At 33.7% G+C, this 70,444-nt stretch overlaps 9 protein-coding genes, 2 non-coding genes and 3 pseudogenes across 13 annotated transcripts in view; 9 read left to right on the top strand and 5 right to left on the bottom strand.

Annotated features, from left to right (window-relative positions):
- Positions 1-1,213, bottom strand: part of LOC125809840 (uncharacterized) — an 8,870-nt pseudogene extending 7,657 nt beyond the window's left edge.
- A 15,401-nt stretch (positions 1,214-16,614) lies between these two features.
- LOC125809841 (uncharacterized) lies at positions 16,615-22,011 on the top strand (annotated as a pseudogene).
- A 3,818-nt stretch (positions 22,012-25,829) lies between these two features.
- On the top strand, positions 25,830-28,609 carry LOC125809792 (WRKY transcription factor WRKY24-like). Its single transcript, XM_049489375.1, has 5 exons — positions 25,830-26,155; positions 26,253-26,423; positions 26,799-27,376; positions 27,630-27,794; positions 27,901-28,609. The coding sequence occupies exons 1-5, from the start codon at positions 25,880-25,882 to the stop codon at positions 28,313-28,315; spliced, it is 1,605 nt and encodes a 534-aa protein (XP_049345332.1). The 5' UTR covers positions 25,830-25,879; the 3' UTR covers positions 28,316-28,609.
- Positions 28,610-29,432: 823 nt separating this feature from the next.
- LOC125809842 (pentatricopeptide repeat-containing protein At5g66520-like) lies at positions 29,433-30,758 on the top strand. Its single transcript, XM_049489417.1, has one exon. It carries the CDS (start codon positions 29,433-29,435, stop codon positions 30,756-30,758), a length of 1,326 nt encoding a protein of 441 aa, XP_049345374.1.
- A 2,279-nt stretch (positions 30,759-33,037) lies between these two features.
- On the top strand, positions 33,038-34,860 carry LOC125809843 (AP2-like ethylene-responsive transcription factor At1g16060). The gene is made up of 7 exons (XM_049489418.1): positions 33,038-33,372; positions 33,464-33,555; positions 33,649-33,737; positions 33,811-33,884; positions 33,971-34,021; positions 34,121-34,197; positions 34,289-34,860. The coding sequence occupies exons 1-7, from the start codon at positions 33,110-33,112 to the stop codon at positions 34,858-34,860; spliced, it is 1,218 nt and encodes a 405-aa protein (XP_049345375.1). The 5' UTR covers positions 33,038-33,109.
- Positions 34,861-35,493: 633 nt separating this feature from the next.
- Positions 35,494-37,656, bottom strand: LOC125809794 (dolichol-phosphate mannose synthase subunit 2-like). The gene is made up of 3 exons (XM_049489377.1): positions 37,500-37,656; positions 35,883-35,995; positions 35,494-35,789 (listed from the first exon to the last, which is right to left on the bottom strand). The coding sequence occupies exons 1-3, from the start codon at positions 37,585-37,587 to the stop codon at positions 35,637-35,639; spliced, it is 354 nt and encodes a 117-aa protein (XP_049345334.1). The 5' UTR covers positions 37,588-37,656; the 3' UTR covers positions 35,494-35,636.
- A 2,232-nt stretch (positions 37,657-39,888) lies between these two features.
- On the top strand, positions 39,889-44,847 carry LOC125809798 (syntaxin-22-like). 2 transcript variants are annotated; one of them, XM_049489380.1, is made up of 7 exons: positions 39,889-40,358; positions 42,161-42,254; positions 42,463-42,602; positions 42,785-42,859; positions 43,323-43,480; positions 43,555-43,655; positions 44,493-44,847. In XM_049489380.1, the coding sequence occupies exons 1-7, from the start codon at positions 40,171-40,173 to the stop codon at positions 44,556-44,558; spliced, it is 822 nt and encodes a 273-aa protein (XP_049345337.1). In that variant the 5' UTR covers positions 39,889-40,170; the 3' UTR covers positions 44,559-44,847. The 2 variants fall into 2 exon arrangements, with proteins under 2 accessions (XP_049345337.1, XP_049345338.1); XM_049489381.1 differs by lacking the exon at positions 44,493-44,847 and adding an exon at positions 44,061-44,213 and having other exon boundaries at positions 39,891-40,358.
- Positions 44,848-45,609: 762 nt separating this feature from the next.
- TRNAW-CCA (transfer RNA tryptophan (anticodon CCA)) lies at positions 45,610-45,681 on the bottom strand. Its single transcript has one exon. It is a non-coding gene; the product is annotated as a tRNA-Trp (tRNA).
- Positions 45,682-49,762: 4,081 nt separating this feature from the next.
- Positions 49,763-54,629, top strand: LOC125809824 (ruvB-like protein 1). Its single transcript, XM_049489405.1, has 12 exons — positions 49,763-49,862; positions 50,366-50,554; positions 50,841-50,972; positions 51,098-51,247; positions 51,673-51,828; positions 52,447-52,581; positions 52,711-52,776; positions 52,869-52,975; positions 53,935-54,034; positions 54,136-54,227; positions 54,322-54,391; positions 54,471-54,629. Exons 1-12 carry the CDS (start codon positions 49,782-49,784, stop codon positions 54,558-54,560), a joined length of 1,368 nt encoding a protein of 455 aa, XP_049345362.1. The 5' UTR covers positions 49,763-49,781; the 3' UTR covers positions 54,561-54,629.
- Positions 54,630-55,724: 1,095 nt separating this feature from the next.
- Positions 55,725-55,798, top strand: TRNAT-AGU (transfer RNA threonine (anticodon AGU)). Its single transcript has one exon. It is a non-coding gene; the product is annotated as a tRNA-Thr (tRNA).
- A 2,180-nt stretch (positions 55,799-57,978) lies between these two features.
- On the top strand, positions 57,979-59,444 carry LOC125809795 (zeatin O-glucosyltransferase-like; annotated as a pseudogene).
- On the bottom strand, positions 57,991-64,622 carry LOC125809796 (flavin-containing monooxygenase FMO GS-OX-like 4). 2 transcript variants are annotated; one of them, XR_007441836.1, is made up of 9 exons: positions 63,903-64,622; positions 62,446-62,516; positions 61,480-61,632; positions 61,299-61,381; positions 60,643-60,778; positions 60,381-60,551; positions 59,696-59,916; positions 58,366-58,607; positions 57,991-58,194 (listed from the first exon to the last, which is right to left on the bottom strand). XR_007441836.1 is itself a non-coding variant. In XM_049489378.1 (8 exons), the coding sequence occupies exons 1-7, from the start codon at positions 64,444-64,446 to the stop codon at positions 59,704-59,706; spliced, it is 1,371 nt and encodes a 456-aa protein (XP_049345335.1). In that variant the 5' UTR covers positions 64,447-64,622; the 3' UTR covers positions 57,991-58,607; positions 59,696-59,703. The 2 variants fall into 2 exon arrangements, 1 of the variants encoding a protein (XP_049345335.1); XM_049489378.1 differs by having other exon boundaries at positions 57,991-58,607.
- A 1,912-nt stretch (positions 64,623-66,534) lies between these two features.
- Positions 66,535-66,873, bottom strand: LOC125809797 (uncharacterized). Its single transcript, XM_049489379.1, has one exon. It carries the CDS (start codon positions 66,865-66,867, stop codon positions 66,535-66,537), a length of 333 nt encoding a protein of 110 aa, XP_049345336.1. The 5' UTR covers positions 66,868-66,873.
- A 3,261-nt stretch (positions 66,874-70,134) lies between these two features.
- The window catches only part of LOC125809844 (probable 2-oxoglutarate-dependent dioxygenase AOP1), a 5,044-nt gene continuing 4,734 nt past the window's right edge, over positions 70,135-70,444 (top strand). Inside the window, exon 1 of the mRNA XM_049489419.1 lies at positions 70,135-70,139. Within this exon, the coding sequence (XP_049345376.1) occupies positions 70,135-70,139 (5 nt within the window). The remainder of the gene's footprint in view (positions 70,140-70,444) is intronic.

Here is a 70,444-nt window from a genome sequence, read left to right on the forward strand (position 1 = left end):
GCTGCTGCAGAATGAGATAAACGATTGATAATTGGAATGAAAACCTTAGGGCTAAGTGCTAAGGGCAGAAAAGGAAATATATGTATTATTAATTAAGTATTATCTAATATAGTACTAATAATCAAATAATATCTAATATAGTATGTATAGTAGTGTATAGATTTCAGTCAAACCGAAATACCATAATACATAAATTGTGTTACCGAAAACTACACCAAAATTTGAAGTTACAAAAAATATGAACCGAATAATCGAAAAAAATTTGATTTGGTTCGATGTTTTGATTTTTCAATATTTATGCTCAGTCCTAGTTTATAGGGTTGTGGGAGTGGTGGCTATACAGTAAGGCTATTCAAAACCGAACTGAAACTGATAATCCGAACCGATAATTTGGTTATTGGGTCAATGGTTCTGATTAATGGTTTAACAGTTCAGGTCTCTATTTACTATAAACTTCTTATTGACTAATCGGTTCGGGTCTTAGTTTGGCCATATTTCTAAACGGGTGTCCCGATAACCCGATCAGAAGTTTAATTAATTACATTTATATCACTTAAGGCTTTAGTCCTTTTACCCTTTAGGGTTTACATTTTAGTCTTCATACTCTTTACAATTACTTTATAGTTGACACTCAAATTTCCCAATGATATTCCAAAGCTGCAACATCACTCATTGATTCACTGTCACTGCTCCCACGTTGGCGAGTTACATTGAATATCATTCTTTAAGTGTCTAAATTGATGTTCAAATGGTTGGTTCCCTTACTTTAAGTCTTTCTTTTTATCTTCTCATTACAATGAGTGAGTCAGTGAGACATGCCTACAATATTCCAATATTACAATCTGCAATGAAAAAGTTTTTATTTGTAATGGTCTCATAATCATTAATGATTTTAGTTAGTAGTACTGTAATGGTTTCTCTTTAAAGTTCATATCAAAATTGGCTTGATTGTTATGAGGAATCCTTTTGAGTTTGCCAGTTTAGGCAATGTTGACATCTCTGTCCAGGTTAATATGAGGTTTTATTAAGTATTTTATGTAGTAATGGACTAACAGGGAAAAGTTCATCAGAGATACTGTCTACTGCGTACGATTAACTAATGATTAGTCCATTAATAATTCTCAATAAACATAGTGTGAACTGTTAACGATTAACTCGATAACCAAATCGATAATGATCACTAACCGATAAACCGATATCTTAATGGTTCCATAACGGTTTAGCATGCAAACCTATAACCTATAAGTAAAACTAGAGCCGTCAATATGGGCTAGGCCTGTTGGGCCAGCCTGGCTTAACCCGGGATTTAATAGGGCTGGGCTAAGATTTTTGGAGCCCATTTAAGAAAAGGGCTTTTTAGCCCGGCCTGAATAAGCCTGCTAATTTGTGGGGCTTGAGAAATATAGGTAGGGCCGGCCCGTGGGCCAAATAAAAATAATTAAAAAAAATATAATATAATATTAAAATTTAAAATTAAAGAGAATCCAAACTAAAAATCTATTTAATATTTAATTAATTGAAACTGCATATAAATTGCAGATGAAAATGAAGATGTTAAGACAACCTTGCCACAAGCTGATTCAGATATGCTTGATGAAGATGATCATGAAGTGTTGGATACGCCATAGATTTCATGATGTGTTAGATACGCCATAAGTTTCATGATTTTTTTAAGGAGTTTATTTTTAACTTTTTTATGGTTGGAATATTGTTACATTTTTTGTGTTTTAATGTGACAAAACAATTAGGTTAATATTTCTATTTATATATATATACTTTTATTTGAAAAAACCTTAATATATATTATAAAGATAATTTTATTTGTGGATTTCATAAACAAGTAGTAACATTAACATGATGTAATATTGTTTTGTCGATATTTATGATAATATTTTTAAATTATAATTTATAATTTATTTTAATAATTATAAAAAAAATATAATTTAAAAAAAAGTGGGCTGGCCCGGCAAGCCTGTAGCCCACGTACTTGTGGGTTGGGCCGACCGTTTTCTGGCCCACACCAAAAATGGGCTAGCCCGGCCTGACCCGTAAAATGTCAAAGCCTGTATGGGTTAGCCTGGATGGGGTGGGCTAGCCCATATTGACAGCTCTAAGTAAAACCAATGAATTTCAAAACCGAACCGAACTGACCGATACTGTCACGCCCCGAGCCTACACCCTGGGCGGGACTGGCACTCGAGAACCATTGTTGGCCCCAAGCGAACCCTTGGCCTGACTTACTACTCAGCGAAAGACTTACTCATGATAAAAATACTTTAAAAGTAAACTAAAATTTCAATAAATAACTTAAAATGTATAAATAAACATTCACTAGCCAAAATGTCTCTCAAGTCTCAAACATCAAATCGGGAATGGAAAGACTCAAGAACTAACATCAACTAACTGTCTATGAAGCCTCTAACAACTGAGATGGATGTCGGGACAAGACCCACGACATCCTAATGAACTAAAATGATAAAGTAATGAAAATGGGGTCCTCCGGAAGCAAGGAGGCTCACCAACAACTCTGAAGCTCAACTAGAATCAACGATGCGCTAGATGTTGATCATGGTTAACTGTATCTGCATCATTAAATGATGCAGTCCAAATGGCCTCGGTACATTGAATGTACGAGTATGCGAGGGTAATTCTATAACAAGATATAAGATTGAAAGGGAACTGAAAGAACATACCTGGTCTAACTCTACTCAACTCAACTCATTTCAATACAAAACAGTAATATAAATGCAATATAAAGAAAAGCTTTTTAAAATATGTAGATAACAATTCTGTTGTATTGAAAAAATACAATATCACTTAGTTTGTATGCAATGATACAAGTTAAACTCTGTTGTATATGAAAATACAATTAACTCTGTGTATATAAGAATAAAAAATATATCTGTGGGAGTTTCTCTAACCGACAACCATCACTATGAGCTATTTGATGATACAACGTCTTGACTCACGCTAACAGGGCCGTCATATACCTTGTCGGGGGTATAGAACCTAACTACTAAGTGGATCCACTAGTCTATGCTAAAAATACTAAGAAATCATCTAAAAAGTATAACCCTTTTCTACCCATGTTAGCTACACATTTTATGGAGACCATGAATTATCTGAACTCAACTTGTCCCCAAATCGGTGCTCAATACTACTCCCAAAATGTAAATAGCTCATATGTATAAAAACATAACTATTTCTGTTGTTTGAGATAATTACTCAAAGAAACTATCCCAAGGGCTCTCTTGGAAATCAGTGTTTCCTCTCTCGTTTAAATGTGAAAACATTTACTCTTTACTCAAAAAATAGCTCAAAAGCTCTTTTGGAAATCAGCGTTTCCTTTCTGGTGTAAATGTGAAAACATTTACTCTTTGGGATTACATAGTTCCCATATTGTAACATCTCGCAATTTGAAATTACTAGGAAGAAGCTAATAATTGGAATTTGTCATTTTTGGAAAGAATTAAAATCTGGAAATTTTGTTAAGGAAAAGTGAGTTTTTGGTCAACTTCAAACGGCCATAACTCCTATCTCACGATGATTTAGGTGTGCTTCCATATATCGTAGGAAAGATCTTGGAATAATCTTTCCAATGCCGCCGAGTTTGCACGATTCCGAGTTCGTATGAGTGAGTTATGCCCATTGAAGTTGGGCTGTTCAAATAAGGAAATGTTCAATCCGGATTTTTAAAGGGTAGTTGGCTCGTTTCCTTACCCTTTTATTTTAATTAGTTTTTGGTAATTACTTAGGGGTCTAAACTGAACTTGGTCAGTTTAGGCTTTGGAGAAATTGAGTTAGGGTTTTAGAGAAGAGAAAAGAGAAGGAGAAGCAAGAAAATCGTCAAGTTCTTGAAGCTAAGATTGTGGATTTCGTCAAGGGGTGATCCCTACGAGGTATGTGAGATCACATAGCGTTGGGTTAGTTCACCCACGCGCCAAGCATGTTTAATTCAACTTATTTTCGTCCTAAAAAGATTGAGAATTTGATGTTCTTGACAGTTGTTCTTGAATTGATTTCGTTCTTGAATATGAGTTGGGATTAAAGAGTTTCTTGATGATTAAGTGTTGTTTCCTTGAGTTGTTTGGGTTAGATTTTGTGTATATGAGTTGGGATTAAGGAGTTTCTTGATGATTAAGTGTTGTTTCCTTGAGTTGTTTGGGTTAGATTTTGTGTATATGATTTGGATACATGAATCTAAAGTGAATTTGGAAAAAAGAATCGAATTAAAACAATTTAGGATAAGAAAATGAGGTCAAAAAATTCGTCAGATTGCGTCTGTGGGAAGGCTGGCGCGACACTCCCCCATAGCGTCAGCAGTGCGCCAGAATAGAGCCCCAGAAAGATAGGGCTGGCGCAGCGCGCCGGTATGCGCCCAAAACATCGTTTTTCACCAGTTTTTCGTCGTTTAGCCTATTTAAGTTATTCTAAAGTGTATTAACACTTTCTATTATTCTAACTACTCTAAATGACTTCTAAACATTTAGAAATCATCCAGAAGCATGAATTAACCTTGAATCCATAAATTCAAATTCAAGGAAAGATAAGAGCCAAGTCTAGGAAGTTCTCAAAATCTTTTCAAGAAGTCTTTTGCAAATGCTTTTAACTTTGTTTTTAAGACTTAAAGTTCAAGTTGAGTAAAGAGTAAAGAGTAAAGATTGAAGTTCATTTCCTCAAAAGTATATGGGACTATGTATTCCCAAAGGGTTTTAAATGTTTTCACATTTAAACAAGAAAGGAAAACCTTGATTTCCAAAGAGCCTTTGTGCTAGTTTTCAGAGAAGAGTAATCGCTTTCTAAATAAAGCAAGAAAGGAAACTTTGATTTCCAAGATAGCCTTTGAGCTAAGTTTTGGAGCACTAATCTCAAATCACAGAAAGAAGTATGTTTTTAAACATAAGAGCTAATAACATTATATTTTGGGAGTAGTATTGAGCACCAATATGGGGGAGAGTTCAGACAACTCACAGCCTCCATAAACCATGTAGCCATCATGGGTAGAAAAGGGTCATACTTTTTAGATGATTCCTTTAGTGTTTTTTAGCATAGACTAGTGGATCCACTTAGTAGTCCAAGTTCTATACCCCCGGCAAGATATAGGACCGCCCTGGCAGCGTGAGGCAAAACATTGTATCATCACAATAGCTCTTACATGATGGTTGTCGGTTAGAGAAACTCCCACAGAAGTAATTGTATTCTTATATACACAGTTTATTGTATTTTTACATGCATTTCAAAGTTTTAGTGTATCTTTGCATACACACAGAGTTGACATCATGTTTTAAACAACTTTTCTTTACATTGCACTTGTTTTAAACTACTTTATATTGAAATGAGTTCAGTTATGTTGAGTTGAGTTGAGCCATGTAAATTCTTCAGATTCCTTTCAAGCCTATGTTGTGTTTAGCATTCCAACTCGCATACTTGTACATTCAATGTACTGATGTTGGCCTGCATCTTATTATGATGCAGACACAGGTAACTAGGATCGGCATCCAACGCATCGTTGAACCAGTGAGCACTCCAGAGTCAGTTGGTGAGCCTCCTTGCATTTCGAAGGACTCCTTTTCATTGCTTTCAGTTTTAGTATTAGTTCATTAGGATGTCGTAGGCCTGTCCCGACATCCATCTCAGTTGTTTAGAGGCTTCATACACAGACAGACAGTCAATTAGTTAATTCAGTTGTCTTAACTTTTCATTTCATATGTTAAAGACTTGAGTTTGCTTTAATGGCCAGTTGAATGTTCCTTTATAACATTCTAGTTACTTCATAAATGTGTATGTAATGAGTTAAGTCTTCCGCTTAGTAAGTAAGCCAGTCCAAGGGTTCGATTGGGGCCATCAATGGTTCTCGAGTACTAGTCCTGCCCAGGGTGTAGGCTGGGGGCGTGACACATATACTATTTTTAAGAAAATAAACTTCATTTGTTACTCTTTACTTAACTCAAAACTCAAGTCTTAAAACAAGTTTAAAGCATTTGCAAAAGACTTTTGAAAAGACTCTAAGAACTCTCGAGACTTGGCTCTTAACTTTTCTTGAATTTAAATTTATAGATTCAAGATTATGATTCATGTTTATGGATGATCTCATGATGTTTAGACATACCTTAGAGTGTAGAACTCAATTAGAAAACATAGGTACGATTCAAGGAAACTTGAACGGAAAGAAGTGGGAAAGGGTAGAGGACATGGCGACCCTGGCCTACTGAGTGGCGTAGGGCACCAGACTCAAAACTACAGAAACTGAGTTGGGGTGCTCTGAGTGGCGCGGTGCCCCAGAGCCCAAACTTCAGACCCTGATGTGGAGAGCACTGAGTGGCGCGGTGCCCCACCCTTTTTCCCCAGAATTTTGACGAATTTTCTTTTTCATTTTTCGACCCTAATTTGTCTAGATTCGAATACCCAACCAAAGGATACAAGAATCTACTCAAAAACAACCTCAAATGTCATGAAACTAACTCAAGAACTCAACAATCAATATCCCAATAGAAACTTCAACAAAATCCACCGAGAACTCAATTACTCTACTTTCAAGAACATAAATACGTTGAATCAAATCATGATTAGCGCATGGGTGAACAAACCCAACGTTATGTGATCTCACATACCTCTTTAGGGATCAACCCTTGGCGAAACGACTTCGATTCCGCAAGAAATCTCCAAGAACACTTGACCTTTCTCCTCTTGAGCTCTTCCTCTAAAAACCCTAGTGTGAAATCGTTGAGTGCGTAAACTGTCCAAATTCAGTTTAGACCCCTAAGTAATTACCAAAAAGCAAAAATAATTTAATTGGGTAGTGAAAAGACCATAATACCCTTCTAAAATCCGGTTTTGACTTTCCTTATCTAGACAACCCAACTTCAAATGGGCATATCTCCCTCATACAAACTTGAAATTGCGCAAATTCAGTGGCATTGGAAATATAATTAAAAGACCTTTCCTACGGTATCTTGTAGCACACCTAACTCATCATGAGCTAGGAGTTATGGTCGTTTGAAGTTGACCCAAAACTCATACTTAACTTTGTCAAACTTTCCAAATTTGATTATTTCCAAAAATGGTTTCTTTCTAATTCCAAGTCTTTCTAGTAGCGGGGTATTACATATACGCAACCCTACTAGGCAGGTGAAGGTGGGATGAGTTTATTGGAAGGGGAATATAAACTATTATTTCGCAAGAAAAAAAATGGAATTTACACAGCATAATTGATATGCTTTTTCTCATATTTGGTCTTTGTATTGATATAATAATTTAAATACTGCATAAGGTTACTAAGAACCCTTTGATCACAAGAATTTCCATTTTTTTCAAAAAAGAATCACTTTATTTGATAATCAGTGATTGGTCATAAATATTTTAAATACAACTGCTAGTTGTATTTGGAATTTGAAAAATATTCAAAACCCTGATTTCATTTTAATTTTTTTCAAATTTATCCAAAAATTTTATAAATTGTATTTTATATATTTTTGTAGAAATACATTCAAATTCTAAACATTTATTACAAAAAGTTTGGTCAAACACAACTCTAATTTCAACTTCTACTTTGAAAAACCCAAATAAAAAAATATTTTCATGATCAGATGTCTACTAATAATAAATGAAACATTCTTGATAGTCTTGTATGTGATTAGAGTTGCCACAACTAGGTTGTTCAATAGTTATGGCCAGGGGCGGCTCAACGTAATTGGGGACTAAAGCGAAATTTCAACTTGAAGCCTAAAATATAAACAAACTTTGTATACATATTTATTCAACATTTATTTTTCTTACACTATTTAGATGAAATTATTAATATTTAATATTGTTTTTTCAGTTATTGATTTTGGGTAAGATTTTATCAACTCAACATTGAAAAACATCCTTTCAGTGAGGCAATTGCAATTATTATATGACTTGTTAACATAATTTTATAAGTAATAAGTTGACAAATATAAAATAAAGATAAGAGTTAGAACCACAGAATCTGATTCAAGAAGTTGATGATTTGGTAAACACCATTTTAATATGCTTGTTGTAATGTTTGAAACTAAAATTTAAAAAGAAGTAAAAAAAATTGTAATTCACTTTGTTCAACATATTAAACTTAATTCTTATTTTTAATACAGTATAAAAGATGTTAAAGTGGATAAAATAATATATATTTTATCATAATTAATTAATTTTTTTATAAAAATTTAACACATAATTTATTCTTGATGATAATTTGGGGCCTAAGGGGTAAGCCTTATTTTACAAAGGCAAGATCCGACCCTGGTTATGGTTAAAAAACCAAATCAAACTACAATACGAACCAAACCGATCAAAAAAATGAATATTTGGTTTGGTTTGGCTATGCTTGGTTTTAAATTTTGAATACCGGTACTATTTGGTTTGGTTTTGATTTTACTAAAAAATCGCAAAAATAACTAAACTGAACTGAGAAATTATATATATAAATTTTATCATTATTTATATATTTTTCATAAATAAAATATAAATATTTTGTTAAATTTTATTAAACGTAAGTCTTTAACAATACCATTTGCTCAACTCCAACACTTAAATTTTAGCCCAATTATTGAAAGCCTAAGTCCAAGTCCATCAAAAATCATTATTTTAGTCTTTATCTACCCTACCTCACAGCAAATAGTCACAATTTCTCTTAATTGAACCATTTTATTCGTGTAATAATAACTTTGGTATTGCTTAATTGTATAATTGAATTCAGAGTAATTTTCCTGTGGATTATTCATATACTAGGTGGTGTCTATCGAGATACATATGTCCTCAACAAATTTATTACTTTCAAACCAAAAAACAAAAAAAAAAACGAACCAAATCGATGGTTATTTTTTTTATTTCGTTTAGTTTGGTTTGAGAAATTTAAAAATCGACTATATTGGTTTGATTTTGATTTTAACCAATAACTGGTCCAAACTGAACCATGAACACCCCTAGCCACAACAACCAAAAAGCAAATCTAATAAATCAAGATAAATTAATTGTGACTATAATTTTTTTTTAAAAATAAAAAGAGTAAGAGAAGATACATGTGAACTAACAATGTTTTTTTTTATAGAATTTCACTTAAAATGTAACATCTCGCAACTAGAAAGAACTAGAAAGAAGTTTAAAATCTGGAAATAGTTATTTTTGGAAAGTATCAGGAAATCTGGAAAATTGTAAGTAAGTTAAAGTTGAGTTTTTGGTCAACTTCAGACGGCCATAACTACTAGCTCAGGATGTTGGGAAGCTCTTGGAATGATCTTTCCAATGCCGCCATGTTTGCGCGATTCCGAGTTCGTATGAACAAGTTATGCCCTTTAGAAGTTGGGTTGTTGGATTAAGGAAATGTCCAATTCGGATATATAAGGGGTATTTTAGTCTTTTCACTACCCTATTATTTTAAGCCGATTTTAGGAGTTTAATATGGGTCAATTCAGAACTTAGTCAGTTTTAGAACTTGGGATTTCACTCTAGGGCTAAGGAGAAAGGAGAAGAGAAAAGAAGAAGAAGAAGAAAAGGGCAAATTCATCAAGATCGATCAAGTAGCTTGGTGTTTCGCCAAGGATTTACTTCTATCAGGTATGCGAGGCTCTCATAACAGTGGGATCGTTCTTCCACGTGCCAAGCATATTTATTTCAGTTTGGATTTGTCTTAAAAGCATTTGAATATTGATGATCTTGATACCTATTGTTGAGTTCATATATTGTTCTTGAATTTGACTGAGTTGAGGAGTTTCTGAGTTTATTACGTCGCATTATAGGGTCGTTTAGAGCTAGGTTTTTAGGTACATTTGTTGGGTATCTGTATCTAAAAGTGATTTCAGAAAAAGAATCGAGCTTGGGTGGATTGGGGAAGAAAAACGAAAAAGAAATTTCGACAGGCGAAATCTGAACATGGGAGCGCGTCGCGCAACCTGTTCCCATAATTGAAATTTCAGATTCGCATCGCGGAGCTGACATGAGGTGTTCTGCCTCGAAAGACATTTTCGGAACCAAAATTAAATTATGCCTCCGCGTCGCGGACCCACCTTCAAATATTCATTTCTTGGTCTTTTATCATGTTTAACTATCTTGAATCATTCCTAAACATCATAAGATCTTTCCAGTCATAAATCTTAATCCTTGAATCCATAATTCAAATCAAGGATCAGTTAAGAGTCAAGTCAAGAGCAGTTAAGGTCAAAGTCAAGAGAAGTCAAGAGTCAAGTTAAGATAAGTTCTTAAAGTTTTTCAAAAGTCTTTCACAAATGTTTTAACTTTGTTTTAAGACTTAAGCTCCGAATTCAGTAAAAATGTAAAGTTGAAGTTCTTTTCTTCAAAGAAGTATATGGACTATGTATTCCCAAAGAGATTTAAATGTTTTCACATTTTCAATAAGAGCGGAAACTGAGATTTCCAAAGAGCTTTCGGACTAGTTTTCAGAAAAGATTAATAGCTTTCTAAATGAAGCAAGCAGGGAAACTGAGATTTCCAAGATAGCCTTCGAGCTAAGTTTTTGAGCACTAATCTTACAGAATAAGTATGTTTTTAAAACATAAGAGCCAGTATATTTTGGGAGTAGTATTGAGCACCGAATTGGGGACGAGCATGAGTTTAGATAACTCACGTCACCATAGAACCATGTAGCCACCATGGGTAGAAAAGGGTCATACTTTTTAGATGAATCCTTTTCGAAATAGACTAGTGGATCCATTAGGCAGTTCAGGTCTTATACCTTTGGCCGGGTATAGGATGCGCTGGCAGTGTGAGGTAGATCATTGTATCATCACTATAACTCTTATGTGATGGTTGTCGGTTAGAGAAACTCCCACAGAAGTTATTGTATTTTTATATACATCAGTTTATTATATTTTTACATACATTTCAGAGTTATGTTGTATCCTTGTACATACACAGAGTTGACATCATGTTTTTAAACAGCTTTTCTTTATATTGCACTTGTCTAAACTGTTTTATATTGAAATGAGTTCAGTAAGTATTCATGAGTTGAGAAGAGCCAAGGTAAGTGTTTCTTTCAGACTACCTTTCAAGCCTATGTTTGTTAGCATTCCAACTCGCATACTCGTACATTCAATGTACTGATGCTAGTTGGCCTGCATCTTATTATGATGCAGACACAGGTAACTAGGATCGGCATTCCAGCGCACCATTAATCCAGTGAGCAGTTTAGAGTCAATCAGTGAGCCTCTTTGCATTCTAGAGGACTCTTTTTTATTGCTTTCTAGTTAGTTCATTAGGATGTTGTAGGGGTTGTCCCAACATCCATCTCACTTGTTTTAGAGGCTTCATAGACAGTCATATGTTAGTCCTTTGAGTCTTTTCATTATCATTTCTTATTGTTAAGACTTGGGTTGCCACTTTTGGCCAAGTTGAATGTTTAATCTTTAAAGCATTCTCAGTTATTTCTTTATTCAGTTCAGTTAAGTTCATTTATCGTTATATTTATGAATGTTGTCTTCCGCTGAGTTAAGTAATCCAGGCCAAGGGTTCGCTTGGGGCTAGCAATGGTCTTCGAGTGCTAGTCCCTCCCAGGGTGTAGGCTCGGGGCGTGACATAAAATTACGTCAAAGAGCACATGTGAAATGAACAACAAAAAGATAGACATCATACCTTGAAAGTTGGAACTCTAATCTCAAAACGCTCGAATCAAAATATATTATAATGTATGAGTTTCTCTCGAGGTATACCTTTATATATAGGTGAATTGTGTTTAGAGATAAAAGTATAAAAAGAGAAAATAGTAAATGTGGAGCCATAAACTATAATCCAAAAGTATAAGCAGATTATATAAAATTAAACCAACTAACTAATCGTAATATGCCGATTAGCATTGTACGGGTCAAACCATCAAGTCAAACTGAACCGAGAACTAAGTCAAACTGAAGAAAAAAACCTTACCATTATTTATTTGGTTTGATATTGACAAAAGAAAAAGACAAATCAAATCCAAACTATATATATATATATATATAATGAGAGACAGGGGCGGAGCCACGTAGGCTGAAGGGTGTCCAATTGGACACCCTTCGTCTAAAAATTATACTATATATACACGTAAAATTTTGACTTTATATTTATAGAATTTGGACCCCCTAAAATAACAAAGTGATGCGCAGTGGAGTTGGCAATAGCCTGTGCAATCCTACTCTTTATCCCGGTTCGATTCCCCGCAGGATTGTCTTCTTTTTCTGTAATTATTTTGACTTCTTGAATTCAATTAAGTAAATAAACATGCGTGATTTTAACATAAAAGTTTAGTAGCTTGGTGGTTAATAGTATCATGAAGGTCTCCCAAGACTCAAGTTCGATTCCCTCCTCTACTAACTATTATTTTCTAATTAAAATTGAATTATTTCCTTAAATTTTAATACCTTTTCCTTGTAGAATAAGATTTGCTTAAATTTAATACTTTTTCTTGTGGATTTTTTTCAATTAAAATTGAACTATTTCCTTAAATTTTAATACCTTTTCCTTGTAGAATAAGATTTCCTTAAATTTAATACTTTTTCTTTTGTATTTTTTTCAATTAAAATTGAATTATTTCCTTAAATTTTAATACCTTTTCCTTGTAGAATAAGATTTCCTTAAATTTAATATTTTTTCATGTGGATTTTTTTCAATTAAAATTGAATTATTTCCTTAAATTTTAATACATTTTCCTTGTAGAATAAGATTTCCTTAAATTTAATACTTTTTCTTGTGGATTTTTTTCAATTAAAATTGAATTATTTCCTTAAATTTTAATACCTTTTCCTTATGGAATAAGATTTCCTTAAATTTTAATATTTTTCCCTTATGGAACAAGGTTTTCTTTCTCTATAAATAGGAGACTCATTTACCCAAATCATATCACAATATTATTAAGAATAGAATCTCAATAATTCTCTTTGATTTTTCTTCTTGTTCTCTTATTTTATAATAAAAATAACCAACTTAATATTTTAGTTTCAAGTTTCAAGAGACATGAGGAATTATTATAATAGAGTACCAAAAAAAAGTTCGACTTCTCTAAGACAACCAAATAAAGAAACAACGGTAGATCAATTAGAGATGTTGTCACATTCTTCTAAAAAACAAAGCATTGATTTAAATACTCTAAAAATGACTTGCAAAATCGAATGGTGATGAGTTTTTAGACGGTTGTATAGTGCCTTATGTAGAAAAGAAAGTATTTCGTACTATTTCTAATGTGTCTATTATAAAAACGTTTCAGGATATGAAACCTCGTCGAGTACAATTGTAATAATATATTTAAATTATGTTTTCAATAGTAGTTTATTTCTTTATGTTAGTTTTAAATTATACACTTGTAATTCTATTAAAAATATTTCTATATTTAATTAAATATTGCTTAACTTGATTATTTGTTTTGGTAATTTAAATCGTTGTTTTAAAAAAAAAAATTACTATTAAAAGTTTGGACACCCTTCATTAAATTCCTGGCTACGCCACTGGTGAGAGAGAGAGACTTACTAGTATCTGACACGTGCATTGCACATATATTGGATCGGGTGTCACGTTCCGACACATCTATTGGATCAGGTGTCATGTTCCGATACATGTATATTGGATCAGGTGTCATGTTCCGATACATGTATATTGGATCGGGTGTCACGTTCCGACACACTAACCGTTTGGGTGTGGGTTTCATGAGAGAATCACTTGTGATTGTTACATTTATAATTACATGTCATGGTTATTGGGAAATTGTACGTTGCTCCTAAAATGATGATTGAATTGTGCATTATGTATATGTGTGTTTACTGTGTTGTAATAACTTGCTTATATTACGCTACTGGAGTAGCTATGTGATCCTACCAGTACACCGTGGCTTGTATACTGATATTGCACTTGCTCTTTCTTTGTTGAGTACAGGGCATCTTCAGGCGGCTATTGATAGACCTCAATTAGGAGATCATTGACGAGACCGAATTTAAAGGTGAGTCAGTTCTTTCAGGCTGTCATGGATCCATCAATAGTTTAGTCCATTCTTTTCGGACTCAGACTATATGTTTAGACTTTGTTGATGTTTAGTTTTCGGGGTTGCACCCCCATTTTCGTAGACTTGTTGATTAGTAGAGTTTTGGTACAATAACTTTCAGTTCTAGGGGTTGAATTTCCGTGATAGTTGTTTGTTAGACCTTTGAAGTTTATGGGAACTCCGTATTTATTTAGTCATTTAAACCTGCTTCCGTATCTTTAAATTGTGTAGTTTCTTAAAATTGCTTAGTTGGGTTGTAGTAGTGGTTCTCCCACCGGAGGATTGGTGTGGGTGCCAATCACGGCGGACTGGGTCGTGACATATATATATATATATATATATATATATATATATATATATATTATAAGTGGGAAGCTCCTAACTTCAAAGTTAAATTAGGATTTTGCCCCTATAATAAATTAAAATGTAATTAATTTTTTAATAAAATATTAATATAACAAAATCAAAATCTAATCAAATGTCTAATTTGCAATAAAGAATGTGGTTAGGTGGGAATTGAGATTATATTAATGACGAATTATAGAATTTGTTTACACAACCTTTTCATGTCCTAACTTTATTGCTTGCTAAAGATATATGTAACTATATTATATTTATAATATCAAACTTCTCACATTTCATCTTCCATATAACTTAAAAATTATTTAATTTCTCCTTTAACCATTAATTTAGTCAACTTATATTTTTTAATACAAAAAGATTGTAGATTTTAAAAAGTTGTATTAAATAGTAAAATAAAAACTAATTTATAATTATTAGATATATGGAAAGAAAGTTCAAAAATGAACTATATAAAGGTTAAGAATGGTTCATTTCCCAACAATGCTTTATTACCCGTAAAAACAATTTCATTTTTTTTATTTTTTTCTTTCCTTTCTTTCAAACATTTTTTTTTCTGCAGAATATGTTTGAAATTTACATGAAAGTTCTATGACGTTTTCTCTTTATTTATTTCTTTTGTGTTTTAAAATATGTATTCTCTCTCTACGGTTTTTTTTTGCTACACCAACAATTCCTTTTAATTCTTTCCTTCTCCAAATGAATTGTTCTTTATTTTTTGTGTGAATCTTTACTATTAGTCTTTCACGTGTTGCTAAAGGTGATAATTTTAATTAGATATGTAGCGATGAAAAGCATTGCAGGAGGTATAGTTACGGGGAAAATTCGTAAAGATTTAACTCGCTCCACTCCATCCCGCATTAGCTTAAACCCACACTTGCATCGCATAATAGCCATCCTATATATGTATAGGTCTTTTTTGTTTTGTCTTTTTATCTATGAATCTTTACTTGGCATACCATCCCTTTATTATTCTTTGTATGATTAGTTTGAGTTTGTAAATTTTTTAAAATTTTATGTTACACATTATTGACATACCATTAGTTCCTATATTGACATATGGTTGTGTATATATAAATAAACATATATTTAGTATAATAAAAATATATTTTAGACTAACAAATTATATTTGAAATCATCTTATTATTATTATTTTTGTGAACGCAAATATAAGCTTTATATATAAACACATTAGTCAATATATAAGATCTATCGTATTTACAAAAATAATATTCGATAAATAGCTAAGAACATAAAGTCAATAATGTATAAATTTTATAATGTGGTAAGGGGCAAATGTGTAATGCACGTTTACAGAGACTAGTAAAAGAAAAATTTCTTAAATGTTGGATTTAGCTTTGATTTTCATGTCGTGTTTTGATATGAGTTAGGCATTGTATATATGCATTGTTGATGCATTTGTGCTAGTTATACACCTAACAACATGTTCTATCTATGTATCTATTGAAATTCATGATCAAATATAATGTGTTAAAGACCGAGTTATTTCCTCATATGTGATGTTGTGGAGTTGAGTTGTGAAGAATTGAAAATTGAATTATGATATATTGATGTGGACCACGTAAGTCTAAGATTGAAATATGAATGAGGATCGTATCGGTCAAATTTGATACAAAACGACTATTGAGTCAGACAACTATGATGATATATGAGGACCATTTCCTGAAATCATTGATATGAAAAATTACGCGTATGAATTCTTAATAAAATATTTTTTGTGGAGTATATTTTTTTAATGCCAAACACACCCTAACTTTTCCCTCATAATGAAGTTTTGCCTTTGACTTCTTAATCTTATAAATCAAATATTTTATACTAACATATATAATACATAAACTCCTCATATTTAGAGCTAAAATGTCAAAATATGAGTCATCTTTTATTTTATTTTTTTGGGACCTACTGCAGCATTGTCCCAAGTTTATTATGTTTTCACTTTGTTTATATTTGTTTAATATTTAAAAATAAATTTTATTTTATTTTTTCACTTATAACAAATAAAGAAAAATAATTACATTTTTCTATGTCTTAATTTCAACATTAATTCTCCATTGACCAAATTATTTTTCAAAATCTGATACTCTACTAAACATTAATTAATTGAGATAGTCTAGTAAAATAATTATGTTTGAATATTTCAAATTCATATGTAACAAGTAAACGTGAGCCGAAAATAATAGCAAAGCGTACAAGTTGTATGCTGAGTAGGACCGTTTGAGACCTTTTTTCTTTATTTGTTGGTGTGCCGCCGTGAAACTCAAATGGCCACTCATTCTCCGATGCAAAAGGAACCAAACAACATTCATCAGCCTAACATGGTAAAACATCTAATGTTTGTATTTTTTTCATAGCTAATGTTTATGCGATTCTGCAATCGTTTTTATTTTTAAAGTGTTTTTTCCTCTCCCTAAAAATGTCTAAAAGAATTGTTCTTTTTTTTTTGCGGGGAGGGGGGAGGGGGGGGGGAGGGTGATTGTATGACTTGAATTAGTGTTGCTAAAACTTATCTTTTGTGTAGCATTTTTAAAATGTCTTTTTCTAATTTTGAGTTGAAATTAAAGGATATCTGGCAAAAATGTGTAGTAACAAAAATTTTTATAATTGCCGTTTCATCAAATTGATTTTCTATGCAAAATATCCTTATTGCTCAAATTGATAGAGTATTAGCTAATTAAAATGCTTAAAGAGGTGTATAAAGTAATTTAGATTAATACTCTATTGAATAGCTTTTTAAAGGATGGATAAAACTTGATAATTAGCTTTTAAAATGGGGTTGTATGACTTGAATCAGTGTTGCTAAAACTTATCTTCCGTGTAGCATTTTTAAAATGTCTTTTCAAGTTTGAGTTGAAATTTAACGATATCGGGCAAAAATGTGTATTATAAAAAAAATTGATAATTGTTGTTTCATCAGATTGAATTTATTGCAAAATATTCTTATTGTTCAAATTGATAGAGTATTAGCTAATTAAAATGCTTAAAGAGGTGTATAAATTAATATAGATTAATACTCTATTGAATAGCTTTTTGAAGGATGGATAAAACTCGATACTTAGCTTGTTTAAGTTGGTTGAGACACTATGATTATCAAATAAAATAAAGGAGTGTTAAACACTTAAAATGAAGGATATTATGGAACATCAGAGTAGAACTTAATAACTACACATATAGAAAATTTCACAGGAGATATATATATATATTGACACCACAGTGACACATTATAAATTCATGGGGGTCTAGGCCCAGAAGCGAACAATATCACTAGCGGACTGAATCGTTATATGCCTACTCCTTGACAACATGCCCCTCATTACATTTTCAATTTCATTCTTCAATCTCATTCCTTACTAACAAACGCTTCATAATCTTACTCAATGGACGATATTATCAGTACTCGAGCCTTCCATTTCTTTCTCATCACTTACTTATTTAACACATATGAAATTTAACAGGAATTGGAACAAACAGGTAACTTCTTTAATGTATGCATAGCCTCTCAATTATATATATGATCATCAACAAATCTTAGTTCTCTAATACCACTTATGAACATGATAGGTACATAGAATGGAAAGGCAAAGCATCTCATAAAGTATTGAGTAATTCATTCAGTAGAAACTTAAAATGAAAAAAACAATAACATCATAAAAATCCATCCAGGGCTACATTAAGAATTTTACAAAATAAAACATGACATGAGTATAATATTTATGGAACTTCTAAATCACACATGATACAAGTCCCTAACTATACCTAAAATATAAAAAATATTACTTCATAAGCAAAAGTGCCTCAATAATAAATAGGGTTCACCACAAGAAAATGGAATGAGCAGCGTGCCTAGCGAGGATCAGTGCCGCCCTAAGAGTCCATACATGCATTACAAAAAAGATGAAGTACTTGACAAAAAAGAAGTAAGTACATGTGAAATAGTACTTTCGTGATGAGGTGAACCCAAATATAAATAATATAAGTTGTATTGGCACCAACTTATTGCACATACTTCGAATAGGCCATATTAACTTCTAAAGTTCTCAACTCTAAAGTAAGTTTGTCTAGTATGGTTTCTTTTTATATGAAGTTTGAGTTCAGTACAAGTGTTATCTATAATAATATTCTTTATATCATTAAGAGACACATATATATCACCGCCTTATAACTATTAATAACTTCGATTTTATCTCCATTAGGAAATAGTAATCAATACATTGTTGTTTGTTAGGTGATTTTTTCTAATTATTTTGTGTGCAGTTCAATTGTCCCAAGTCCTAATTTGTTTACTCTATACTTGCCCCATATTAGGATATTGTGTTGCTCTTTCAGTACTAAGGATGTTTGCTTTACTCCAAAGTCAGCTTACTGATTTGTTAAAATTTTAGGTTGAAAATAATTTAATATCAATGCATATTGCACTATGGTTATGCTTTTTTCTTTTTTTCTTTTTCTGCAAAGATAAAGATTATATGATCATATTGCTTTAGCTGGAAAAAATAGTCTGGATAGATTTATTTTGTGCATCAAGGTTTATGCTCTAACTACAACTGATTGTGTTTTTTGTTCTAAAAACCCTCATTTTCAATACAAAAGAAGATGTCGAGGATAATACTTGGAATGTACTATATATGTGTTTGTAGCAAAAGTGGATTTATTACATATATAAGCATGTGAGCTGATGAAAAAGAAGGATGACAACATGATTTTGCTTATTATGATTTACCTTTGTGTAACTGATGACATTTTGTTTCTTCATTCTTCATTCTATTCATATGGTAATGTTGATTTTGAATTTCTTGTCTTTTCTTATGAACTTGCAGAAAAAAATTTGTGAAGTTTGCGGTGATTTAGGTATTCAGGAAGCAATTATTACATGTTGTCGGTGTAAGAATGTTGACGTGCACCAGTAAGTTCTCTCTCTTTTTAACATGAAAGGGCAGTCAGGTGAGCTGAAAGTCATGACTCTCTGATTCTTACTTGCTTCATCACCTTGTGCATATATATGTTCTTTGTAAACTTCAAACATTGTCCTAATCCTAAACCCATTCTGTTTTGGTTGACTTTGCATTTCTAAGGGAGAAACTGCTCTTTTCACACAAGGGGCTACTTCTCTCGAAGGAAATTGTTGGTTAGATTACCAATTTTGTCCCCTTTTTAGAATTTTAAATAGGAATGAAAAGTGGAATAGAATTAAAAGCCTACATTGAAGTGATAATACCTCTTAGGGAGAGTAAGGACTTCTTCAAGTTGTCTAATCTTTTGGCAATTTTCACAGCTGACGGATCCTAATAGTATTGGATATTGGGTTCCACCTAAAGGATATATTATTTTTTTAAGGCTTCAAAAGGTAATTTATTTATAAAGGCTTAAGTAGCCATAGATTGCAGGTTGCTAGCTCCTGCTATAAGCTTCTGATTAGTAGTAGTATTTATATGTAGGTTGCCAGTTCCTGCTACAGGCATACGGGTAGAACTAGTTTTAATGCAAATATTAGTAGCATATATTCTTTCATTAGCATGTTGTGACATTATATTCTTTTAAATAATATGTGTATCTTTTATGCATATATAGTCATCTTCCTTTTCTAAATTTTTTTGTTTTTTTCTTCTTTTAGATATTGCGTTGTGGGCTATTGGGAAAATGCACCAGTGAATTGGTGTTGTGAAGAATGTGATATCCGCAAGGGGATAATGTTTTCACCGCGTGGAATAGAGAATGAGCGTTTTAAGGGATCCAAGTTACCTGCCTCTACAAGGATTTGTCAGAGTATTGTACAACCAAAGAAACATAGTAAGTTTCCTCAAAGGCAACATATTAACTGGGAAAAGCAGGTACGGACCGGAAAAACGAGATATTTACCTGTTGAAGAAGCACTTGATCTGCCAGCAGGTATCAAAAAATATGGATCTCCGCCAATAAATATTGTCTCCTCAAGAGTTGTGTCAACCAAATCCCGAAAATTTAGCAAGCCTAAAGGTTAAGTATCTACCACCATCTTTTGTATTCATTTACTTGGTTTGACTTGTCCTCTTCTTATACATCTATTCTTCAGAAAATTTATTCTCTATCATATACTCTAATTAATTTTTTTCAATGATGTTGATATTTTATTTCAAAATGATTTTCGTTACATTGTCAATATCTGTAAATCTTTCATAGAAAAATTAATCTACTTCTATACTTCTATTCAATTTGATGTAGCCTATTTTTCAGGTTTGGGTGCCTCTACCATTCTTGAGCATAGGAGTCCTGATGTTGTGGAGGTGAATGATGAATTTACTTATGACACACCCTTGTGATCCTGCTCTAGTTCCTTCCTGGAAGTAAGTACCCTTCATAAATGCACATTAATTACTAAAATAGGTTAACACAAGGTACACTAAGCTCCAAAAATGTTCAAATTCAGCTCATCTCTATTTTTGCATGTTAGCTTTTTGGATGACCCATCTTAGGTTGTCCAGAAAATTAATGGTTACCTAGGGATGCCATTAGTATCATACATAGTTGTGAGTCGTGATATAATGATACTTTGAATAGATAATATTTAGTGAGATGGTAGTAAACTTAATTCCCATTATGTATAAATTCCTTGAGGACTTGAAGTTGCTTTCACTCTATGCCATTGTATAATGGAATATGGACCATCTCATGTTTTCAGGTATGGGAAACAAGAAATTGTAGTTGAATAGGCTTTATGTGAACCATACATTGTTTGTTTTCTAGTTTTTCAGTTCTGTAACTTAATGAGATTTAGAGTGCAAAACAACGTTTAGATTTATGTGAAACTTTCTCTTTATGGTTTTGTTTTTGAGAAATTGATTCATGGATCATTTTGTGTCCTTGAAACTCGAATATGCTTTCGTTATGCATCAAAAAGCAGAGAGGCTTCCCTTTTATTATTTTATAGACTACATATATATTGAAGATCCTTTTTTTATTTGAAGAATTTGCACCATTCAACTTCGCTTCCCTATAATAATTAGTCTTTGTTTTTTTTTTTTTGCATTTTAGGGGAAATTTTGACATCTTAGGTGCTTTAGAACTTGCACCTGGGATATTCAATACTTGTATCTAGGCTCATCCTCCTTGCAGAGTTAGACGCAAAGTGTATGAGTTCTCGGGACTATTTCCCAACACTCTTAAACTTGAACTAATTCCGCGTGGGGATATCTGGTCAAGTTTATTCAACAATCATTGTCCGAGTAAAAAAGACATAGGACTGTATTTCTTCGAAAGTGAGAGAAAAAGGTCAGGTTCTACCCTATATATCTATTCGTAAAGGGATAAGGGTTGCAAAGTAGAAGTGTGCCCTTGTCCAAGACTATTTTTACTAGAAATTCATTTGCATTTCCCATTATGTGTAGGTTTGACGGATATATTGCTCTGGTGGAGTTCATGCGCAGCAAGGATTTGGTGATGAGAACTCTTATCAATGATGTAAAGTTGCTTATACTTGCATCCACATCTTTGTGCAATGATTCTCAAAGTACAATTATAATCCTTATGTTCTTTTCTCATTTTCTTATTCCCTTTCAATGCATCTCACCTTGTGGATGTTCTTGTAGGATGGAACAACGAGCACTTTCTCTGGGGATTATTTTACTTCATGAGACAGGACACAGATAGACAGATGTGCCGAATGGGGATGCAACAAAGTAAATTGAAGGAACACTGACCATTGTTGTCTCCACAGCTACTAGATTAGTATAAGATGGCAAAAAACAGTAACAAGGGAATTTGTGGCCAATGTAATATCCGAGTTGTTCATTATTATAGTTAACCATATGGAATCATTACAAATCTTGATAAATGAGTTTCTCTTTCTGCTTTTACAATGAATTAATGTTGATATTCATTTTTATGAATGAGAACCGCCTTTCTATTTTGAATGAAATCACTTTACAGTGTAAGAATATGCTTTGTTGACATTTAAGTATGTATCTTCATAATAGTAGGTTGAAAGAACTAATTAAACACCTGGAGGGGGTTCTCAAATGGAGAGGCAAAAACATGCTTACGGATATTTTACAACTTATGTTTCCCTCACGGATTCAGGTGTCATATACCTTTTTTGTTTTCCCGATAAGTCCTTGTTTATGGTTCGTGCCCTGTTCCAAAGTCATGGAGAGCCCAAAATCAACAGTTTTGATAGTTTTGGTGCCTACAGAGAGAATATTGCCATATTTGTTGTAAATGTAACTGAGGCCTAAAAGAATATTCTTGATGTGTTTCTTAACTGAACTTTCTTCTCTTGAATCTCTTCTATATGTGTCATGATTTAAACAATCATCTTACTTGTTTCTTTTTTTGCCTTTTTAATGAACGAGAATGATTTTCAGTTAACTTTAGCTAAAATTTAATTGATTAACTAGTAGGTTAGATGGACAATAATCATGAATTTGCAATAGAGTTTGAAATTGAGCTAGCACACTCAACACTAACACATAAGTTGTTCTCTTTATCTATTTTGGTCCTTTGAAATTCCACCTTTAGTGGATATTTCACCTAAATATTATTTGCACTTGTCTTTTTCTCATCTACATTTATTTATTATTTTCCTTTATTTTTTAAAAAAATATTAGCTTCATACTTAGGAGTCCCATAACTTATACTATCTAATTTACCTATTCAATTGCTACTCTTGTCTCTTAATATCCATAATTTCCATGTTTTTATATTCATAACCTTCAAATAGTTAATTTAAAATTTTAAGATAGTTTTTGCTATTCCTTCATTTTTATCTATATAAAAAAAAAAATTAATTAGGCTCTATAGTCTGGTCCCTGTCCCTAGTAAGGTCTGATTGTTATCCGTAAGTCTTGTTTTGACAAATTCATCTTCTTGTGTCATTAAACTCACACCCAAAATTATCCTTTTCATTGTATAGTTAAAGTAGTGAAGCCATCGACATCTAAAATATATGATATACCAACCTTGGTTTGATTAAATTCAATCTGAATTTGTCCCATGTGTTGCCTTTTAAATTCCAGACTGCACCATCTGAGTTTGTATCTCAATTTTTTTCGTATTCTAAATATATAATATGTAATAAATTATATATCACTTTACGAAAATAAACTTTTCCATTTGATTCAGATTTAGCTTGACTCAATGAAGAAGACTTGAATTTTAGTACTCATTACATATATATTTTCATAAAATTTTACTTGTTCTAATAAATTTATAAAAAAATTGCTTGAGACACCAAAAACTAGTTAAACTAATAAGGGGCTGAACATGAGATTATTTTCGTCACAGGCTGCCTACATACCCCAAAACTAATTCTAAAGTGGGATCAAGCCGACGTGTACTTTTTTACAAATCAATTTTTAATTATAGATGTATCTTCAGTACGGAGTACCCTTCCACAAGTTTCATTCTTTACTTCCTTCAGATCTGGCAAGTGCCGATCTTGAACGTTATCTTGTGGATTGGTTTATGAAGAAGGGACATTATATTGAACCACTTTTCTTCTTCCTTGTCTTTGTTGTGTTGGCTACTTTTGATGAATTCTGCAGAAAAGGATGGTTCAAGAGCAGATCGATCGGTAGTCCAATAATGTGAGGTGGAATATATGATGCTTATTAGAGTTACACATAACGTGTTTCATGTAGTATACTTAAACCTCTTAATAGAGTGCAGATGCCTCTTCTCCTATATCGAAAATCGAAAGCCGTCCTTCAAAGCAAACGTGATAAGTATATAATAGTGACACAATCCAACTTGTTCTGTATACTCAATTAGCTCTATTTTTTATCTTCCAAAAAAGAAAAAGCCCGATCTAGTTCTGGTCGTTCGTTAAATTGAGATGTGTCATCTAATTAATTTAGACAAACGGAATACAATATGTGATTTCTTAGAGAAAATGGAAGCCAAAAATTCTTCTTTGGAAAGAGTTTATCTTTGAACAAAAAAAAATAATCCAAATGGCTCAAAATAATTGCTTCAAGCAAGTAACAAAAAAAAAAAAAATTAAGATTACATTACTAAACTTTTCATTAAAGTACGTACCAAGATATTTAATTTCCAGCTTCTTTGATGGCATCTACAAGCTTGAGTTGAAGCATGATATTATGGTGGCTACGAATATGGACGCCGGAGATGGCACAGATTTCAACATCCACGAGGCTCCGGTGATCTTCGAAAGAAGCAGTTACAAGGTGAGGTCCCCGCATCTCAGAAGAAATGAGCATTTCAAGTAGCAACCAAAGTCCTGCTGCATTGGTTACACACACTGGCCAGTAAACTGATCAAAATCTTTCATTTTGGCCCCAATCATTTAAATATATTTGCTGAAAGAAGAATACAACTCTAGAAAGAAACTTTTTTCTGTTCCAACCGCTATCCATTTTACAAGTGTAAACAATTAAATGAATTATCCATTAGAGAGCATGACATAATGAAATTTGATGTGCTTGCTTCTTTGACTTGTATACATTTAGGTTAAATTGACTCGTACTTAAGAAATGAATTTCTCTTTAAAATAATAATTAGAGTAACGTAATCTCTAAAATGTGAATATATTAATGAAAAAACATCTAATAAAAACACATTTTAAAATAGCACTTGCTACATTTCTCGACTAAACAGATTGATATCTATAATATGTTAAGAGGAACTTCTTTTGTGTTCATTTATTAGGTTAAAGATAAAATTCCTTGTTTTGATGCAAATAGGATACATAACCACCTTCAATTCTCACTAATTAACTGTTAGGGCATAAATGATGAAAACATTATCCACGAACAAATGGTTAGAATGTTTAAAACAAAATCCAATTGTATCATTTAGAATTCATTTTCACTGATTATTACAATTTAGTTTTAAGTCAATTCAAATAGGCTCGAAGAAGAGGATGAGCTACTAACCAATAGGGCCGAGGAAGAAACGAGGCAAAAAGGGTGTTGACAATTCGTCCGATAAAAAGTCCCGTGATTGATTGATTGATTGATTGTGTGTTAATCAACTACTAGTTGCCAGTGGGGTGCCCCATCACAACGACAGCGAAATAACGCGTTTGGCGTAATTGCATTACAATAGCAGCCTCTCTTTTCTTGTACAATTTGTGTATGTATCTATTACAGTCAAAGCCACCAATTTTGACTCAACACAAAAATATATATATATATCTTTTTAATTTCATTTTCCACGGTCAAAGCTATTTTGAGGTTCTTGGAAGTTTCTTTAAATATCTATTTATCAAATTAGAATAGAAAATAGAAAAAAACAATTAACTTGAATTCTGATGCAGTGGTAAAATTGTTTCACCTGTAAGTTCGAGCCTAGATATAGAGAAAATCTTATTGAAAACGTCAATTCTTAAATGAATCTTGTTATGTGCGATTTAAATTTAGTCTGAATATCAATGTAGATTTCGAATATCGAGTGAGAAATGAGAAGATAGAAAAAAACAAGTTCCTTGTAGAATACGTGTTCATTTTTGTTTTTAATATCCCACCCACTCCAACGAAAGGAAGTCAAAACCATTATATAATCCAATTCCCATTGCTCTATTCTATCTTCTTTCTTCTAATGGCTGCTTCAAGTTTCTCTTTTCCCACTTCATCTTCTTCATTCATGACGACTTCTTTCACCGACCTTCTTGCTTCTGATGATTATCCTACCAAAGGACTTGGTGATAGAATTGCAGAGAGGACTGGTTCTGGAGTTCCTAAATTCAAGTCTCTTCCACCTCCTTCACTCCCTTTATCTCCTCCTCCTTTTTCCCCTTCCTCTTACTTTGCTATTCCTCCTGGTTTAAGTCCAACTGAACTTTTAGACTCCCCTGTTCTTTTGTCTTCTTCAAACGTATGTAGTACACCCCTCTCTCTCTCTTCTATTTTACTCTGTTTTCATTGGATTCAAGATTATTGATGGTTTTTTTTTTTTGAAATTGTAATTGCAGCTTCTTCCATCTCCGACAACGGGGAGTTTTCCATCTCATGCTTTTAATTGGAAGAGCAGTAGCCATCAGGATGTGAAACAGGAAGACAAAAACTACTCAGATTTTTCTTTCCAGCCTCAAGTAGGGACAACTGCATCAATCTCTCAATCCCAAACTAACCATGTCCCTTTGGTACTCCCTCGTCTCAAATTATCTGTCGTTTTTTGTTTTTTTTTTTTTTTTTTTTTTTTTTTTGCTTTACTTGAGGGTTTTTGACTACTTAACCTTGTTTATATCAAGCTATAATCTCTGTTTACTCAATTTATGTGTTTGTGCAATTGTTAAAGTCATGATCTTGTCATTGTATCGACGAAAATGAGTAGAAAATCTTAATTGACAATTAGGAATAAAGTAAATTGACAACTTCAAGAGGTGATAACACACATAATCATTTGAGACAGATATATTTAGAAAATACTAGAGATAATTTGAGACGGAGGAAGTATGTTCTGTGTGTTCAAGTCAATTGACTGACACTCTATTTTCTTCTTGTGTAAAATTGATCAGGGGCAGCAAGCATGGAATTATCAAGAGCCCACAAAACAGAATGATCAAAATGCTAATGGAAGATCTGAATTCAACACTATACAGAGTTTTATGCAGAATAATAATGATCAGAACAATAGTGGAAACCAATACAATCAGAGTATAAGGGAGCAGAAAAGGTCAGATGACGGATACAATTGGAGGAAATATGGGCAGAAACAAGTAAAAGGTAGTGAAAATCCAAGAAGCTACTACAAGTGTACATACCCAAATTGTCCCACCAAGAAGAAGGTTGAGAGATCTTTAGATGGTCAAATTACTGAAATTGTGTACAAGGGTAATCACAACCATCCAAAGCCTCAGTCAACCAGAAGATCGTCGTCATCCACAGCTTCATCTGCAATCCAATCTTACAATACACAAACTAATGAAATCCCAGATCATCAATCCTATGGTTCAAATGGACAAATGGATTCGGTTGCAACGCCTGAGAATTCTTCTATTTCATTTGGGGATGATGATCATGAGCACACTTCTCAAAAGAGTAGTAGGTCAAGAGGAGATGATCTTGATGAAGAGGAACCAGACTCAAAAAGATGGTAAGTGAAACAATAATATTCTTTCTATAACATCATTGTTATCGTTTGTTCCGATATTTTTTGATTGCTATAGTAAAATGTTTGTTATAAAGAACATATAATATAACATAACATGAATGATCTCTTCCACATGAAATGAAACATCATTGTTATAGTGAAATGTTGTTATAGAGAGGTCTGTACTGTAGTAATCTTGAATCCAATTTTTGACTAATGTTAACATTTTTAACTTTGTTGAATTTCTTGTTTTCAGGAAAAGAGAAAACGAAAGTGAAGGTCTATCTGCACTAGGAGGGAGTAGGACAGTTAGAGAACCTAGAGTTGTAGTTCAAACTACAAGTGATATCGATATCCTAGATGATGGTTATAGATGGAGAAAGTATGGTCAAAAAGTAGTGAAAGGAAATCCTAATCCCAGGTAAATAACCTTATCTTTGATCATAAATTTGTCTCAAATTTTTTAACAAGTTTGGAAGTTCCTTAATTTGGAAATCGAAAATGAATCTTGGGGTACTATGTAACAGGAGCTACTACAAATGCACAAGTACGGGATGTCCAGTAAGAAAACATGTGGAAAGGGCATCACAAGACATAAGGTCAGTGATAACAACCTATGAAGGGAAGCACAACCATGATGTTCCAGCAGCAAGGGGCAGTGGCAACCACTCAATTAACCGACCTATGGCACCGACCATAAGGCCTACTGTGACATCTCATCAATCCAACTATCAAGTTCCATTGCAAAGTATAAGGCCACAACAGTCTGAAATGGGAGCACCCTTTACGCTTGAGATGTTGCAGAGGCCTAATAATTATGGTATCTCAGGATATGAAAATTCAGGGGATTCATACGAAAACCAAGTTCAGGACAACAATGTGTTTTCGAGAACTAAGGACGAGCCTCGAGATGACATGTTTATGGAGTCATTGCTTTGCTGAAACTGGAATCCTAGAATGGAGCACGAATTGAAGTTTATGAAACGAATAACTGAACCTTTTGTTTTTTTTTGCATAAAGAATATGATAGGAAGTATTTTGATTTCATTTGTTAATAGATCATATACTGTTTATTTTTTTGTGTGTACATTTTGTACTAGGAAATTTGTTTGTTGTAAATTCAATCAAATGTGGTGTAGAAGTTCATGCAGTTACCACTGTTATGGGGGTTTATTCTTTAATATAGGAATGTAAATCCCCAACTCATGACTATATGACACTGATTCTTTATTTCTATCAGATTTTCATGTTTTATATATTAAAGAAGATTGCAGTTTTTCAAGATACTGGTAAATTGAGAACAATGTCTTCCTAGCAGTTTTCTTTCATTCAAATTTGTATTTAATCGTAGTGAGAAGTACTCTACTTCTTTTTTACGCAAAATCGTATAATGCTTAGTTGTTATAGGTTCATTCCACGTTTGATTAGATGACGAAATATGAGACAGCTAAGACTTAGTTAGATTCAACCCCTCTGGTACATGTGTATTTGGTTCTCTGCCACTTTTTGCTGATTTAATGTTTGATTGGTTTGACATTGTACAGTGACAGATTGTTTCATCAACTCGATTGGGAAGATGTTAGTCTTACAACTGTTGGAACCTAGTATTCTAGATGTTAACAAAGCAGATTACAAGTTTTAGGCAGCAGGATTTAAATTCTAGAACTTCAATTTTACCATGTTCATTAACCTCCTCTTTTCCATCTCACAAAAATATAGGATCTTTTCTTGCATGCATATTTTCTAACAGTTAGAAATTTTTCAATACGAATTCAAATGTCTAAATTCAATAAACTTTCACCGATGACCTGTTTAGTCAGTTTTTTTTTAAAAAAAAAAAAAGTCTATCATTTTTACAATTCTTTAAATCCTAACTTTTCACTTTACATGTTTTAAAATCACAAAATTATCATTTGATACATTCACGTATATTCAGTGATTCAAAAAGTTTTCATCATAACAAATTAAAACAGAGGAAGTAATATATAAGAAATATGCTAGTGATGTTGTTGGCTACCATTGAGGCGCCAAAGGCTTAGATGGAAGAAAAATCAAAGCTATGGTTACAAATCTCTACCGCGTACTGAGACAAGCTGCCGTTAATAGTGAATCGTCATGGATATTGCTAAGAACCTTCAATTCATGGTCTTTTGCTATTAAAAATGCAAAATCACCTCAACGAGCCTTGACACTCTATGCCCAGATGCAGCGCCAAGCCATTCCTTTCGACAGTTTCGCCATTCTTTTCACTCTTAAATCTTGCACCCATTTGGGCAACCTTCCCCTCATATGCCACCTCCATGCCCATCTTCTCAAATTAGGCTTTAATATACACGTCTATGTTGCCACATCTCTCTTAAATGCCTACATAGGGACTTCGTTTCAGTATGCTTGCAAGCTGTTCGATGAAATTCCTGTGAGAAATACTGTCACGTGGAACACGATGATAACTTGTTTTTCTCGATCTGGGGATGTTAAAAAAGCAAGGGAAATGTTTGATGAAATGCCTATGAGAGACCTAGCTTCGTGGTCGGCGATGATTGCTGGATACATGAATAATGGGCAGTGGGAGGAAGGGGTGACGCTCTTCCGGGAAATGGTGATTTTTGAGCAGCTAAAGCCTGATCAAGTGACTATTGGGCCAATATTGGCGGGGTGTTCGGAGATGGGTTCAATTGGGTTGTTTCTTGGGAAATCAGTGCATGGTTTTGCGGTAAAGAATAACTGGGAATTGAATGTGGAGCTTGGTACTTGTTTAGTAGACATGTATGCTAAATGTGGATTCTTGAATTTTGCTTCTCTGGTTTTTGATATGATGAAAGATAGAAATGTGGTAACTTGGACTGCTTTAATTTGTGGAGCAGCAAAACATGGTTTCGGAACTGAAGCGTTGGAGATATTCAAGAAAATGAGACAAGGGGGTGTGGTACCAAATGAGTTTACTTTCACTGGGGTACTTAGTGCTTGTGTACAAACAGGGCTGGTCGATGAAGGTCGTGGATACTTCAAAATGATCAAAGAGTGTGGACTGAGACCAACAATTCAGCATTATGGCTGCATGGTTGATTTATTTGGGAAAGCTGGATTGTTAAGGGAAGCATATGAAGTGATCAATACAATGCCACGAGAGCCTAACGTAGTTATTTGGGGTTCTTTTTTGTCATCTTGCAAGTTGCATAAACAGTTTGAGATGGCGGAAAGAGTGATTGAGAGGGTCATGAATGTGGTGAGGCCAGAGAATGATGGAGGGGTTTATACCCTTATCTCAGACTTGTATGTTCTTGGTGATAAATGGGAGGATGCCGAGAGGGTGAGGCAATTGATGCTCCATCAAAATGTGAGGAAAGCTAGAGGATGTAGTTTCATAAGAAATAATACAACATGAAGTATTAAACTGCAGCAGATTCTTGTTTTGACAATGATCTTGTCAAGAAAAAAACTATTTCTGCTTTCTGTTGTTGAAATTACTTTCACCATCAGTAGGATTAAGAAGGCGAAAGATTTTTAAGTTAAGAAAAGGAAAGATGCAACTTGTAAGAAGAAACTTATACTGGAATAACATGGTTGTTATATGAAAGAAATTCTGTTTATGACAGATTCTCAGTTCTAGATTTAGGGTGCTGGCATTAAAGCTTCTGCACCTGAAATGTATGGAGATACTGTTTCTTTGTGTTTATAGTGTTGGAGACCCTTCTATTGTTGTTTTAATCAATCATAGTTTTTTAGTTTGAATGATTGAAAAATATTTCTTATTTTATTTTCTAAATGACACAATTCCGAAATTTTTACACTAGAATATGTGCATTGATCATGTTTTCATCTTTTATGCCTGAACAGTGAATTAGTGATAGTTAAGGTGACAGACAGGGACTTGAAAATCTATGTATCTTTTGTGCCTCAAAACCCATGATTTGTGGTTTCATCCATCAAGGACTTCCATCTTTAACCTAATATGAACCTATGATATTCCTCTTCACATATTGCAAATGCAGACATACATTTTGATATCAATCTGGTGAGTCGAGAAGATGGTGTTTAGGTTCTAACAAGAGAAGGTGATCTTCAATCAACATCTCCCGCAATTTGAAGTTTATCTGTAACATCTCAGGTTTATTAGGTATATAAGTGCATAAAAAGACCAACAAACTCCTACAATCAGCATTTGAACACACACCCAAAAAAAAAAAAAAAGAGATAATAATGAAAAAGAGCCAATAATCCAAATAAGATTTCACAATCATAATGTCAACAATAGAAATCATTATAAAAATGAAACTTTATTAAGGGAGTCCAAAATTCAATATATGAAAAATAAATTTATATAATTTTCTATATACATAATATATATTTTTGATAAAGGATATTTCACTAACCACCCTTCATTATTTGGACTACGCCATCGTATCAATGTACTTGTGAGAGAATATTACGAGATTCGTTCCATAGTTAATGACGATTATCAACTTTCCACTAGACAACCTGACAGCACAAAGACAAGAATTTGCCATTAACCCGACAAAAACATAATAAATAGCCTTCACAATGACGATGAATCTAAAGAAACAACCAAACTACAAATGCTAAACAACAAATGTAATCATTTGTCTCAAGTGTAAGAAGACAAATTTGTAGCTTGGATTATCAAAGAAAACAAAAGACTAGCTATAGCTAGAATGTGTTTGAAAGGATTTCGATATCTAAAAGACAAAGGCCAGGTGATCTATTTTGACTTCTTTTGTATTTTTATTTTACTATTTGTCTGCAAATATGAGATCCTTAATTTGTTCTAAATGAGAATTATTGAACATTGGAACCAGACATCAGACATAGTTAATTAGTGGCACACGTGAAAAAGGTCATGATTTCTAAGAGTATACTTATGCGGGTAATATGACTTAACCCATAGGGTCTAAAGGATGATATAGTATAATGATCAAGCCTTTTCTTTATAAGAGCATTTCGCTATAATAATAAAAAGTATGTGAATAAAGGACATCGTTATAAAGATGGTAGATGGTATATAACTAAAATTTCATTTTAACTGCTAATTTGAGATTTAAATAAATCAACTTGAAACGTCATGTAAATATTATCAATATAGATAAATAAAGGGTACATTACTAAAATAAATCACCTTTTTCCACTAGAAAATGTGTAGTGGCTATTTCCACAGATATTTTGATTGAATCTTCATATGGAAAAATTTGAAAGTTCCCCACTATTTCTGTGAGAATCTATTTTCCACCATGCATTTTCTCAATGATCTGATTAGGTAGGAAATGAATCGGAAAATCATGTTCTATAACACAATTTTTTCACTCATTTGCGGTGGGAAAAACCTTTGTTTCTAGTAGTTATGGGAGGGGAAAAATTAAGTAGCTGGGCTGGAAGTGTTACATAAAACCTTGAAAATATCGAACAATATTTTTGTTTTTTTTCTTGTATTCGTTTGAAGTCAAGAATTAAGTCATGTGAAATCTATAATTAATATAGAGGAGCATTAATTTGGCTAATGGACACTCAAGATGACATGAAATCATCGTTTATTTTTGTCTTAAATCAAATTATTAGCTTGTTGACAGTATAAAACTAAAACAAAGCAAAATGCCAAAGACTCAATACATTATATATACTGAATACTTCAGCATCCATTTGTGTGTGGCAAATTAAGCATCAAGCAAAGATAAAAGACACAGCTTTTATTGGTTCATATTTAGCTGGAAATTGAAACAAACAATGGATTTGAACAAAGATTCATATTTAGTTAAATCTGAGATGTCAAGCCCTGGAAAAAGAAGCATGTCCATGGTGGATTATGACATTCCAGAGACAACGAAACGCGTGAAAAGACGAAGAAGGTCACCTCCTGCAGTTGCAGTAGTGACTGATAACATTGGCCAACAAGCTGAGCAGCAGAAAATGGACTCATCTAAAGTTGATCAAAATATTGCTCATACACCTACTGTGAAGAGAAGTTCAAGATTCAGAGGAGTTAGCAGGTAGTACCAACTAAAAATGTTGACACTTTTGTAGTAGTACTTCATTTAAGAGACTAATTCTTGTTAATAATTAATTACATTGAAAATTTAGGCATCGATGGACGGGGCGTTATGAGGCTCATTTGTGGGATAAGGGTTCTTGGAATGTGACTCAGAAAAAGAAGGGAAAACAAGTTTATCTTGGTGAGTGCACTTGGTGGTGCTATAGACCAATATTTGATTCATTCAAGAGGATTGAGTTTTGGATTCTAGAAATTTTACTTTTAAATTAAACAGGAGCATATGATGAGGAAGAATCTGCAGCAAGAGCATATGATTTGGCTGCAATCAAGTACTGGGGCACATCAACTTTCATTAATTTTCCAGTATGATCTTCATCTCAGACTCACAATTCTTCTTTTGTTTGAAATTATTTGTCTGACTCAAATATCTCTACAGATATCTGATTATGAGAAGGAAATTGAAATAATGCAAACTGTGACTAAAGAGGAGTACTTAGCCTCCTTAAGAAGGTATTTACTCAACTTGATTTTCAATCAGATTTAAGAAATCTTTTCACAAACCAAAATTTACCTGAGTTTTTATTCTTCTAATACAGGAGAAGCAGTGGTTTCGCCCGAGGTGTATCTAAATACAGAGGAGTTGCAAGGTAACTAAATTCATTCAACCGCCTGTTCTAAAACTTTTACCATCTGTTGTTCATAGTAATTAGTAATGACCTTTTCTTGAATGAATCATGTAACTTCAGGCATCATCACAATGGTAGATGGGAAGCAAGAATAGGGCGAGTTTTCGGTAACAAATACCTCTACTTAGGTACTTACAGTAAGTACTTTCACCCCATTATTTTCAGCACTGATCGAATCAAGACTGTTAAAATAGGCTACCAACTTGAATCTCGTGTTCTTTTCTGTAGGTACTCAAGAGGAAGCAGCTCGAGCTTATGACATTGCTGCAATTGAATACAGAGGGATTAACGCGGTGACTAATTTTGACTTAAGCACCTATATAAGATGGCTAAAACCAGGAGTCAATACTCAGATGGCATTCCAAGAATTAAGATCAGAAAATCAGGCTATACAAACCAACACTAATGACATGATTAACCCAATAAATGACCCTCAATTCACTTTTGGCTCCAATTATTTTGCCACAACTAGAGAAACTCTGCCCCCTATTCCTCAGAGCCAAGAACCTATTGAGAGAAAAATGCCCTTAAGTCCATGTAACAAGCCGCCTTCGCCTACAGCTCTCAGCCTTCTGCTTCGATCCTCTATGTATCGCGAGCTTGTGGAGAAGAATTCTACCACTAGTGCTAACGAAAAGGACGACCCAAACATGAAGAACAAACAACAAGCCAACACAGAAGATGATTTTGTGTTTTACAGAAGTGATAAGTTGCCTGCACTGGAGTCAATGGACAAGGGTACTACTTCGTCTCATTTGTGTGATAGAGCAGGGCAGTCCTTCTGGGATGTGATGCCTTAAAACCATTTAACAATTGAACAATTTGTAATGAAAAATAACTGAAACTTTGTAGTCATCTAGGAATAGATGAGAAGTAGTTTCTTCCTAGGACTGTACATAATATGAACAGAGAGAATGAAAGTCTCTCTAGTCTCAAAGAAATCAGAGCAATCAAATGCTTTTAGACTTGGAAAGATACATAGTTGCAAATTGGTCTGCATTCAATAATACATTTTGTTTATATGTTAGTTCCTACTGTGTTTTTATGGAAACTTTAATAGCAGAGGAACTATGTTTGCTAGACAATTATCGGACTGTCATTTAAGTTGAATTATTTTGTCATCTCTTTGACTTCATTCCCCAAAAATCACGGGAAAAAAAGAAGGGTGTTGACATAACACAGGTTAGATACTTCCTTTTTTATTCTTTTGTGTAAGGCTGTTGGAATGAGTAACTATTGTGTCAGCACATATGTTTATAGCTGAGATGTTTCATACTGCCCAGCTGATGCCGACAGAAGGAGTTAGGCAGTCTAAGTTAATGAGTATTTCTGCAGGCTCCATAAGTAATATTTATAAACACAGTCATTTTCATCTAATACATTTTTCAACAGTCATAAACTACAAACACAAAATTGAGCTTGTTGTCAATATGTAGTGACTACTTGAAGGCATATCTAGAATTTTCAGATCACTGTCAACACATGAAAGAGAATTTATGTGAAACAAGCTGTTCAAGAGCAAAACTATGAAGTATCATATAATCTAACAGCTAGCAGCAGGCTTAACATGGTTGTATCATGCCTTCTTCTTTTTGGACTGGAGCATCACATATCCAGTAAACATGCTCAGCAAGCAGATGAGTGCCATTCCAACAAATACGGGAATAAGAATTGCATACTCTTGAGGTAGAAAATATTTGTGCACAAAATGATCAGTATCAACCAATGGCTGAAAGACAAAAAGCATATATCAACCCCCCATATGATAACATAGGTCTCACAGGTCACTACATCTTGTAAGACAGAGAGAAAAAGAACTGACCAGAATGATGACCCAGAAGGTATAATATGTGAAAATGGACAAGCTAGTAACTGTCAAAAGCAGTCCAATCGTTCTGTCTGCTAATTCCATAGTGACTCTTTCACTTGTGCAAACTGTAAATGAGGAATGCCATATTAAATTACAAACAAAAATCACTGCCCTTCGGCAGAAGTTTGTGAATGAATCACCAAAGAAATGAAAGCAGGAAAAGCAAACATAGAAAAGGAGAAAGGGAATGCACATTGTGCACTTGAAAGAATGCAACACACATGATCAAAAGCTATGTACCACTCAAGCCAAGACAATGGCATCCATTCTTTCTCAAGAACAGAACTGTAAGCTCAACTCAGTTACTGAATAATTGAATATCTTTCTGATTGAGTTGTTCAGAAGACCAGCAGTGTACAGTTCAAGTATATTTATTTATCTGGTTTTATTGCACAGTCTATGACTTAATTACTCTTGGCATCTATAGAATCATCTACCCATGTATATTCCAACGAAAACTACCAAAATCTCATAGAAATCCTCTGTCCAGGCAACACAAATATTTTAACAGAGAAGAGGAGAGGAATGACATTTTAATAACAATACATTCCCAATAAATACAAATCTGGAAAGAAGCATATCAGCAACCGGAAAAGGGGATAGAATGGAGGAACCCAGCAGATAATTGACCAAGCTACATTTTCTTAGAATGTATGGTCGTCCACCAAAGTGCACAGCTATGTTTTTATAGTGCTTCTGAAGTTAATCCAATGTCAACTAGATTTAAATAAACAACAGGACAGATCACTACCTTCAGATTCTTACAAACCAAAGATTCCCTTTGAATCATCCAACAATGTAGTTCAAACAAATACCTACCGTAGAGAAAATTTTGGAACGTTGGGCACATATAAATCAGAACACACAAAAGAACTAACTAGGATATTATATTAAAGAATCGGTGACCTAAAGCATGATGGTGCTACCTCTTAATATCTGTGAAAATATCAGGTGTTATTTCACTAGTGTATCATGCTAATAGATATGTGGTTTCCTTCTGGCAGCACTTAAATCTTTATCAGTCATCTCCAAAGGCATACAAAGTAGTAGGATATATCCAAGCTGAATACATCTATTTACACATACACCAACAATGTCTATTTTTTCATTTCTGATGCAACTTTAACATAGTCAATGGACTATGCTAAAACACTAACCCAAAATTAAGTGGTATCCTTGCCACAAGAATCTCCAAAACCACCCACAAGCTGCCACTATATTCTACTGAACCTCAGATTTCAAAGAGGCTGCTAGGATCTTCACAGACGCACACATACAGACATACACATAATGGGACATTAATTTGCAAATTCAAACCTCATAACCACATTAACAATGTAGATGTATTGCACGTCAATAACAAAACTAGCTTTTCAAAACCAACATTTGAGTAATTCATTATCTCACTAGTGTTTCCAAAGACTTACAACTCCAGAGGCTAAATTAAAAGAAAAAGCATACACAATCTGATTCCAAACACTTATCATTCCATAAAGGTATAAACGAACTTCGATTCCATAATTTTCCAAGCTAAGTTAAAAAAAAGTTCACAATTAATGGAGAAATTACCTTGAAAAAGAACTTTTCGTGTCGTTAAACACTTCGGTTTTAGAGAATGAAGATCGTTATAATCGATATGTACTTCCATCAGTTCCATTTCACTATAGTTTTCTCTGGAGAGATTCGGAGAGGAGGATCCTGAATAAATGGGCCAAATCAATATTTCCTTTCACATGGACCGAAATGAAATGATCCTAGCCGCGCAGCCCCAACTTATAAGCTACACATTTAGCAATAAGCCCATTCTAGTCAAATAGACGAGCAATCTAGCGGTGTACATGATCGGGTTGGTTAGAGTTTTTCAAATATCAAATCAAATTATTTGTGTTGGATTTTTAAATCTATAAACCAAACCAAACTAATAAAACTCGGGTTTTTTAACCTTGGGTTTTTTCCGGTAAAATATTCATACAAACATATAATTTACTTGTACTTCAAATATTTCTACCAAAATACAACTATCTAAGATGTTTCTTAAGAAAATAACACAAAATATGATATGAGTAATGATACTAAAATATCCAATAAAAAAATAATAATAATGAAATCGCGTAAAACAAATATTGTAAATTAACAAGTCATAATGAAAATAATCATAATTTAAAAGTACTAAATCATGCTAAAATAAGTTTAATAAGTATTAGTTACATGACTAAATATTAAAGTAAAATTAAAATTAGATTATGTATTTGAATTGTTTAAACCAATGTAAAACCAAAGAACAAATATTCAATATTATTGTCATTCTTAGTGTTGAATTGATTTTCTTTTTGCATTAGTATTAATTTGATTTTGATTTAAACTTTATTATAATTACCAACATCTGTGGACTATAATTTTTATTGAACCATTCAGAATTCTAAGTTTCAACTTGAAATAATATATTAAAAGATAAAAATAATGAAAAAGTATAAGAAATATTTAAAAATTATATCAAAGTAAATTTTTTTATGTATAAAATAAAATTTTAAAATTATATATATATAATGTTGGGTTGGTTTGGTCTCGGGTTGGGTTTTTTTAGTTAAAACCAAACCAACCCAAATATAGTCGGGTTTTTTTTTTCAATACCAAACCAAGTCAAACCAACCACTAGTCGGGTTTTTTTTTCTCGATTTGACTTGGTTTGCGGTTTGGTTCGATTTTGTACACCCCTAGAGCAAATCATATAAATTTCATTAGTTTAGGAGATAGTTACATGTTTTTATTCTGTTTGAATTATATGCATTTGGTATGCTCATATTCTAATATCTTGATACATACAGGTCAAATTAGGTGTATCTGTATCCAAGCTTGATTTACATGTGCACTATGGCTGAGTATCGATTGGTTCAGTTTTGAAATTTATCGGTTTGGCTTATTGGTTATCGGTTTGTAGAGATGCTAAACCATTATAGAACCATTAAGATATTGGCTTATCAGTTATTGGTTTATCGATTTTTGATCGTTATCGGTTCGGCTATCGGTTTAACCGTTAAGATTTGACACAAAAAATATATATTAAAATCACTTAGAAACAAGGTGACAAACCAAAAAAACCATGCACTTGAGTTCACAAGTTACATCTTGCTCAAAAACAAACAGTTTTACATTGTCGAATAACCAAGTGTTTGAGACAACCAAAAATAAAAGTAGGAAACCAAACTCTAAGTCAATGACTTTATGTACAAAATGGTATAAATATAATTATTTAATTTACTAACGGGTTATCGGTTAACCCGTTAAGAAAAAACCTCAAACTGTTAAGAACTGATAACCCATTAACAAAAAAAATCAAGACCGTTATCAAAATCGCTAAACCAATAACCCAATAACTTTTATTCGGTTTGGGTTATCAGTTTCGATTTGATTTTGAACAACCCTAACACTAATAACCCTCTCGCTAGTCTCTCTCCCTTTATTTGCTCATCTCTCTTCCTATATATTTGTATTTGAGAATATATTTGGAATGTATTATTTGGTATCCCAAATACATGTATCTTGTGTGACTCTCTTGTATCTAAGATATACTGGTTCTCCTACTCACCTCTCTGCATATATATATATATATATATGTATTTTCATAATGTATCTGATATCAAAGATACATGTATGTATTTGACTTGTCTGAAGAAATGGTGCATTTGATTTGAAACGTGGTACAAAATTATTCATTAGCGAGAAAATATATAATTATTAAGTTTGTATTATGTAAAAGATAATTAATTACATTTGAAGTTCAAAATTAAAATTAATAATTATTTTATTATATATTCTTAAGATTAAATAAACAATTCTTGTAATATTTCTCAATTTTTTAAAATATTAATAAATAAATTCTATTCTGAATTTATTGTTTTTGTTAGTGGGAGTTAAAAATGAAGGAGATATTATTGGTGTACTCTTTTTTGTTTGTGTTCTTCAATTCCTTCCTCCATTTTCGCCCAATTTCTCTAGTTTTGGCGCAATTTTTCCACCCTTTTACTCACCATATAACTATCTAATAAAATACTCTTTCCTCAATTTTCCTTACATCTCCTTGCAAATTCCCCAAACCCCAAATTCTAGGGTTTTCATATTACTTCTCTCTGTAATCCAAACCGTTATCCGGCTTGGTCCCCTCTGATCACATACCTTTAGGTTTGGATTTCTGAAATTTGGGGTGAATTTTGATCAGAATTCGAAGAAACAAAAGAAAGAAATGAGCTTTCAAGATCTAGAATCGGGTCGATCAGTGGGTACCCGTCGGGGCTTTGTGAATGGGAAGCAAGACACTACCCAAGCCGTGGCCTCAGGAATTTTCCAGATCAACACCACCGTCTCCACGTTTCAGAGGCTGGTTAACACCCTAGGTACACCGAAGGACACCCCTGAGCTACGCGAGAAGCTGTGAGTTCTTTCGATATTTTGTTAAATTTTGATATTTTATTCCATTATTTTGATAGTTTAAGAATTCTTTGCAATCTGTACGTGAACAAAACTAGAACTGATGCTTATGCTGTTATTGACGTTCAGCTGGTTCTTGTGGTTTAAAGACGGAGCATAGTCAGGTCTAATGGGAGTTTTTTTATACAAAAGCTTGGCATTAATGTGTTTCAGTTGTGATCGGAATTTTTTGGGATAAAATTAGTCAAAATGATACATTTTTACAGCTACTTTGCTGGTGATGTAGTCTCCATCGGCTAATTTGGGAACTTGCGTGTGTTATAGGATGAGTTTATTTATCAGCTTCAGCAGAGAGGCAGCAGTATGTTCGACAATATATAGTCTAAAATTGCTTACATGCATGCCAAATGGCAGTGTCTTATACGAAAATCTTACAAAGTAATATCTCGTATGCTTGGGAAATAGACATCCCGGAGGGAGATATTTGAAGGAGAAGAGCAACGAACAAACCCGGGAACCATTATATATGAGAATGATGAACTTACTGTAAATAGAAGTGATGGACCACCTATCTTGGGTTTTCATCAAAACAACAATTTGCAACTGCAGGATATACTTTTGATGATGAATGATAAAGCATGTTCCTGGTCTAAGATTCTAAGGAGATAGTATGAAAAGAAGTTTTGAGTTGAAATGCATAGGCCCTATAGAAGTCCACTTGCATATGTAAGTGAAACATAAAAAGCATGAAGGGTTCATGTTGCTCCAAAAGTGGCACATGTGCTTCATTGAAGTAAAGCGTGCAAGTTGAGTAATTAGTTCTAAGCAGCAATAATGAATTTCCCTTGGTAATAATAACAATAATAGTTACATTTGTCTCTACAAAATCCCTTTACCATAATATATTTATGATATTATTTTTTTGATGAAAATGTAGAGAGTTTTATTAGTAAAGTACCAAGAATGAACCAAAAAAAGTACATCAGAAAGAGGAACATCCTTCTAAATATTGAAGGAGTACAAGAGATCTAATAGTGAATCAGAATCAGATACAGGAGCTTTCATACACCATAGATACAGTTTTTTGAACAACTAGATTTAACCTGTTCTATGTTGTCTCTCTTGTCATTAGAACATCTATTGTTCCTCTCCATCCAGGTAAACCAGAAAATGCTAGGAGGGATAGCAATCCAGTAGTGCCTGTTATCCTTCGATGCAAACTGTTCATACCAGCTGCATAGGGAAAGTTTTATGCATCATGGCATGACCCAGTGAACACCAAGTATGGGTAAGAAGCATAGTCCAGACCTGTCTACTAAAAGCACTGTGCTGCTATTTGCCGATATGAATAATTGTCTCATGCTTGCATATGTGTGTGGTGATAGTATCTGTTCTAGCAGTCTCTTTTCAGAATATCATTTAGGTAGTTGGTGAATAGGTGGGATAGCCCTGCGAGGTTTACCTATCAAATGCCTTTAGCTTGAACAGGGTGAATGTAACTTGGACTTTTCCCAGGTTGGATAGAGGACTAAGATATGGATTGGTAACAAAGAAAAAGAAGCAGTGGTGGGTTAATGCAATGTATCGATCTTTGGGGATTTGACATTATATGTTCAATCATATCTTAAGCAGATAATTAATTCTAGTTTTGCTGTCCGATGTTTGTTAACCCAACTTAATGATGCATCAACTATTATAGTGTGTTGATGAACTGAAAAGTGGCAACTTCTAATTCATATTGGGTATCATTAGATTAAAAGAATTTCAAACATGTTTGGTACTTGTGCTGATTTTCTTAACTGCAGGCACAAGACAAGGCTACATATTGGGCAATTAGTGAAAGATACTTCCACAAAACTTAAGCAAGCGAGTGAAACAGATCATCGAGTTGAAGTCAGTGTAAGCTTCAAAAAGTGCTCTCCTCATTTCTTTGTGTTTGTCTTGTGGGACTGCACTTTGATATGTATGTGTGAAACATGTATTCATCTTCTTTCATCATGAATTAACTATATTCTAAACATTCACCACCCTTATGTCTTTCTTGCACTTCTTACATCACAATTCTCGCTTTTGCTTATAACTGTAAATTCGTTCTTGGTTTTCTCAGGCTAGCAAGAAAATTACAGATGCTAAACTTGCTAAAGATTTTCAAGCTGTATTGAAGGAGTTTCAAAAAGCTCAACGGCTTGCAGCTGAGAGGGAAACAGCATATATGCCTTTTGTTCCCCAAGCAGTTCTTCCTTCTAGGTAAGTGAGGGTATACTTCACTGGAATTTAAATGTAGTCAAATTTGAAATGTGAAGAAGTACATCAAAAGCATCTTTTATCTCAATAATCGATCTTGCTATTTTACATTCTCAAATAAAACTGTGTACCTTCATTTTTTTTTGTCACCTCTCATTTCTAGTTCATCCTCTTTTGGTGAACAGTTACACAGATGGTGAGGTAGATGTCAGTTCAGATAAAGGTCAAGAACAGCGAGCTCTCCTTGTGGAATCTAGAAGGTAAAATAGCCTAATAATAGTACTCCTTTATGCGTACTCTTAATCATTATTGTTGTTGTGCTGACTGTTTCATTAATTTCTACAAATTACCAGCAAGACTGTTGTCAATTCTTGATGCACAGGGAAATTTGACCTTTAAATTTGGATTCAAGGTGACTTATGGTCTACTTCAAATTAGATGGAGGACTGGGGATTGGAATTTTTGGTGATTTACATTTGTGCAACATGTAGAGTAGTGTAAATTTTCCGGAAGAGCTGTCAAATATGATTGAATCGAACTGAGATTCTTTTGAAACAATTTTTTTTTTTGAAACAAACTTAACTCTTTTGAAAATGCACTTGGGTTAAAGTTGATGTTAATGTGATGTATTTCAACTATGATACCATAATGTCTTCTTTTATTATAAGTTTTGGCTTGGTGATATTTGGTTTCTGTTTCATCTTCCATGTACCTGTGCTGCAGGCAAGAGGTTTTGCTTTTGGACAATGAGATTTCCTTTAATGAAGCTATTATAGAGGAACGAGAGCAGGGAATACAAGAAGTACAACAACAGATAGGTGAAGTTAATGAGATCTTCAAGGATCTTGCCGTGCTTGTTCATGAGCAAGGAACCATGATTGGTAAATCACTCTCCTTCTTCTTAAAATTCAGGTACCAAGGGGAACACATGTTGATGTTTGCAATTGTTTCTCAGATGATATTGGTTCCAACATAGAGAATTCTCATGCTGCAACTGCACAAGGGAGATCACAACTTGCTAAAGCTGCAAAGACCCAAAGATCAAATTCATCTCTGGTAAACCCGACATGTTTCACACTTCTCATTCCTTACCTTATAAAAAACACCTCTCATCCTTGAGTCAAAATTCTGGATTTGGCATGCTTATATGCTGTACTGTAGCATGAAGCCTGTCTGTTACTCCTTCCTTCCCTTTATTAGAATGACACAATTATTTATTTGGAGCATCAAATAGTTCAGAAGTCTAGTCGACCAAATATAGACCAAAATCTACTGTAATTCTACAGTACGATTTATGTATAAATATGTAGTTTTATTATTTAAAAAGTTAAGAAATATATGTCCAAGTTAACACCAATAGTTAATGTCCGCGCTCATATCTTGAACTCTGACATTCTTTTTAGGACGGAGACAGTAGTATTTTTTGGAGCTTTACCTGATAGGGTTTCATGGACTTTTGAGGAATTCAATTGTGAACCACTGGTGGTTAGATGTAGAAAAGGAATGTAATGTACCGGACCATTTAGACAGTGGTCGACTTAGAAATTTCATCATTATTTTATTATAACAAGTCAAGTAATGTAATTGCTCGAGGTTATTTGATGTATCCGAAAATGGGGAAGAAGGGAATTAGTGGTTAAGTTATGTGTTCCAGAGTTGGGGTAAAGGAGGGAGAGGTGCAGTAATTTGAGAACATTTGAAGTACTATTATGAAATTTTTGATATGCAATCATGCAATAACTCTAATTTACATCATCCTCATATGCGAATTCAAATTGGTGATTCTGCTTCCCACCCACTTTGTGCACATCATATTGTTTTTCCACCTTATTTTCCTTGAACTGAATAATTTTTGTCTGTAGATGATCTCCTGACATATTATACTAATTGCAGACATGCTTACTCCTGGTGATTTTTGGAATCGTGCTCCTTATTGTTATTATAGTACTTGCAGCCTGATTTGAAGATTTTGAGATATAGGATCCTAAACTCTGTTCAGCAGTTGAGAGATCTTTGTGATGCAAGTTGTTTGAAGGCTCAACCTGGCGTAATATTGTGCTGCCTCAAATCTTTGATCATACTAAAAAAAGAAATACTGTCAAATGAACTGTTTGGGGGGAGGGGGAGTGCAGAGTTTGTGTTTAATATTGTAAATTTGGTGTTTGGGTTGCCGCGTATGTTACTGCCTTGTAATGGCACTATTATAGGTTTGTCAATAAAAATGATTATTTGAGGCTCTTCGTTTCTACTTGCCCTCTGGGCATTTCTATTGTTGATGCTGATAAAACAGTGTATGATGTTTTATTCTTTATGATGCTAGTGTGGAGAGCCGATAATTTTTGTCTTGTTTGTTTGCCCGTCTGAATTTTGTGGTAGGTTAGAATTTTTAGTTTTGTTCGAAGTGATCTTCATAAAGTTGCAAACAAAGACTTGAAGCTTTTTATTGTAGCCTAAAAAGCTTTTGAAATATATGTTTGCCTAAGGTTTTTTGTTATTTACGTACAACGAAATACTTAATTGGCTTCTACATCAGCACCCAAATGTAAACAATTCTTTTTATTGTTAGAAACAATGGGAATTCTTGATTACGTAAATGCAGCACAGTTGCTGAGTTAACCAGAATACTAAATAGGTGTTATCTATGCTATGATAAAATGATATGAGAAGGTGCTGATACAATTATTGACAACAATTTGATGGATTATGAAGGACCATTTTCTCAATATAATTCTGTTGTTATACTATAATTCTCAAGTTATAATCTCAGTATAATTAGTTCACAAACCCAAACAACCCTTTAATGGTGTTAAAAATTAAGAGTAAATCTTTCAAATGTAGCAATATTTTCTATATTTGCAGCTTCAAACAGTGCGTATATTATATAAGTTGTCTATTTTGCGGCTCCAAAAGAATTTATTTAAGTTAAAAACAAAAAAATCAAAAAGATGTGAATTTAAGTTTTTTTAAAAAAAGCAAAAAGGTGTGGGGACCCGATATTATTCGGGGGGTTTGAACCCGACGTGAATCGAACACGCAACCTTCTGATCTGGAGTCAGACGCGCTACCATTGCGCCACGGATCCCACGTTGTTGTTCTCTTGTATTATGTTTTTATATTTAAGTTAACTGGAATATAATTTTGCACAAAATTATACAAATGTTTTCTTCACCACATGACAAAAACTAATGTCCACATAATTAATGTAGCTTTATTGCAAATCGCCTCTAAGACTACCTAGTGCATACACATCATTCTTTTCATACCTCACTTATGGGAATGAATATGCTATTAGTGTCGTATAATTAATGTAGCTTTTCGTCAATCAAATAAGAAAAAACTCATTAACGCATTAGTTGACATAACTAAATACCACATTAAGCTAATGCGGAAATTTATATATTATGTAATGTGACAAAATGCCCTTTATGTAAATAATACATTTAAGTAATCATCCGCTTATATTAATTGCTGCATTAGCAATTCTTTCACTTCTTATTCATCACATATAGAATCCTTCATTATAATTCTTTCACTTCTTAAAGCAGACTAATTTTATATTGCAAATCACTTGTTCTAGAATTTGCCATGTCAATTAGACAACTGATTGGATTTTCAACACCAAACTCAGTCATATTAACTCTATAATCATCTAATAAAAGAAAGTTGGTAATTTAATTAAGGTAAATACTTAATTATATATAGGTTACTTCGTTACTAGTTGAAAAATCATAAAACTTCAAACGTATTTTTAATTAATGATATTGGATAGGTCAAAGGGTAATTATGAGTATCATCTAGGTATATTTCTATTTTACTTAACTAATTATCGGGAAATTAGAACAATTAAATGACTCACTATAATTCATAATCAAATGAAAATCAATAATATATATATATTCATTAATTATTAGATGTATCTTATATGTGTCTAATGGTAATTCATCATATTTAGATGAAACATATATGACTTTTGTAACTAATAATTAGATCTATTAGTGGATGTCTCATTATAATTCTTAATTGGATGAAACATTTGTGCAGGTAATTCTATTATAGTTCATGAATAAATGTATCATATATGTGTTACGTTGTAATTTGTAATTGAGTAATATGTATATGTTAGATAGTTGTAGATGTAGCATATGTGTTTAATTGTGATCCATGAAATATATTTTTACTTGGATAGATCAATACGTGGATCGGACTCAATTTGTTATATTAGAGAGATGATGTGTATAATCAATGTCAATGTATATCAAAAATATTATTAGATGAAATATGAAATCAATATAAATGTGTCACATATTTGGATGAATCATACAGTGGATTCATATATTACATTACTAGACAAGTCATTATATATTCATTGCTAAGTGAACTATAAAGTCCCCTAAGTTATTACATTACTGAATGAGTCATTAAATCAAGATTAATCATGGATACATTGATCCAACATGTGTTTGGATTTGTGGAGTTTTAATTTTACGTTAAATTTGCATAAAATTACTATTTTTGTGTTGGTTTAACTCAAGATTTTTTTACTCTTTAGTTTATTCTTTTTTGTACTTTAAGAAATGTGAATTTACTTATTTTATTTAGTGTATGGCTTTGTCGTTTTTTAGGCTTTGGTGCTAAACTTGCATAAAACTGCTATTTGGTATTGGTTCTACCCAACTCCCTCTTCGTCTCTTGTTGACATTGATAAGTCTCACTCTCCCTCACAAGTGAAGAAGAAAGTCTCGAATATATTTTTGACGGGCTATTATTCAGAATGCAAATATTGAGCCTCAATTCAAGAACCTGCTAATTGGGCCAACTGATAAATCTAGATTTTCAAGTGTGAATGGTACAACTTCCGATGTTTATTCCAAATTTAAAACTCACTAGCTAATTATAGATTAGTCAATTATATATATGATAAGTGTAGGCAGGCACTATCAAAATAGAATATCCTTTTACTTGTATAAATACATAATGTATAGTTTAATGCAAATTACTAAGTGTTGTGGCATTTTAATATTATTATATCTTTTAATATTATTATACTTTGCAAATGTCATTTGCTTTCTGCCTAATAACACATTAGTTGCGTTACTACCGTTTGGCAGTTGATGACATTTGATGTCATCTTTATTATCATGTGTCAAACATATAGTGAATGTGTAATGGTATTTGTCCGTTGGATTTCTTGGCAGAATGAGTAGTGGTCAACTATGACCATTACTTCTCCATTATCTCACTCTTTATTCCTCCATTATTCTTTGTAACCTATGTAACATATGTAACCTCAGGTCATTTATCTTCACTATTTACTATACCATTATCTTCCTATTCATTGCTAGGAAGACTTCTTCTAGTATAAATAGTGGTGGTCTTCATTTGGTTTGATACACCCAATACAACAAGAAATATAGAGTGCATAAGGTTTGTCAAAAAGAGAGTTCTTATTAGTTGAAGGGAAGTGTTTCTTTTTGTGGAGCTTTGGACTCAACTCTTGTCCAGAGTTGTTGAGTTATACTTTGTGTTAAGGCTGTTGTATCCTGGAGGGGATAAGTCAAGAAGGACTACTGCTGGACCGGTGAAAACATTTACTGCAGTGGGCTTGAATCTCCTTAAAGAGAGCGAGATATCCGCGCCTCAGCCTAAAGATATTTATTTCTTCATTTGTAGTTTCAATTGTAATCTTGTATTTTTGTTATCTTGTAAGTTTTCACTAACACTAAGAAATACAAAAGAAAAATCTCTCATTTTCCTACATGATATATATTAGGGCAATAAGTGTTCATCTTCATTCTCTTTTCTTCCTTGATTCTTTCTAGTATGCCACGACTATCGATGCTCTTCTTGAACTTGTGGAAGTAAGCCTAAAACTTCTAAGACTCACCAGGACGAGAAACTCATCAATTTTTTTTTATGGGACTCAATGAGTTATACTTAAGGATCAAAAGCAACATACTCATGATGAATTCTCTACCTAGTATGGGGTAGGTCTATATTCTTCGCTCATTCAAGATGAGAAACAGAGATAAATTCATACTCAAAAGGGTCCTTTTATGGTTACTATCAAAAGTTCTTTGGGAAATCAAGAACAACCTATCTTACTTGTAGATTTTTTCCGTCTGAAGAAAGTTTCAAGCACAATTTTGAAAGGGAAATTTTGCACATATTGCAAAATGACTAATTATGTTATTGAAAATTACTACAAGTTGATTGAATTTTCTGCTGATTTCAAGTTTACAAAGGGGAACATGGCAACATCATTTACACCCAGTAATGTTGCTCATGCTCAGCCACATAACATAGATAGTGATTTTAAAATAATTTTAAGGATCAAAAGAAAATAGAGAAAATAATCATTTCATGTCAACATAGTACACACACCTCACTCACTTATTTCATGAGGAATAGCCAACAAAGTGTTCAATCCTTTGCCAACTGTGTTGGTTTAGTGACCCCTTTATTAGACCCTGTTACTTTTTCTCTCTTTTATCATACCGACTCTCATTCTTGGATTTTTGACTTTGGGCTTCTGAAAATATGATTCATGATTCCTCACTTTTAACTCATTTCACTCTCTTACCTTCGATCAAAGTTTGGCCCAATATCTAATCCAAATTGATCCATGAATAATTTTATTAAAATATTTTTAAAAAGGCATTATATTTTATTTGATATGTCACATATAGTCATAATAATAATAAAATAATAATTTTATAAGATACTAAAAAATTATAAAAAAAAAAAACTAATAAAACAACTAAAGCTTAGTAAGAGTTGAGCAAATCGAGTTATGACCTGCATTTTAGCCTGAATAATTTTCAAACAAATTATAAATCCTATTAACTCAATCTATTTGATCTAGCTCAAATACGACCTAACCCGTTCAATTGTCACCTATAGAAAATAGTACAGTACAATTGCCCCCAAGGCAATATAGAAAATAAAATTTGAAATAAGGAAGTAGCCCAAAAGGATTCAAGTGACACTTTTCTTGGAAGAAAGAGGGTTTATTTGAAATAATTGAAAACATTTTGGGTTTTCTTAGCACATTACAATTTTGCCTCTTCAAAACCTCATATCGCCTCCATAGAAAAGCAGCTTGCGTTAAACCCAGACAGCAAGACGAAAAAGAAGAAGAAGAAGAAGAAAGAAGGCTAAAAAGAGACACATAAAGAAAAAATTATGAAGATAGAAGAGGTACAATCAACAATAAAGAATCAGAGAATTGCTACTCATACTCACATTAAAGGCCTTGGTCTTGAGGTAACTTCTTCTTTTACCTCAAACCCCTCTTCGCCTTTGTATACGTTTTTTTTTTATCTTTTAGGAAAAAAATCGGGTTAATTTGGTTTTATTTGGTGTTTTGATTTGTGGGTTTTTGAGTTTTGGTGTTAAAATTTGCATAAAGCTGATATCTTGTGCTGGTTCTACCCAACCCCCTCTTCGCCTCTGTGTATTGTTTTTGACCTTTTAGGAGTTTTTTTGGGTTAGATTGCTGTTATTTGGTGTTTGGTTTTTTTTAGTTTTGATGTTAAATTTGCATAAAGATGATATATTGTTTCTGTAGGAAATTTTTGGACTCTTTAGGGAGTGTAGCACTGAGGGTGTTTAGACTTTGCTTCTATTTTTCACTGAATTTGTTATCTTGTGCTGGTTCTTTAGTTACCAAATACTTTCTTGCATTTGATGTTTAAGTTTTGTGTGTATGTGTACTTTTTTGCTAACAAATGGGTGATTATATGTGACTATTTTGTGTTATATGGTAGCCCAATGGGAGACCACTACCATTGGCAGCTGGGTTTGTAGGTCAGGCAGCAGCAAGAGAAGCTGCGGGGCTTGTGGTGGATATGATACGCGAAAAGAAGATGGCTGGTCGGGCTTTACTGCTAGCTGGTCCACCTGGTACGGGGAAGACAGCTCTTGCTCTTGGTATATCACAAGACCTTGGAAGCAAGGTGCATTCTTTGTACTCTTTGGTTCTGGATTTAATGCTTCTATTTTATCATACTTTTTATGTTTGAGCTTTATTTACCGGTACTGGATTGAAATGGGATCAGATAGAGTGGAATTCATATTTAGGATTCAATGATTCAAATAGCCGATCCCAACTTGTTTAGGGTGATTGATTGAATATTGATAATATGTGAGCTGATTGGGTATTTTTCTTAAAATTTTATTAGGGTTAGCAAATCCAAAATATAGCCTGTGTCATAATTGGTGGCATTGACTTCTATATTGCAGGTTCCATTTTGTCCGATGGTTGGATCCGAAGTGTATTCATCAGAAGTGAAGAAAACTGAGGTCTTAATGGAAAACTTCCGGCGAGCTATTGGTCTCCGTATGAAGGAAAATAAGGAAGTTTATGAAGGAGAGGCAAGTCCATAGTCTTTCTCATTTGTCGTTTCATTTTTGCTGGTCTTTGACACAATAATTCTGCAATGATTATTTTTAATATGTTGTGAAGTGGATCTTCATTTTTTAATTTTTTTCTGATGTAGGTGACTGAACTATCTCCAGAAGAGGGTGAGAGTGTGACAGGTGGATATGGTAAAAGCATTAGCCATGTTATAATTGGGTTAAAAACTGTCAAAGGTACCAAACAGTTGAAGCTTGACCCCACGATATATGATGCCTTAATTAAAGAGAAGGTACGTTCTGCAACATATCTGTCAGTGAAGTATCAAATTTTTTAATACGTTTAATAAACATGATACAACAACATACACAGTGTAATTCCACAAGTGGAGTCTGGGAAGGGTAGTGTGTACGCAGACCTTACCCCTACATTGGGAGGTAGAGAGGTTGTTTCCGAGAGACACTCGGCTCAAGGATATGAAAATATACAATATTTCCCTCTTTCTTAACATCCGACGTGTGACTCTAGATCGACACATATTTATCTTGAGTAAATTCATTAACTTTCATGTCATTCTTCTTAAATCACACTCTAAGTAGTCGGCGAGGAAATTGCATTTAGTCTAATTTACTTTAGTCTCGTTATCGTATATGCTTATTCTGCAAGGGAGCTTATTCTTCTCTGTTGATATCTCCTGCTTCCATTATATATGTGCAGGTAGCTGTTGGTGATGTGATTTATATTGAATCGAACAGTGGAGCAGTTAAAAGAGTGGGCAGGAGTGATGCATTTGCCACAGAATTTGATCTTGAGGCAGAAGAGTATGTTCCACTTCCTAAAGGAGAGGTTCACAAGAAGAAGGAAATAGTCCAGGTTCGTCTCATTTTTTGTTTTGCTATGGCGTGAATAAAGATTACCTTGGAATGTCTACATGTAGCTATTTTTTCGCTCAAATAGTCAATTTGTTCTATGGATTTGCCCTGAAATACTCTTATTTGGGTGCTGTAAAGATCATAGTTCGCCTTTGTGAGCTCACGTGAATGTTTGAAGGGTATAAAATTCTGTATATTATTTGGAGTGGTGAGGAAAGAGATTCCTTAGCTAGATTTTGTGATGACCAGGAATTCAAACTCCCGTAAGGATGTAGCTGGAGTGGAAGTATCATAGTCCATGGCATTAACAACTTATATAATGGTATGTTTAAAGTAGCCAAGTACCTTTTGGCACAAGATTTTTTAGGAGGAAATCAGCTGCCCTCATTGTAATAGTTATTTAGTTTTCATACATCAGATATTCTGTGGATCCATACCTGCCATGATTGCTTGCTTGTGAGATTTTGATCAAACTAATATGCATTTCCAAGTATCTGCATTTTTGTTCTGGACAAATGATATCACTACTTTAATGGACTTCTGTGAGGGAAACCGGTGGCAAGGAACATAAAAACAAAGATTTCTGTACTTAATTGCATGTGGTATTGTTTTCTGCCAGGATGTTACATTGCATGATCTTGATGCTGCAAATGCACGGCCACAAGGAGGACAAGATATATTGTCCCTTATGGGTCAAATGATGAAACCTAGGAAAACCGAGATCACTGACAAGTTGCGGCAAGAGATAAACAAGGTACTTCTGATTTATTGGTTCTAGTATTCCTCTGGATGAATGAGTACAAATTCATGCTGGTTCTAGTGTCTATGAGACTGTGAATTTAGTATTTAGCATAGTGAGTTATATGGTATTATTTCTCTGCAGGTTGTCAACCGTTATGTTGATGAAGGTGTTGCAGAGCTTGTTCCTGGTGTCTTATTTATCGATGAGGTTCGTTCTCATTCAGACAAATCCTGTTTGATAATTCATTTAACACCATCCCCTCCCCTTTGGTAACTAATTGGAGAAAACGTCTTTGGCAGGTTCATATGCTTGATATGGAATGCTTTTCATACTTGAATCGTGCCTTGGAGAGTTCACTGTCTCCAATTGTGATTTTTGCCACTAACAGAGGCATTTGTACTGTCAGGTATGAGTGTTCATGCGAAACCAAGCTTCAAAAGTTCATCAAGTTGGAAAATTTCCATTATATGATTTCTTTACCCTGGGGCTTTTAAAAATTTGCATTTTGGCTGCATTTTTTCATACATTGATCCATTGCAGAATGAAGTGCTTAGAAATACAGGACAAATTGTTACTTCTCTATATCAAAATATTGTTACATGGGCCATGTAGTTGTCAATTTTAAATTGCAAGAACATGAGAAGAATGAATGTTTGAACATAATTACTTGTTAGATTCAGTTGCTAAATACTCCCTCTGTTTCAATTGTTTCTCTTACCTATTTTTTAGTCCGTTTAAAAAAACATGCCTCTTTTCTTTTTTGACAACTCTTTAATTGCAACCTCCCACGTGGCATGTTTAAGACTACAAGATTAAAGGGTCTCTTGGTACATTCTACATATCCGTAATTTAAGACCACAAGATTCAAAAGTTTTTTGTACTTTGTTAAACTCTTCGTTAAGTGAAAGCCAAACAAACAAATTGAAAAGGAGGAAGTACATGTAATTGTCAATTTTAAATTGCAAGAACATGAGAAGAATGAATGTCTGAACATAATTACTTGTTAGATTCAGTTGCTAAATACTCCCTCCGTTTCAATTGTTTCTATTACCTTTTTTTAGTCCGTTTAAAAAACCTTGTCTCTTTTCTTTTTTGACAACTCTTTAATTTCAACCTCTCACGTGGCATGTTTAAGACCACAAGATTAAAGGGTCTCTTGGTACATTCTACATATCTGTAATTTAACACCACAAGATTCAAAAGTTTTCTTTAGTTTCTTAAACTCCTCGTTAAGTGAAAATCAAACAAACAAATTGAAAAGGAGGGAGCAAATGCTTGTCTTTGTAGACACCTTAGATGTATGTGCAGATACATGTGATGTCTGAGATAAATCAGTTGTCACAAACAAAATGTATCTCTTTGCAGAGGAACAGATATGACTAGTCCACATGGTATTCCAGTTGACTTGTTGGATCGATTGGTGATTGTCAGAACTGAAACTTATGGTCCAGCTGAAATGATACAGGTTCGGGCTAGCTTGTTCAACATTTTATTTGTATGACTTATTGATCTCGACCTTAGTCGTTGCATTTTCTTGATGCATGTTTCTTTTGAGTGCTTGGCCAGATATTAGCTATACGTGCACAGGTGGAGGGACTAGAAATAGATGAAGAGAGCCTTGCGTATTTAGGAGAGATTGGACAACAAGCTTCCTTAAGGTTGGGTTTAACTTGTTGGATATATAGCTCCAAAGTCCAAATATCAATTCATTTTAAATTAGAAGTAACGATGTTCAATTCTTCCCTTTGTTAGGCATGCTGTTCAGCTGCTATCCCCAGCTAGCATAGTTGCCAAAATGAATGGCCGCGACAAAATCTGCAAGGTACTTGGCTGATCACATTCTTTATCATTTGCCTTTGTGAAAGCTCCGAACTCTATTTACTTAGCCATTCACTTTTCAGGTGGATCTTGACGAAGTGAGTTCGTTGTACCTGGATGCAAAGTCTTCTGCAAGACTTCTTCAGGAGCAGCAAGATAGATACATCTCATGATAAATTGTACTATAGTATCAATTCTCTAGCTTTATTTTCTAAGGTGCTCATATCCAAATTGCATTTTGCTAGTCAATTTGTTTTATTTCAAGGTTTTGCCGTCTTCTGCAACTGATGCACTGTAGTTCTCTCATGAGATTGCAATATAACAAGGCTTCTGGAATAGGAGACACTCTCCCTTCTATATTTGTATCTCCATAGTAGATCGCTCATCCTGATTCTACTTGAAGAGAGGAGGGACATAAGTTCTACAAAACATGTACGTTGACGTTTGGTTCCTTACTTCAAGTCTAGGTTGAAAGGCATAGTCTCACCTTTTGGTTCAACCCTTGAGCGATACACTGTTTAATGGGTGATGCGTTGAAGGGTTCGAAAAAACCATCGAACGATGCCCTGTTCTTTCTTCTCCTTACGTACTCGAAACCAAACCATGAAAGTGTTTCACACCCAAGAATTAGACTAATGCATAGAGGGTTTAGTAAATACTTACCTTAGTGTGATGCGTTGAAGCTTAAAACTTTGAATGCCTTAGCTGAGTGAGTTGGAAGTATTTTGACCAAATAATTTGAACCTTTAATACGCCACTTAGGACAAGAATATTACGTGAGTACATTCTTCAATGATTAGAAATTTAATTAGTGAAATATGCATATCTTTTGAGATTTTAAATAATTTCTCATCTCTTTCAACAATCAAAAATGCATTATAGTGAGGGGAAAAAAGAAAGTATAGGGGGTTTAGTTACACCATGCCAATAGTTTGGTAATGATGGTACTGTTAGCAAAGGGGAAATTATGATTTCAATTTTGTGGGTTCCCAATTTTACGATGACGATGTTAAGTGATATAATAACTGAGTTCTAAATTTAATATTTACACATATTTCTTTATAAAAATACATTGTGTGAGCAAAATTTATTGGATTCAACTGAGCCCACATGTGTGCTACTAGCTCTGCCCCTAACTATTAGTCTTATTTGGCTACAATATGAGTTCATTTGTGGTTTACAATACGGATTGTTGTGTGGTTCTTCCTATGGAAAAACTTAGCTTGTGGTTTGAAAATGGAGTTACAATATCAGATATCGGAAACTTATAATTGAAAATATTCCTTTTCCATTTTTTAAATGTTTAAATAAATTTTATGAAGCGGTCAAGCATATCTGCTCTCATAGCTCAGTTGGTTAGAGCACCCGTTTAGTAAGCGGGAGGTCTTGAGTTCAACTCTCAATGAAAGCAAATATGCTTTTTTTTACGCCGTTTCTTCTCACGAAGCCACCTTAGGCGAAGGATAATCCGGTGCACACCTCTCGCCAGAATATTATGTGACATACATATGTTAAATATTAACTATTACGAATATGTATCTAATTTTGGACATCATTCATCAATTTCTTGGCTACGCCATTGACAATCTATTCTTCACACAGAACACAAATAATTTCATTTTTATGTTTAGTTTGTTGTTTTTCTCCATTGAACATGTAACTTTGGCAATCAAAGCTATCAGAGTATATGCTCTTTACAAATTCGATCCTGATGTAATATATCACTATGACTTGATATACTTAATTTTGTGATTAGTATTTCATATTGCTTGGGAAGAAAACCTTGATAGTAAATGGTAGTAACAAATACACACACAAAGAGAGGGTACATTATGACATTAATCGTCCTATTGAGGAATTTTCACATTATTTTTTTACGGAAAAAGTGCTCAAATATGTCATCGAACTTTCAAAAGAGGCTCATTTATGCCATTAGTTAAGAGTTTGGTTCATCTATGCCATTGTTGTTAAAGAAAAGGCTCATCCGTGCCATTTTCTTAACTTTGATTTTGCAAAATCACTTTTTACCCCCCAAACAAAGTTTAACATTTTTCAATTGAAATTTTTGGATCAAATGTACTCTTTTGATCCACAAACTCCAATTGAAAAGTGTTAAAAGTTGCTTGGGATGTTAAAATGGTTTTGCAAAACCAGAGTTGAAAAAAATGACATGGGTAAGCCTTTTCTTTAACAACAATTACATAGATGAACCTTTTCTAAAAGTTCAATGACATATTTGAGTCTTTTCTTTTTTTATATATGTCTGCTAATTAAACTCCCACAAAATAACATTGTTTTTTTCATGTATCCGAGGAAGACCACTTTAAAATTCAAACCCTTTGCTTGAGATATTTTACACCGACTTTACAAGCCAATTATGTCACGCCCGACAGGTTAATTATTATTATAGTATATAAAATGACTAGTTTAAACAAAAAAAACCAATAGGGTGTTCTAGATTATGTCAATCTTCGACAAATAATTTGGTCACCATTGACTGGTTAAAATTGTATAAAATGACCAGATTGGTTCAATTATTGCTTGAGGAATCTCAACAACTCTAATTGTCTTGTTGTCCACCTTACAAAAAATATAATTATTTTAAATTATCTGTCAATTTACAAAATCAATGAGATTAATTAAGTTTTCCCATTTTATCCTAATATATATATATATTTTTTTTTTAAAGTGTAAACTCATTTGTATGTGTAAAGAAAAAAGAGAACAACTAATATAGGACGGAGGGACCATTAAGATTTCTTACATCTGTATACCAAAAAAATGATTTTCTTTATTATAAAAAATTTACCATGGTCTTTTCTAAAATTTAATCAGACACAAAGTTTAAGAAAATAAGATTTCCTTAGGTCTTGTGATCTAAACTATATATGTGTATAAGATAACAAAATATTCTTTAGGTTTTATGATTTTAAATGTGTGAGGTTGGATTTTTGAATCAAAGAGTTAATAATTTGTAATAGCTTTTCATCTCCTAAAAATATGAATAAATTCTGGTTTTGATACTCATGACATATGACTTTAACATAATGCACAGGTAGAAAATATGTTACCATTTAGACATAATTTTAGAAGCATATTATCCTAAAAATTAGAGTAATAATACAAACTTAACGTAATGCTGCGCAGGTAATTAAATTAGTGCAACGGTTAATACGTCAAGAAATTTGTGATTGTTCTCACAAACAAAGGTATCAAAAGTGCTCATTTCACATAATTTAATTATACTTAATTAGATATCACATGGATTAAAATAAAAATATATCAATAATTAAGGAACCAAAAATGTTATTAACCGTATAAAAATGACATTCTTTTCTAAAAAAGGACAATAAGAGGTTACAAGACACATTTAAGTTTTAAGATTTACGAACATGAGTTGTGGTGAGATGGTTGGATTCAACCTTAGTTAGAGCTCTAGATGCAATGAGCAAATCCGATTTTAATGGGATCCAATGGAGGTTTGGGAAACCAAAAAGAAAATAGAAATACTATTTAAGAGCTGCCTAAACAGTAAACTATTCATATCTCAGTTCTTAACTCTTGAAACCAAGAAAACTTTTTTTTGTTTCAATGACTACGAATTCATCAGATAACAGTCTACTTCACCTTAATGAAGTGACTGTAGCCATGGTGCCATGGCCTGAACATGGCCATCTCAACTTACTCTTCTATCTCGCTCGAATCATCGCCTCCCACAACATTCCTGTACACTTCCTCTGCCTCACTGCTAGGAACCAAGATTTAAGAAAACGCCTCCAAGGTGGTCTCAAAGCATCTCTTGAAAACCTTGGAGATTCAAACATCCATTTCAATGACCTCTTAGTACATTCATCTCCTACAGAAGCAAAAGATGATTTCTTGGAAAGACTAGGTGAGTCCATTTGCAGGACATGTCATGAATTATCGACCAATACGAAAAGATTGGTCATAATTCATGACTGTTTGATGATAACTTACATAGGTAATCATTTGCATTTGATGTCCAACTTCAAGTGTTATGCTTTCCACCCCACTTCAGCTTTCACCAGGTACTCTACACTTTGACAAACTATTCATATACTTGATGAAGATCACGACGAAATGATTAAGCAACTTGGGGATGAGTTTCCAACTGCAGAGAGTACTTTTGGTCCAAATATGGCTGAGTTTGTTGAGGAGGAACTTATATGGAAGCACAACTCTGGAGATATCATTAACTCCTGCAGAGAATTGGAAGGTAAGTTTATAGATTCACTTGCTAAGGTAAAAGAGAATACACCTTTGTGGGCTTTTGGACCATTTAACATGCTGCCTGAATCACTAGACTCGCTTTCTATTTCTTCATCTAGCAACAAAAGTACTCGTCACAACTGTCTCGAATTTCTTGACAAGCAAGATGTAAACTCAGTAATATTCGTGTCGTTTGGAACAACCACTACATTATCACAAGAGCAAGTGAAGGAGTTAGCACTTGGTTTAGAACAAAGCAACCATAAATTCATATGAGTAATAAGGGAAGCAGACAAAAGGGTAGACATGGAGAATGGTGAAGAAAGACATGAGAAGATTGTGTTGCCAGAAGGGTTTGAAGAAAGAGTGGAAGGAATAGGAATGGTGGTGAGGAGTTGGGCACCGCAGTTGGAAATTTTCGGGCATCCGTCTACAGGCGGTTTTTTGAGCCATTGTGGATGGAATTCTTCAATGGAAAGTATAAGTATGGGAGTTCCAATGGCAGCTATGCCTATGACTGTTGATCAGCCATATCATACTCTGTTGGTATCAAACGTTTGGAAGATTGGAGTCTCTGTGTGGAGTTGGGCACGTCGGAAGGAAATAGTACCAGCAGTGGCTATTGAGAAAGCTGTCAAGACTTTGATGGGGACGCCAGAAGGGGAAGAGATGAGGCAGAGGGTGGTGGAGTTGAGAGATAATATCAAGAAGTCTGTTAACCATGGAGGACTTGCATACAAGGAGATGGGATCTTTCATCTCTTATATTACCAAGAACTGACTTCTACTGCTCAGTTTGTACTATCTTGGATTTGGCTTGTATGAATTTTCATACTTGATGATGTTTTACTTTAGTGTCGGTTTTCGAAATAAGACTTTTGCTTTGTAATCAAATTTTAAGAGCTGAGTTACCCCTTTTTCTAAATCGAAGAAGGGATGAAGTTTCTGTTGACATCTTGCTTTAATGTATACATGTTAGAACTGACAAAGGAAGGATTCCGGGAAGTTGTTATTTTATTATTCCCATAAATTATTCAACAGAAATAACCAAATTCAAGAATAATACATGCCACATTTACCATAAAAATCATGTCGATAGCTTTTGCACTTGAGGTAGTTCAGGAATAAATTGTACAAAGTCTTGATGAGCTTGAATGATCAAGTCATCGTCATCCCACTGATCACGATATATCTCCGTCTGAGTCTTTATCTTCTCCCTAGCGATAAAAAACATTTCCTTTCTCCATTTTTCAGGAGGTGGAGATCCACACTCAGCAGCCAACCAATCTTCGTAGTCTAACTGTAAAAATGAGGTCTATCTCAATCAGGCAACAACAACAACAAACTCTGTTTGTTCCCATAAGTGGGGTCTGGGAAGGGTAGAGTATACGCAGACCTTACCCCTAACTTTGAGAAGGTAGAGAGGTTGTTTCATAAATCTCAATGAGACAACTTTAAAAAAACATAAATTTTTTTGTCAAAAACCAGTTTAGTCACATGGGGATGTATACATGCATTCCCCAACACATTGGTACCAATCTGTCAAGTTTGCTCACACAACATTAGGAACTTACTATTCCTTAATTCTTTTTTTTTTTTACAAAACCCTTTCTTATTTCTTGCATAACTAGGATGAAGAATGTTCCGTTGCTTATACCCAAGTGTACCGCCACTCCAACCAAGAAGAAAAATAAAACGAAAGGGGTCAATGGAAAAAAGATGAGAAAAATTCAACAATTGAACAAGGTCTCTCAGGTTTTATACCTGAAAATCCATATTGTGAGTGTACCGTTTTGGAATGCAAGAGGTGTCCAAGGATGAGTAGAATGCATCAATATCAGCAATCATATCTTCCTTTGACAAGAGAGAAATTCGACCAGATAAAACACCAGCAATCCACTTGCTTTGTAATTCACAACGGGGGAATGGTATAAGCTGGTGCAAACCAAAGCAAACACTTCGTTCATGTTCATCATGAATCTAAACCTTAAATTGACATACCTATTCCCAAGACCATCTTATTTACCTTCCATGGCATCCCAACAAATGAAAGACTAGGAGCAAAGGCTGGTGGGAAAATGTGCTTGTAAAGTGGCCCAACACGGTTGTCATCCACAGTCACTATCCCATTAGTTTCAAGGAAAGGGAAATGATATTTGTACCTGGGAGAAATTGAATAGCAACATTACTGAGTACTAATACTTCATCCTCCCATTCAGTTTCAGATTATTTTTGTAAGATCATTTGTTAATCATTTTCTATTGTTCCTTCCAATTTACTCTGTGATTCTGATTAAATGGAAGGCGAGTAATCTATCACTTTCCTGATGAATCTGTACGGATATACTGTGGAATTCATAAAGAATATTTGTTTTGGTAAAAACATAACTCTCGTTTGTTTCTGTATCTAGAGTAGTTAGATTAAACTTTACCTTTTTAACCAAATTATCGATAACTAGCCAGTAGCCCAGTACTTATGGAGTATATTCTGATCCTGATTCACTGTAGTGGCATATCAACAACTTTAGTAACTGGTTCCAATCATTTGACCCATAAAACCCGTATCATCCATTCATTTCGGTACCTTGTTCACCTCAACATTTTAATGACCCTATAACGCTACCTTAGTTTCTTTCATTTTGTTTAAGATTGGCAAAGGAAAATGACGGGTAATCAAACTCACCCTGTGCAATGCATAATGATATCAGCATGGACTTTGGATCCATCATGAAAATTGACTCCACCACCTATACCAACAGCTTCAATCTGCATTATTTAGCCAGTATAAGTTATTTCTAGCAACACAAAGATACAGCATTATCGACAATTCCCCACTGAATTACTTAAGTTGTTAACAACTTTACCATAGAGTGGAGCCAAAGATTTTCATATCCATGCACCTTTTTGGGAGTCCCACTTAGAGCTGATCTAGAAGAAATGTGGACCTCTTTAGCAACTTCAGCAATTTCTCTGGAGATATCAGAAGCACTTGTGGCAGCCCCTATGACCACAATGACCTGCCAAACCATTGATCATATCCTCCAAAACGCAATGTCAATGAAGAAAAAATGTTATATTATATGACACCAAGAGATTATTTTCCGTGTTTCCTTTTCTCTTTCTGTAATTAGCATCAGCCGTGATATATTTGTCAAAACTTGATAACTGATATTATCAAGGATATAACCTGTTACTATTAAAGAAGTATACCTTATGGAGGTGATATACTTTCTCATCTAAGATCAGACGGCTACGGACACTAGAATAGCAGGAAGATGACCTTTTTTAGGATATAAGGAAATCAAATCCAGTCACACATTTAAAATATTGGAGAATGTTATCATACCAATCTATCTATCAACCAAACTAAAGATGGAAAGCGACATGTCAACAAGACAAACCACTGAAATAAGCAAGCAAGACCACAACCTGACAGCATTTTCTCCAAATCATAACAAGGCTCCAATAAGAATAGAAGTACTTTTTCTACATAGCTTCCTAAGAACAAGGACTAGTATAGCTTTTAACTATCCATGTGTATTTCATTAAAAAAACAGGTGGATCTAAATTAACAAATTATCTGCATTTTGTACTTGCATTCCTCGCATTTCCAATGTTTTATGCAAAAGTAAGATTTGAATAATACAATTTCCAAAGAGTTTTGGCTATAGTGAATCCACACTTGCAGTTTTAACATTTTAACTTTCACTAAGTAGGGCAAATATTAATCTAAATAACTGCAAGCTATTTCAAAGTCAATATTGCTGCATTACCAATTTAGAAACATTAAATCTCTCAAGGGAACAATGCACATGACACATGACACATACTTGATCTCGAAAAGGCTCTGGAACCCGGTAATTGTGGCTGTGGATTTGCTTTCCTGGCCATACTTCAATTCCTAAAAAGGCAGAGACCTCTGGTTAGAAACTTTTAATACTGCATATTGACATAGTTAACTGGAAGGTTAGCAACATACGATTTCAGACACAGTGGAAAAGAATCTGAAAGCTAAAGAAGATGTAGGAAAGAAAAAACTAACTCAAAACTTAAAAAAATATGAATTGCTCACATAACTTCCAAAACCATGACAAAACCAAAATATTCTTCATATGATAGCCTGACAGAAACTAATGAAACCAAAACTATGTTGAATTGATCTTAAAAAAGAAAAAAATTTAAAAATTGGCTGAAACTTTTAAAATAAAATAAAGGCTAATCTTTCATCCTTAGAATATTCATGCTTTGTCATGGAGACATATCAACTTCAAGTGTTATGGGAACCCAAATTTCCTAATTGAGTGTACAGGAAAACCATGCCAAATGGTGTATATGTAACACTGATGAAAAGGTTAATTTGATCAGCCAAAACTATTAAAACACAAAGTACGATAGACCTATTCACTTAATGTACAAATCAGCCTGGGTTTTATAAATGGATTACCAAATACTTGACATCTTCTTTCAAATTTTGTAGTGAAGAATGAATCTTCCAACAGTAAATGATTATTCCCTTGAAAAATCAATGATGACCACAAATTTAAACACAAGTAATGGATATATTCCATTGTAGTGTTACAATCTGCAGTCCACAGGAGAAGTCTTAGGAGAAACTAAAAGTTAGGTGATTTCCTTGTGTCTACCTAAACTTTGGTGGGTAAAGTTATCGATACAGGGTGGGAAGACGCAAGTGCACCACCGCTATTAAGAAAAAGGTTAAGGGAAAGACAGCCAAACTATTAGGCAATTGCAGGTACCCTTATAACCAGCTATAACATGTTAAATTACACTAAAGTGTAATAATTCTTTGCACTAAGTGAATATAACTTCAATCTTGTTTTACACAGATGTGATTTTTTTTTATCAGTACTTGACTTATTTCCTCAAAGAATCTATACTTACCACAAACCCGAACCTGACTAAACAAGGTTCCATTCTGCTACAACCTAGCAGTCTAAAACCAAATCTTTAACTGTGAAGACTTAAAAGATCAAAATGCTCCAAGGGTGGCTTAGAGATTGGAGTAAAAACTTGAAAACTAATGTTCAATTCTTGGCAGAACAGACACTAGGGGACGTTTGGTATTGGGATAAGGGATAATAATTTAAGTTATTTTATCCTACATTTGGTTAGAGGTATTAGTCCTTAAAATTACTTATGCTGCAATTTGTACTATAATGATGCGATAAGTTATCCCATATAAATGAAAAGTGAGAAGTCAACTCTTCTCTCTGCGGTTCCAGTATTACAAATAAACATTTAAAGATCAAAATTTTAAATAAATTACCAGGAATATCAGCTATTTGCGGTTCAGTAAAGCGTCCATTACAGATTACTACAGCATCATACTCCTCATTAACAAACACAACATGATCATCATTCTCACTTTTTCTTGAACTAACCTTCCATTTTCCATTCTCCAACAATCCCACATATCCAACTTCAGTTCCAAACCTCACCAGTTCAATATGCCCAAAATCAGACGCAAAATCATTCAAATAGTCCAACACTTCCCTATGACCCGGATACCGTCTCGGGTCTCTATTGGGTTTTTTCGTGGCCACGAAAGGGTAGTCACGAAAACCCATTACTTCACGTGGAAGGTTTACCCGAAGTGATGAATAAAGACTTGAATGAACAATTCTGCGATTCGGGTCGACCCCAATTGGGTCGGAATCAGTGTGTGGAGTGTAAATCCATGTGCCTCCTAGCTGATTTTCTCGCTCGAATACAACTACAATGTGCCCTTCGCGTTGGAGTTCTCGGGCTGCAACGAGTCCCGCAGGACCAGCACCGATAACGGCAACGTTTTTTGGGGAATTTTGAGACATTGAGAAGAATCTGAAAATGTGCTGGAGTTGGCATATGTGCAAATGGAGAAAACAAGCTTGGTTTGAAGAACAGACAAAAGTTGAATTATCATGAGTTGGTAGTTACGTACTCCATTATTTTATTTATTGATTCATTATTGTGCTTTGTATGTCTCTAGTGTTTTCTGTGAGAATGATGAGAGGAAAGGACCCGCTAATTTGGTTGTATATATAGCCATTACTCTATCCACAATCACCAGCGTTACTAGTCTACTACTAACCACCTATGTCGTCATCATCATTGTCAACCACTATTACCTTTGTCTACAACTAATCATATGTGTCATCACAATCACAGTTGCTGACTACTATTATCAACTGCTACCACACTTACCTTTTCCATCATTATAATTATATCTATTGTTGTTACCGCCTCCCCCATCTCAGTAGCCGTTGACAACTACCACTATACATTTTTCAGTCATCATCACCACCATCACCACTGTCACCTCCTCCACCTCCATCACTATAGTCAATCTCTACTACCAACCACCTCCATCATCATTACTAGCATCACCACCATCACAAATACATCACCAACGACTACACATTCTTTAGCCACCATCATTAACACTGCCAACTATTAACATCAACCAACTTCATCATTACAATCACCAACACCACTATCTATCGTCATCATTATGATAGTCACCACAACATCAACCATCTTCACCGTCATAACTATCACCACCATCATTATTTGCCACTAACAACAACTATTACCGTCACCACCACCACTACAAACTATTTCCACCATCACTTACAAGTATAAGTGTTCCTTTTTTTTAATGAAATAATGATTTTATTTTATTAATTCTTTTGAAATATTTAATTAATTTTTATTTAAATCGTATATTTATTATGTACATATAAATAGATTATGTACATTCAAATATTGAAAAATAATTAGTTTTAATTATTCAACGTCCAAATCTAGAAATAACATTTTAATTATTCAAATGTGCATTTAGATTCAGACGTCTCAATATTAATGAAAACAAATAAGCCCTTATATACCAACCATTTTACCATTATATTATTTGCTTGTTCATGAATCACTTTATTATTTAAAATAGTTGCAAGTTGCATTTGCCCCACATATATACAAAACTTGATTTTCTTTACTATACACTCTGTACCATTTTGTCGGCAAGTTCTGTAGAGAATAGCAGAAGAAAAGTATAATTCAGGAAGCCTTCTGCTAGCCCAAGATCGTTAACTAAGATCGGAAGACTTAACTAAAGAAGAGGAAACTAGAAAGGAGAAGGAATAATTTGGATAGGAGAACTTGGTTACAGAAGAAGACTCTTTAATTGGGTTGTTCTTGGGTTATTCTTGGGTTACTTACAAATGTACAAGACCACTCATATTTATACTTGTTCATGGATATATGGTTCTAGAAATTCTTGTAGATACTTCTACAAAGAAAATTCTAGTGAGCTTTATCTTTTAGATATCTAGATATTTTTAAATATAATTATCCTAGATATTATCCTACACTATTCTAGAAACATTACTAGAACAATCTATCATATTTCCAAAAAATCAACTTTAACTTTTTCACAAGTTCAAGTGAGTGGCCATGGAATTTATAAGTGTGCACAGACTATTGCCCCTCTCGCTTCTAACGCTTCAATAGAACCAAGATGAAGTTAAGAGAGTGCTTCCTAAAAGGATTTTAAACAAATGATTGAGATTGAGGCTAGTGCAAAATCTCTATTCTTGTCCGAGTCTATCTTTCAAAGAGAACTTACCTCTTTCATGGTACCCACCTTCAAACAAACTTATACAAATTAAAATTAAGTAGATATGTCAATCTTGATCTTGTCTGACTCAGTATACTCTTGAGCCATTCTTCACATACAAGAAAAAACTATCTATCTAATATACAAAATTTATGGCAATGTGTTCGTATATTGGACTCACTAAGGAAGTTAACGAATCTGGAAAAAAAATGATGTTATTTTAAGAGTTAACTACATATTGAGTACAACTAATTTACTGAGATGAGGCGAGAACTGTCATTTTCATTGTCATCCAAAATAAGTTTCACTCCGTTGCTCTTAAGCCATTAACTATAGCCCAAACTTTTGTGCGATTCTTGAAACCTTTCTTCTCAACCTCCTTATTTATATTGACATGGATCCCGTTTACTTGCACTTGATCTAGACCCTCCACTTTGAGACGCATTGCCAACACTTCTCCTACGATTGCTCCAGCCTTTGCATTGCAAGTTCTACTGCACTCAAGTGACTGTTTCACTGAATGTTCAACCGTTGATGATGTTGCTACTATTCGTCCGTTGTTTCTGTCTACCACATTTGCAGTGATGTACTTCAACGATATGAACAATCTTAACATGTACCTCTTTAGCAACGTCATATTTCAAAAATCCAATCTGTTGAAAAGGAAGTTCTGTTAGCGAGATTAAATTTAGCATCTCCAGCAAACAGGTAAAAGACCATTTTTTTTTCTACAAAAAAATTATAAATTAGAGTTCAATTTTTGGCAAAAATCAGAGAATACTCGAAAGGTCTTCACCCTAGTCAAATATGTCCAATCAGTTGAGATTATGAAGAACTGAAAGACTATTGAGTTTCTTCCATAATTTTTTTTTTAATGACCGCGATGTCCAAGACAACTTTTGCGCAACTCGACTAATTCCACGGGATATCTATCACCTTCCACAAGCAACAAATATCAGGTAACTCTGTCGGGAAGAATCACCTAGCATTTTTTTTTTGTCTCTACTGAGTTTTGAACCTGAGACCTCAAGATTCTCAACCACTTCTTTGACCACTAGGCCACACCTTTGGGGTGTGGTTTCTTCCATAATATTGAATCAAAGTACTTTAAAATCTTGTTTCTTTCCACATTCTCAATGGTAATTAGGAAGGTATAACTAAGCTCCACCTTGCAATAATGATCGACTCGATACTACTAAAAAAACAAATATTAGACGGACAAATTATGTATCTAAAGAACCAAATACGTCACTAAATGATGAATAATTGACGGATTGTCAAAGGTTCTATAACAGCTAGTTGGTGACATTCCTTGGGAGTAAGTTATTAAGCTCCGCATCTCCTGTGTAGTAAGGGAGCTATTGCACAAGATCAGGTTTACCCAGTACACACTCAAATGGTTTCTCTAATAAATGGCATGATTTGGTACATTAGTTGAAACATAGAACTATTTCCCAAATTAAGGGTTGAAATTGAAAACTCACAATATGAGGATAAAGATTCCATCTTTTCTGCCAAACCTTTACCGACATTATAGGACATTACAGAAGAATTGATTACTACAAAAATACACAAATGCAGATTGATATAACTTTAAGCCATTAGCTGAAGCATAAGAGCTCATATATATATCATTGAATAACCATTGAAAGTTTAAAAAATAGCTCGATGGTGCATACTGGTTAAATCCGCTCATGTGCAATAGCTGACAAATCACAGCAGAAAAGTAAAATGCACTAGGCAATCGCAGTGCAACTAGTCCTATGGGAAATCACTCACCCAAACTACAAATGCATGATCGGAGAAATTAAACAACAAATAACAATACAAATTGAAGTTTAGCTTTCTCTATGCAGGGAGAGGAGTATTACAATTGAATTTACAAATCAGAGCTTATTATCGGATAAAAAGGCTTTTAGGGCTATTGCCTTGTGAGAGAAATATGTAGATACAGAATCGGAACTTACCACTTGATTTGACGGAGAAGAGCCGGAGAGGAGGAAGCCCGCCGGGCGACGGAGAGTGGGGTTAATGCGCCGAAGTAGATTCTAGTCAGGCCCAAAATATTGGGCATACTATTAAAATGCCTCGACTTTGATTAATGGAAGAATTATTGCAATTATAATAACATATCCAATGTAATTTGCAAACACAAATCTTATTACTGTCTTGTGACGATAGATAAATTGTTTTCGAAGGGTATATTTGATATGTTCATCGACAACGAGGGTGAAATTAGCTAGATAACATAAGAGAGAACAAAACTGAACAGTAAAAAAAATAGAGTATCAAAGTATATTTGACCCTTTTCCTTATGTACTATTCTATCATCAAGGAAAAATTCCATAAGAAGTAGGAACAAAACACCAACTATTAAATTTCAATTCTTTCACTACTCTCATAATTTATGTGAGGCCTATTAATCCTACGAGGAGTCTCATTGTCACTTATGGCTCCGGCATCAATCTTCTGTTGCTCATGTTTCGTAGAAGTGCAGCATATCTTGAACGTAGAAAATCTGTATCAAAAATACCTACTGAAATGCCTTGGCTGTGTAAGAGAAATACTCGACATATGCATGCAAGCATAAAAATACGACAGTCCCTGAAGCAACATATATGTTAAAACAAAAAATTAAAAAAAAAACGTATCCAAAAAGAAGAAGAATATCTGAGGGTTAAAAATAAATGAGAATAATAAATTGTTGATAAAAACTTACGAGCTACCATGTGACTGTTGAGGTATATTATTGATGAAAACTATCTTAAAGAACCCATTTTCTATCGATTCCTCTGTTCTTGTAGTAGTCATTCATTGTTATTTTGAGAGGGATGAGCTGAGCCAACTTTTCAACTTCAAACTTATGGTTGCGATCATGGCCTGCTTCTCTATATGAGTCATAAACGTTGATACTTTTGTTATTAAGCGACACAAACAACCAATAACCAATCAAGTTTTTCCTTAACATGTACAGGGACAAAGACATGATCTACCAGATGTAATGGGATAGCAGCATAGAGTTTGTATCCTTTAATGTAGTCACCAATAACATGCTCCTCATCAACACAACTTTCCTCACTTTCTAAGTTGCATATTTGTTCCAAATTGATGAATTTTTTTTACCTAATACACAATCCACAGTTGTGTATTTATACGTGCTCCAAACATCATACTTTGACTTTCTTTGGCAAATAATAAAAAATAACGTCGATATGCTGAAAATAGAAAAAGAAGATATAAATTTATTAGTAAGGAACAACAAGATATGTAATGCTTATCGAATCATTCAAGTGATTCAACAACTGTCATTTCATTGTGAATCCGATTCACATCATGTCTTGATAGACGAGGATTTCCCTTCTTGATTTCTTTTATATATTCTCTGCAGAAGTAAAACACATATTTACTTAACAAAAGAACTTGTCAATATTATTACTTAATAATTAATTGTTATGCATGTTCAAGGATTTAATACTTACTCACGATATGGAGTTGTGGAGGTAGAATTAAATAAAACATATTTGTGTGCTTGAGCATGTGTAATGTCATCAAGAATAAACCCTCCAGATTCGTGGTTTTATTAGACGAAGTATTATTTCTTAATGTTCGATTAGACTTTGTCTCTACATCATCTAAGTATCTTGAGAAGAATGTCAAGCATTCTTTATGCATTGTCCCTTTGCATTCGAACCTTCTAGATGACTTCTACTCCTTACATAGTTTTTAAGACTAAGCAAGAACCAAAATAAAAAATTTCAAGAGGTTCAATACCATTCTTTAATTAAAATAAAAATAATAAGATGATACATTTCGATTGCCCACATTGAACGATATTGTGAAGGTCCCTTCAACATTGCTTCTTCAGCTAAATAGATGACTAGATGCTCCATGATATCAAAAAAAGATGGAGTAAATATTCTCTCCAAATGACAAAGAGTTATTGCAACTCGATCTTTGAGCTTTTCTATTTCACTTATATTCATAACCATTGAACAAATGCCTATAAAAAATTAAAATTGCTTAATTCAATTAATGGCTTAAGAACATTAACTGACAAGAGATTCCTCAAGGCTATAGGAAGGAGTTGTTGCATTAAAATATGACAGTCATGACTCTTCAATCCATACATAGTGCGTTGTTTCAGTCTTTCAAATCAACACAATTTGAGATATTTGAAGTATAATCATCCGAAACTTCCACATCTCTTAAAACCT

The sequence above is a fragment of the Solanum verrucosum genome, unplaced genomic scaffold, assembly GCF_900185275.1.
Source record: "Solanum verrucosum unplaced genomic scaffold, falcon-dt-bn FXZP01000474.1, whole genome shotgun sequence".
Lineage (NCBI taxonomy): Eukaryota > Viridiplantae > Streptophyta > Magnoliopsida > Solanales > Solanaceae > Solanum > Solanum verrucosum.

Coding starts and splice junctions, on each gene's coding strand:
- LOC125809796 (XM_049489378.1), bottom strand. CDS start 64,446: ATGTCTCAAAATTCCCCAAAAAACGTTGCCGTTATCGGTGCTGGTCCT. Junction 62,517..63,902: donor GCAAATAGCTGATATTCCTG/GTAATTTATTTA, acceptor CTGCCTTTTTAG/GAATTGAAGTATGGCCAGGA. Junction 61,382..61,479: donor ATCTTTGGCTCCACTCTATG/GTAAAGTTGTTA, acceptor TAAATAATGCAG/ATTGAAGCTGTTGGTATAGG.
- LOC125809792 (XM_049489375.1), top strand. CDS start 25,880: ATGGCTGCTTCAAGTTTCTCTTTTCCCACTTCATCTTCTTCATTCATG. Junction 27,377..27,629: donor GAACCAGACTCAAAAAGATG/GTAAGTGAAACA, acceptor TCTTGTTTTCAG/GAAAAGAGAAAACGAAAGTG. Junction 27,795..27,900: donor AAAGGAAATCCTAATCCCAG/GTAAATAACCTT, acceptor ACTATGTAACAG/GAGCTACTACAAATGCACAA.
- LOC125809798 (XM_049489380.1), top strand. CDS start 40,171: ATGAGCTTTCAAGATCTAGAATCGGGTCGATCAGTGGGTACCCGTCGG. Junction 42,860..43,322: donor CTCCTTGTGGAATCTAGAAG/GTAAAATAGCCT, acceptor CCTGTGCTGCAG/GCAAGAGGTTTTGCTTTTGG. Junction 43,481..43,554: donor TGAGCAAGGAACCATGATTG/GTAAATCACTCT, acceptor ATTGTTTCTCAG/ATGATATTGGTTCCAACATA.
- LOC125809824 (XM_049489405.1), top strand. CDS start 49,782: ATGAAGATAGAAGAGGTACAATCAACAATAAAGAATCAGAGAATTGCT. Junction 50,555..50,840: donor CACAAGACCTTGGAAGCAAG/GTGCATTCTTTG, acceptor TCTATATTGCAG/GTTCCATTTTGTCCGATGGT. Junction 54,035..54,135: donor GTCCAGCTGAAATGATACAG/GTTCGGGCTAGC, acceptor GTGCTTGGCCAG/ATATTAGCTATACGTGCACA.
- LOC125809843 (XM_049489418.1), top strand. CDS start 33,110: ATGGATTTGAACAAAGATTCATATTTAGTTAAATCTGAGATGTCAAGC. Junction 33,556..33,648: donor GGGAAAACAAGTTTATCTTG/GTGAGTGCACTT, acceptor TAAATTAAACAG/GAGCATATGATGAGGAAGAA. Junction 34,022..34,120: donor AAATACAGAGGAGTTGCAAG/GTAACTAAATTC, acceptor ATGTAACTTCAG/GCATCATCACAATGGTAGAT.
- LOC125809797 (XM_049489379.1), bottom strand. CDS start 66,867: ATGACGTTGCTAAAGAGGTACATGTTAAGATTGTTCATATCGTTGAAG.
- LOC125809842 (XM_049489417.1), top strand. CDS start 29,433: ATGGTTACAAATCTCTACCGCGTACTGAGACAAGCTGCCGTTAATAGT.
- LOC125809794 (XM_049489377.1), bottom strand. CDS start 37,587: ATGGAACTGATGGAAGTACATATCGATTATAACGATCTTCATTCTCTA. Junction 35,996..37,499: donor ACGAAAAGTTCTTTTTCAAG/GTAATTTCTCCA, acceptor CCTCATTTACAG/TTTGCACAAGTGAAAGAGTC. Junction 35,790..35,882: donor CCTTCTGGGTCATCATTCTG/GTCAGTTCTTTT, acceptor TTTGTCTTTCAG/CCATTGGTTGATACTGATCA.